Source organism: Oncorhynchus nerka, linkage group LG9a (genome assembly GCF_034236695.1).
Source record: "Oncorhynchus nerka isolate Pitt River linkage group LG9a, Oner_Uvic_2.0, whole genome shotgun sequence".
NCBI lineage: Eukaryota > Metazoa > Chordata > Actinopteri > Salmoniformes > Salmonidae > Oncorhynchus > Oncorhynchus nerka.
Genome location: NC_088404.1, coordinates 52,774,476 through 52,846,564, shown reverse-complemented (window position 1 = coordinate 52,846,564; position 72,089 = coordinate 52,774,476). Strand labels below are relative to the sequence as shown.

Genomic DNA, 72,089 nt, shown 5'->3' with positions numbered 1-72,089 from the left:
TGTCAGAGGTTCTCTGCGGTAATTATTTCTAGAAGGGGTGAACTGTTAGATGAGGAAACTGACATCAATTTTCTTGGTTTATGTGCTTCATTTGAGGGCAGACGGCTTGAGTGATATGTGTTTACCTTCATTCCATCCATTACCCAAGAGGCTATTTAGCATTGACAGGGCTACTGTGTGCTGGCAAAAGCTCTGTGTTAAGGTTTTCCCGAAAGACAAGAGTTAGCTACCTTTCAACTTGTTCTAAATAGCTGTTCAAAAGCTCCCTCACTCTCCTTCTCTTGCTCTCCACTTCTCACTCTCTCTCTCCCTCTTTCTTTCTCTCTCTCTCCCTCTCCCCCTCTCTCTCTCTCCACCTACCCCAGGCCACAGCCTCAGATCCCCATCAGCAACAGTGCCGGCGGCCTCTACCCGGCTGCCATCGCCATAGCGACAGCCACGCCCTCACCGCACCTGACGTCGGACTGCTCCAGCGCCTCGGCCAGCCCCGAGCCCGCCATCCCAGCCACCCAGAGCACGTTCGGCGTGGTCAAGCCCAAGCCGGTCGCCATGGTGACCGGCGATCACCCGGCCATCGGAGAGGACGAGATAGACATGTATGAAGACTTTGAGGACAAATCGGACTACAGCAGTGGCCATGAGACACGGGAGCCTGTCGGCGCCAACTGAGCATGCTCAGAAGAACCTCAGATTTTTAAAAACTTTTTTTAAAGCGGGACAATATGACAGAGACAGAGTTCTGAGCAGAACAACTTTTCAACAGTACGACGGGAGCTGAGCATGTGCTCGAAGCAGCTCCGTCGGGGATACGATGCACCACAGACTGAGCATGCTCAGATTGACTCTCGACAGGATGTGACATAAACGAAACATGCTCAGATCTCACAGAGCATGTTGCTGAAAAAATACCTTTTTAGACGAGAGTGCTTCTTTTTAGCATGCGCAAACGTCTCGGGAAACGATCCCATACAGAGGGATTGGGCAAAGACAACCTCCAGACAATCTACCAGAAAGACAGTGAACATACTCACACGGCAATTACAATGCAACATGGACAAGAGCAAGTAAGAGTCAGTAAGAGGTCGATGAGAAGAGAATGAGATTAAAGAACAAAGAGAGAGCCTACACATTTCCCGCGTGTGTATTGTTTTTATAGGAGCGTGCATGGATTTGACTAAAACATCAGGAATTGGTCTTCGACAGCGGTCAGTCTTAATTGTTTATTTGAAGTGTGATGACGTTTTTTTGTTGTTGTGTTTTTAAATTTGATTTCCATGGACATGTTCCTTGATAGGTTACTTGCCTGTAAAACCTTGGATTGTCAGGACTTGAAAATGTGAAAGGTCATGTAAAATCCTTAGCTCTTGTAGTTTGACATGATTATTTCTCATGAGTACAGTACCCCTACACCTTTCTCGACAAATGCTTACAATATGTTACATTACTGTTTATGATGGGGTTTTATATCCTTGCTCAGGTATGCTGTGCCAGCTTGTGAATGTGTTTTTGATTTCATATGAGAGAATGATAGGACTTTTCAGACTGACAACGAAACAGGGGAGGGAAAAATCCCTTTTATTATTATTAATATTATTATCATATATTTTTTTTTAATTTTTAGATATTGTACAGTTTTTCTTGAAATGTGCCAAACCTACATTCACATCCCTCTAAAATATTCTAGTCTTAATTTTGATGCTGCAAAATGTCTTATACAATCATTTTTTTTATTTCTGATGTGTCCATATTAGGAAGAATCTCCCTGACCCCCCCCGGACCATGGGTAGGCCCAGCGCTCTAGGACACCTTGTGGTGCGCTACAGGGTCATGTTGATTAGGTACCAAATGAAAGACAACCGACATTTGAAGTGTTTTCCCTTTGCATAACCCAGTAAACAACCCAGTAAACAACCCAGCACTCATCGCCAAACGCAATGCCTCAGGATTCCTCCGGATACTGATATCTGTCATCTCTGGCACCACCTCTGGCAATGACACAGACCAGTAGAGAGATTCATCATAGAGAGTATCAATCTGGGGATGTTTAGCCCCAAGTACCTTCCCCCCTCTCTTTTCTTAGACCACATCTTCTACGGGATGTTAAAGGGGTCGTTCATGATTTTACAACGAAGGTTTGTATTGGCTGTTTATAGAAAACCTTAACCATGATTTACATGTTTACTCTGGCCCATAGACTATATTCAAGGTGAGGAACCATCTAACATCAAGTTGTAAAATCCTGAACGTCCACTTTAATTCACCCATAATGCATAGAGGCCAAAAATGAGTTGTTTTGGTACACTGTTACAGTACATTGACTTTCAGCTTGAGTGGCTTTTTAGGTTGGATTTTTTTTTATCTGGCTCAAGTTTGTGTGTAGAGTTTGTGAGTATAACATGTGTTATACAGACTCAGCAAATGTTGTTAATGACACAGTACATCTTAATAGGCACAATAAGTCTTAAAGTTAGACTCTTAGTTCTATGGTCATTCCGAATGACAGGAAAACACAGAGGAGCGGTCCAGACAGTCATTTCGATAGTAGGGACAGCATATATTTAGGGCTTTAAAATGTACATTTTTTTTACTGCGTTATACCGAGGTACAGAAGATCAGATTTTGTTTCTGTGAATTGATCAGTTTACAATTATGTTGACGTCAGAGGTGGTTTTCAAAATACAGACCAATGTTTTTTTTTGTCAAATTGGTACGTTGTCAAAAAAAACAAAAACGTGGGTCAATATAACCTCGAGCATTTCAAAAGGTACATGTATATTTTGAAACGGATATTTAAAGTCAATTTAAAACGTACCCATAAAAGTCCTATTTTCATAATCCTCCACTTTGCAAATATGTCTACTTTTACAAGCTCTATTTTAGGGTTTGTGTTACTCTGTTTGCTGGTTGATTTGTATGTGATTTGTAACTCTTTATGACCATGTCGAACAACATTTTTGCAGGTAGGTAGAAGAAAAAAATACATTTTTTTTTTTTTTTTTGGACTGAAGTTTGATTGAACTTGCATTACCACAAAAAGGAGAGTTATACCGCTAGCCTCGTGCGTAGACATTGTTCCCAGTGTTCTAAGCATCACACGCACTGGATATTAATGTTCTCTTCTCAGTACTGCCTAATGTGAAGTGTCGTTAAAAAAAAACGACAAAATTCTGACAAACGAAAAAAGTCACCTGTTTTGACTTGAGAGGAAAACCTCACATTTCCAGTTTAGTAGCATTTAAAAAAAAGTATTTATGCAGAAATTGTTTTAACTCCTGTGCTGCCTGGGGTGCTTTTGCCCTTTGACACAAGTCCAAAGGTCACTCAGACCACCGGTCTGTTTCGACCTACAGAAGCAGACGTCATTTAATTTTCTCCTGGTCACACACATTTTGTGTTGAGTATTGTATTTGAAATTAAATTGTGCTTTTTAACATTTCATTGTATTTATTAGCTGGTGTTGGCTCTAAAAGTGTCAGTACGACTTTGTGAGAAAGACAATCAGAGAAAAAAATAAAGACAGATTTCCTTACAAATTCATCATTGACATGTATGAAGTGTTTATCAATGGACAAAAGGCAGCCCTTTTTCGCTGTATGCTACTTATTGTATTTATTTGTTTATTAGTGCTTATAACACTAACAGAGTATCCTCAACAAGAGACTAATACCAAGCTGATAGAAACAAGTAAAGTAAGTAGACACACACAGAGAAGGAAGTTAGTTGCAGCAAGATGCTTTCTATAGTAATACTTGAGGCCAGGCCAAGCGTACGTACGTACAAGCGTACAATGACATTTTGGAGTAATTAACAGGCCATATAAAATATATTTAGCTTTTTTTTTGTTGAGTGAGAAATAAGCGAGCAGAATGTGTACATTTGAGGTTAAGAGAAAATGTTAGACATTTATTGATTTAAAATGTGTTTTCTCAACAATAATATTGAGCTATTATTCCCAATGGTTAAATTGGGATTTCCGTGGAAGAACCGCCTTCAAAACTGGTGGTTTTTCCATAGTGGTCCTGCAGAAATATGTCAAATAAAAAGCTTTTGGTTGCGTACACAGTTTAGCAGATGTTATAGCAGGTGCAGTGAAATGCTTATGTTACTAGCTCCTAACAATGCAGTGAAATGTCTAACAAGAACACAAATAATAATTAGAAGAAGAAACACAACAAGAAATGTTGGGACGAATCCAATTAACAACCCAAATAGCACTGTAACAGTAATCCAAAGGCAATCTATACGTATCTACACCAGATGAATTTATACAAGATATACTAAGAATGATGTATGTGTATAGCCGTAAATATATTAGTCCACTATATACATAAATATGTGCTGTGTGTAAACAGTGTAACTAAAATGCAATGTACAGTAGTAGAAATATTAGAATGAGTTATGTCGAGAATACAGTATTACAGTAAATACACAGTACAAAATACAGTAAAAAAAACACATGGGAAAATGGATAGAATTGCAGGCAATAAGCTTCCCGACCAGAGTCCGGAATATATACTGAACCAAAATATAAACGCAACATGTAAAGTGTTGGTCCCATGCTTCATGAGCTGACATGAAAGATCTCAGAAATTTACCATACGGACAAAAAACATATTTCTCTAAAATGTTGTGCTCAAATTTGTTTACATCCCTGTTGAGTGAGCATTTCTCCTTTGCCAAGATAATCCATCCACCAGACATGTGTGGCATATCAAGAAGCTGATTAAACAGCATGATCAATACACATGTGAACCTTGTGCTGGGGGACAATAAAAGACACTCTAAAATGTGCAGTGTGGTCACACATCTCTAGTCTCAAAGGATTGTGCAATTGGCATGCTGGCTGCAGGAATGTCCACCAGAGCTGTTGCCAGAGAATTGAATGTTCATTTTTCTACCATAAATAGAATTTGTCAGTTTAAAGAGAATTTGTCAGTACGTCCAACTGGCCTCACAACCGCAGACCACGTGTAACCACGCCATCCCAGGACCTCCACATCCCGGATTGATCACCTGCAGGATTGTCTGAGATCAACCACCAGGACAGATAATGAAACTGAGGAGTATATCTGTCTGTAATAAAGCCCTTTTGTGGGGAAAAACTCATTCTGATTGGCTGGGCCTGGCTCCCAAGTGGTTGGGCCTATGTCCTTCCAGGCCCACCCATGGCTGTGCCCCTGCCCAGTCATGTGAAATCCATAGATTAGGGCCTAATGAATTTATTTCAATTGACTGATTATCTTATATGAACTGTAACTCAGTAAAATCGTTGAAATTGTTTCATATTGCGTACATAGTTCAGTATAAATATGTACTGTATGTACACTGAGTGTACAAAATATTAAGAACACCGGCTCTTTCCATGACGTGGACCAGTGGTCACCAACCTTCTCTGAGTCAAGATCAATTTCTGAGTCAGGTCTCACCGCATTAATTCTGCCTCACGCACCAATTCATGTTGTTACTCCAATGACCAGGGAAAGTGAGATATTCCTCGATTTAAAAAAAAAGACACAAGCCTCTAATAATAACAACACAAGCTTGTCGGGAAAACTTTGCTCTACTCATTCATTGCAGCTGGTTGTAGCGTGAGTGGAAGTATGGAGAACACATGTTTCATGGCTTATAAAAGTGTTGAACGGTGTTGAACAGGTCTGAAAAACTACTTAAACATGAACTTACTCATAAAAAACAGCAACTCCTTGCTGTATTCGTTGAGTCTCTCTCTAGTCGTGGTTTTAAAAGTTTTGAAATCTCACAGTGTCAACTTTGCTGTGCGTTTGAGGCTTCTTTTTTATAGCTCGAGGAAACTGTGCTATCTGATTGGCCAGCGGTAGACCTATAGGTGCTGTTGATTTTCTCTCTGGGCCTGCCAGGTAGGCGGAGTTCTACCTTCAGACATATGAAATGGTTAAAAATGTGTACACTTTATCTTCATGGCACTAGGGCTGCTGAATACTGCCAAAATAGGCTTTATCACTGGGTTTTTTACAAAAATGTTTGGTGATCGACTGAATGCCTTGGAGATCGATCAGTCGATCTTCGGTTGGTGACCACTGACATAGAATGACCAGGTGAATCCAGGTGAAAGCTACAATCCCTTATTGATGTCACTTTTTACATTAACTTCAAACAGTGTAAATGAAAGGGAGGAGACAGGTTAAAGAAGGATTTGTAAGCCTTGAGACAGTTGATTGTGTATGTGTGCTATTCAGAGGGTGAGGGCTATCCAAGTGCCTTCGAACAGGGTATAGTAGTAGGTGCCAGGCACACCGGTTTATGTCAAGAACTGCAAGATGGCGAGGTCCTTGATGATCTTCTTGGCCTTCCTGTGACAACGGGTTCTGTAGATGTCCTGGAGGGCAGGCGGTGTGCTCCCGATTACCCTGACAGGATGCTCTCGATGGGGCATCTGTAGTTCAATCGAGTACAGGCTTATCTGAATGACAACAGAGACAAAATAAAATATGTAATTTTATTGAATAGTTTGGGGTAGGCCTCATCTCCGAAGAATGCGCCTCATAGCCAGATGCTGATGATAGGTTGCCCTATGCTGGGGGTTAATGTTATAGACACTACCTTGTAAATACCTGCTGCGCTGATGAGTGAGCTAGGACGCGATGTGAATTCTATGAGTTTACTAGATGAATGAAAAGTGCCAATCCATTCAGACCAGCCTTACTGATTGAACTTTCGTAACTACATAAGTTCGTGACAAATTTCTTCAGCCTCCTGGGGTTCAAGAGGCACTTTTGCACCTTCTTCACCATGCTGTCAGGGTGAAGGGACTATTTCAGGTCCTCAGTGATGTGCAAGGTGAGGAACTTGAAGATTTTGACCCGCTCCACTGCGGCCCTAGTCGATGTGTTATATATAATAAATTCAGATTGTATACCGTCTCCCATCCATGTTGTCCCCATCCAATAATATTGGGCAATACCCCTTTCTATTCGTGTCATTTTGGGAACCGATTTAAATGTGGCCTATTGTTTTTTTCCTTCAACATGAGTTGTCCTTGCGCGCGTGTGTGTATCGGTGTGTGTGTGTGTCGGTGTGTGGGAATGCCACACATTCTCACTACCCTCGCTCGGCTCCGGGCAGCCGAGCGGAAATGGAGGAAAACTCGCCTCCCTGCAGACCTGGCATCCTTTCACTCCCTCCTCTCTACATTTTCCCCCTCTGTCTCTGCTGCTAAAGCCACTTTCTACCACTCTAAATTCCAAGCATCTGCCTCTAACCCTAGGAAGCTCTTTGCCACCTTCTCCTCCCTCTTGAATCCTCCTCCCCCTCCCCCCCCCTCCTCCCTCTCTGCAGATGACTTCGTCAACCATTTTGAAAAGAAGGTCGACGACATCCGATCCTCGTTGCTAAGTCAAACGACACCGCTGGTTCTGCTCACACTGCCCTACCCTGTGCTCTGACCTCTTTCTCCCTCTCTCTCCAGATGACATCTCGCGTCTTGTGACGGCCGGCCGCCCAACAACCTGCCCGCTTGACCCTATCCCCTCCTCTCTTCTCCAGACCATCTCCGGTGACCTTCTCCCTACCTCACCTCGCTCATCAACTCATCCCTGACCGCTGGCTACGTCCCTCCCGTCTTCAAGAGAGCGAGAGTTGCACCCCTTCTGAAAAAACCTACACTCGATCCCTCCGATGTCAACAACTACAGACCAGTATCCCTTCTTTCTTTTCTCTCCAAAACTCTTGAACGTGCCGTCCTTGGCCAGCTCTCCCGCTATCTCTCTCAGAATGACCTTCTTGATCCAAATCAGTCAGGTTTCAAGACTAGTCATTCAACTGAGACTGCTCTTCTCTGTATCACGGAGGCGCTCCGCACTGCTAAAGCTAACTCTCTCTCCTCTGCTCTCATCCTTCTAGACCTATCGGCTGCCTTCGATACTGTGAACCATCAGATCCTCCTCTCCACCCTCTCCGAGTTGGGCATCTCCGGCGCGGCCCACGCTTGGATTGCGTCCTACCTGACAGGTCGCTCCTACCAGGTGGCGTGGCGAGAATCCGTCTCCTCACCACGTGCTCTCACCACTGGTGTCCCCCAGGGCTCTGTTCTAGGCCCTCTCCTATTCTCGCTATACACCAAGTCACTTGGCTCTGTCATAACCTCACATGGTCTCTCCTATCATTGCTATGCAGACGACACACAATTAATCTTCTCCTTTCCCCCTTCTGACGACCAGGTGGCGAATCGCATCTCTGCATGTCTGGCAGACATATCAGTGTGGATGACGGATCATCACCTCAAGCTGAACCTCGGCAAGACGGAGCTGCTCTTCCTCCCGGGAAGGACTGCCCGTTCCATGATCTCGCCATCACGGTTGACAACTCCATTGTGTCCTCGTCCCAGAGCGCTAAGAACCTTGGCGTGATCCTGGACAACACCCTGTCGTTCTCAAATAACATCAAGGCGGTGGCCCGTTCCTGTAGGTTCATGCTCTACAACATCCGCAGAGTACGACCCTGCCTCACACAGGAAGCGGCGCAGGTCCTAATCCAGGCACTTGTCATCTCCCGTCTGGATTACTGCAACTCGCTGTTGGCTGGGCTCCCTGCCTGTGCCATTAAACCCCTACAACTCATCCAGAACGCCGCAGCCCGTCTGGTGTTCAACCTTCCCAAGTTCTCTCACGTCACCCCGCTCCTCCGCTCTCTCCACTGGCTTCCAGTTGAAGCTCGCATCCGCTACAAGACCATGGTGCTTGCCTACGGAGCTGTGAGGGGAACGGCACCTCAGTACCTCCAGGCTCTGATCAGGCCCTACACCCAAACAAGGGCACTGCGTTCATCCACCTCTGGCCTGCTCGCCTCCCTACCACTGAGGAAGTACAGTTCCCGCTCAGCCCAGTCAAAACTGTTCGCTGCTCTGGCCCCCCAATGGTGGAACAAACTCCCTCACGACGCCAGGACAGCGGAGTCAATCACCACCTTCCGGAGACACCTGAAACCCCACCTCTTTAAGGAATACCTAGGATAGGATAAAGTAATCCTTCTCCCCTCCCCCCCTTAAAAGACCTAGATGCACTATTGTAAAGTGGCTGTTCCACTGGATGTCATAAGGTGAAAGCACCAATTTGTAAGTCGCTCTGGATAAGAGCGTCTGCTAAATGACTTAAATGTAAATGTAAATGTGGTGTGTACACAGTCCCAGCCATTCACTCAATAAATCCTATTGTAATTGCTGTAACCTATGAGGGGCGCCGGGAAGTTTGTCACACTGCTCTGTGTGTGTGCATGTGTCTGTGGCTCCCAGGAGATGAGCCTGCTTGAAGTCAGACTTGTGCCATTGCCATCTTAATCTCGTTAAATAAGTCAAAATCATTTATATTTCCCTTCTTTCCCCCCAATGTTTTTATAGGATGTGCAGTTAGTCGTACACCAGATAAATAGAAAGGATCAGTTGTGTGTGTGTGTGTGGGGTTACATGTGTGCGTGTGTGTGTACTGTATGTGTGTATCAGAGGAGGCTGGTTGGAGGAGTTATAAAAGGACAGGATCATTGTAATGGCTGGAATGGAATTAATGGAACAGAGTCAAAGGTGGGTTCCATGTGTTTGATGCGATTGATACCTTAATGTATTGCTCTGCGTCTACAATGGACTCTCCTGTGTTGACTACACAGTTAGGGGAGACTTCTAGAGGAGCTTGCGTTTGACAGAGCTGGGTTGTGTTCATTAGGCACCAAAACGGAAGTAAATGGACTGAAAAGTGGGGACCACCAGGACTCCCAATAAGAAATGCCTATTTGTGTTTTCTGTTGCACATTGTTTTTGAAGTATTTTCCGTTGCTTGCCCTAATGAACGTGACCGAGAGTGACCCCCCCCCCCGTTTGTGCATTTACACTGACACACACACAAACTGATGCTAATTACAAAGCCTTTGATTTGACCTTTATTATTTTATGGTTACAGAGTAACTGTGACATAATCACATGCTCTGCACTTGGGTGATCTTATGAAAGACTCTCCTTAAGATGGACCCTCAAGGCGCAATTTACTTTTTATTTTAAAAAAGATGATTTTTAATGTACATTACAAAATCTTTTTTTTTTCTCCTCTCGCCAATTTTTGCTTCAGACCAAGAGAATTATAAATCATTATTACAAAGGCAGGCTCTTCAAACATCTTGGAGAAGCTCTCTCTTTCCGACGAGGCATCAAAGGGTAGCTTGCGTCTGATGAGGTCATTATAGTAGAAAGGTTTGGTCATGCTAACACGCTCTCGGAGAGGCTCTCTCTTCCCGACGAGGCATCAAAAGGTAGCTTGCGTCTGATGAGGTCATTACAGTAGAAGGTTTGGTCATGCTAACACGCTCTTGGAGAGGCTCTCTCTTCCCGACGAGGCATCAACAGGTAGCTTGCGTCTGATGAGGTCATTACAGTAGAAGGTTTGGTCATGCTAACACGCTCTTGGAGAGGCTCTCTTCCCGACGAGGCATCAACAGGTAGCTTGCGTCTGATGAGGTCATTACAGTAGAAGGTTTGGTCATGCTAACACGCTCTTGGAGAGGCTCTCTCTTCCCGACGAGGCATCAACAGGTAGCTTGCGTCTGATGAGGTCATTACAGTAGAAGGTTTGGTCATGCTAACACGCTCTTGGAGAGGCTCTCTCTTCCCGACGAGGCATCAACAGGTAGCTTGCGTCTGATGAGGTCATTACAGTAGAAGGTTTGGTCATGCTAACACGCTCTTGGAGAGGCTCTCTCTTCCCGACGAGGCATCAACAGGTAGCTTGCGTCTGATGAGGTCATTACAGTAGAAGGTTTGGTCATGCTAACACGCTCTTGGAGAGGCTCTCTCTTCCCGACGAGGCATCAACAGGTAGCTTGCGTCTGATGAGGTCATTACAGTAGAAGGTTTGGTCATGCTAACACGCTCTTGGAGAGGCTCTCTCTTCCCGACGAGGCATCAACAGGTAGCTTGCGTCTGATGAGGTCATTACAGTAGAAGGTTTGGTCTCTCTCCAAGAGCGTTGTCTCATTAGTTGTTTTTGTTACACCTAGACGTGGCGACACAATAAACAACTATCAGTTAATCGATTCAGTCAGGTCCAAGTCCTTTATGTCGTTGTCACACATCACAGCACAGACCAAGATGCCTCACTCGCCTGGGGATAAATATTTAACTTAATTAAATGACAAAAACAAATGCCACAGAAATGAAATGATTTTGTGACTGCCTTTTTACGCACAAATGTTGACCCGGGTGACTGCGTCATGTTTGGCTGTGACGCTTAAAAAAAAAACTGAAACTGTAGGTCTAGTGTCCCCATGACTACGCAGTAGCAATCATCCTCAGCTTTGATAGAATGGCCCACAATAAGCCACTGTAAAAGTTGTTAAGAAAGTTCAGTTCAGGAATACTAGTAATTAAAATACCAAGAGGTCAACCTTGGAGATACTAAAATGCTAAATGCAAATCACAGAAATAAAATAAAATGTTGAAACGTTGCCTTTGTGAGACAGGCTTTAGAATTATGTACTTATACATCAAACCTTTTATTTCAATTAAAAAAAGGAAACATTCAAAGGAAAATGGTCAATGGACAAAAGGGCAATTTTTCCTTTCTTCATTCAAAGTCCTTGGACGCTTTCACATGCTCAGTTCATTAATTAAATATGCTATACTCAATCAATGTTCGTTTGAAAGCTTGTCAGATTGTGTGAATGAAAGGCGTTATTGCAGCCTTGATCAGTGGAATTGTGTGCAGCTGCACTTCTAATGATGTAACAGAATGCATTGCCATATGTCCAAGACTTATGGTACAAAAAATAACAGCCCCTACATCAATAGCCATTTTACAATCACTTTTGTATTCGCATCTCTTTTAATAATGGATAAAGACACGAAACATTTACCAAAGACAAGAGCTGTCAGTGTCTTTTCTTGGTGTGTTTCCCTTACAAAAAATGAATGTGTTGCTGCAAACGTCCCTTAATTAAGGTTGTGGCAAATTTGCTGCAAACTAAATAGTGTGCCAAAAAATGTTGCCAGAGGTTTGCAAATGTTTGCCACTAGTGGTGCATCTGCGGCAACAATCATATGTAGTAGCAGCAAACAGTTTGCCAGAGTTTTTTTCTGGAAAAAAATTCTCTCGAGATTCTTCTATTTCAATCTGTGGCAAACCTGTGGCAACAATATTTATTGCCACTAGTGGCAAACAGTTTACCAGAAGTCATTTCTGTTGAACACAGGAGTTCCAAGACCAGAAAGTCTGTGGAAGAAGAAACATTTGTTGGAAATGGAAACTAAATGACCTACCTAACAAAGTTGTATGATGAGTGTCTAACTTATTCATTCAACTTCCCAATAAACAAATCAATTATGTTAGCTAATTGATGCCTAGTAAGCGATGGAGTTTTATGGGATGGAGAAGCAATACTCCAAGCCACAGCTTCATAGTACTTTTCAAACATAGAGAACTGATACTGTATACTGGTTATTGGAAAGACAGTACTGTGCAATATCGAGGAGCCCTCAACTGCTGCTCGACCTGAATGAGGAGAATAAAAACAATCCAAAATGTATTTTTGAGACTGTCGCAAAGCTAACTGGAAAGCAGTATTCCCCAAGTGAGGATGGTCTTCTTTGAATCTAAAAGTGGCAGTAATAAAGCCTCTCCTCAAAAAGCCAAACCTTGACTCAGAAACTATCGGCCTATATAGAAACTCCCTTTCCTCTCAAAAATGTTAGAAAAAGCTGTTGCGCACCAACTCACTGCCGTCCCGAAGACAAATAATGTATATGAAACGCTCCCGTCTATTTTTAGACCTCCTCATAGCACTGAGACTGCACTTGTGAAGGTAGTAAATTACTTTTCAACGGCATCAGACCGAGGCTCAGCATTTGTCCTCGTGCTCCGAGACGTTAGTGCCGCTTTTGACACCATCGATCCCCACATTCTTTTGGAGAGATTGGAAACCCTAATTGGTCTCCACGGACAAGTTCTTGCCTGGATTAGATCTTATATGTCGGAAAGATATCAGTTTGTCCCTGTGGTGGCTTGTCCTCTGACAAATCAATAGTAAGTTTTGGTGTTTGTCAAGGTTCCATTGAGGACCACTATTGTTTTCACTATATATTCTACCTCTTGGTGATGTCATTCGGAAACACAATGTCAACTTTTACTGCTACAGTATGCGGACTACACACAGCTGTACATTTCGATGAAACATGGTGAAGCCCCAAAATAGCCCTCCATGGAAGGCTGTGTTTCAGACATAAAGGAAGTGGATGGCGGCAAATGTTTGACTTTTAAACTCGGCCCAAACAGAGATGACTTAAATGTAAATGTAAATGTAGATGCTAGTTCTAGGTCCCAAGAAACAAAGAGTTCTGCTGTTTGATCTGACAATTAATCTTGATGGTTGTACAGTCATCTCAAATTAGACTGTGAAGGACCTCAGCGTTACTCTGGACCCTTATCTCTCTTTTGACGAACATATCAAGAATATTTCAAGGGCAGCTTTTATCCATCTTCTTAACATTGCAAAAAAGAGAAACTTCAATGCTTTTGTCACTTCTAGATTAGACTATTAAAATGCTCTATTCTCCGGCTACCCGGATAAAGCACTAAATAAAGTTCAGTCAGTGCTAAATATGGCTGCTAGAATCTTGACTAGAGCCCAAAAATTTGATCATATTGCTCCAGTGCCAGCCTCTCTACTGGCTACCCTTAACTAGCTTCCTGATAAGGCTAGGTCTGATTTCAAGGTTTTACTGCTAACCTACAAAGCGTGACATGGACTTGCTTCTACCTCTCTGATTTGGTCTGCCGTACATACCTACAAGTACACTAAGACGCAGGGCTCCTTATTGTCCCAAGAATTTCTAAGTAGCTGGAGTTTTGGCTTTCTCCTATTGAGCCCAATTTTTATGGAATGGTCTGCCTATCCATGTGAGAGACGCAGACTCAGTCACAACCTTTGTCTTTACTGAAGACTCACCTCTTCAGTAGGTAGGCTTGATTGAGGCTTCAGTAGGCTTGATTGAGTGTAGTCTGGCCCAGGGGTGCGAAGGTGACCGGCAAGGCACTGGAGTGACGAACCACCCTTTCTGTCTCTGCCTGGCCGGCACCCCTCTCTTCACTGGGATTCTCTGCCTCTGACCTATTTTTTTTACCATTATATAACTAGGCAAGTCAGTTAAGAACAAATTCGTATTTACAATGACGGCCTACCGCGGCCAAACCCGTACGACCCTGGGCCAATTGTGTGCCCCCCCTATGGGACTCCCAATCACGGCCTGATGTGATACAGCCTGGAATCGAACCAGGGACTGTAGTTACACCTCTTGCACTGAGATGCAGTGCCTTAGACCACTGCGCCACTCGGAGCCCAATTACGGGGGCTCACTAATACTCTTCCATGCCGTCCCTAGGAGGGATGCGTCACGTCGTGCCAGGGTTTTTCCCGCTATGGTTGACTTGAGTGGGTTGAGCCACTAACTTGATCTTCCTGTCTGGTTTTGCTCCCCCTCGGGCTTGTGCGGTGGAGGAGATCTTCGTGGGCTATACTCAGCCTAAGTTGGTGGTCTGTTGATTTCCCTTTAGTGGTGTTGGGGCTGTGCTTTGGCAAAGTGGGTGGGATTATATCCTAGGTTCCTGCCTTTTCTAGGCAGTTTTCCCTAGCCACTGTGCTTCTACATCTGCAGTGCTTTCTGTTTTGGGTTTTTGGCTAATCTGCTGATGTAAAAAGGGCTTCATAAATAAGTGTGATTGATTGACTGGGGTGGAATTGGCATGGGTGTGGGGGGTGCTCATGTCTTAGTCATTGGTAGGAAGAAGTTTGGTCCAAAGTAGATGCTGAATCCTATAAATAAAATGGCCAATTTGGGTGCGATCCATTACCTTAATTTCTCAGAGATCAAATTATATTTCAACAAAATGTTTCAGGAATGCTAATCGTATCTGTTACAAATTACAGAAACCATTTCAGAGCAATCTGAGATGATGGGTGTCGGAAATCCTTTTTGGGAAGAAGTTGCATCAACACCCTGGAAAGACCTGAAAACCTTTTTTTTTAGTGATAAATGAGTGTATTGTCTTCAGCTTGATAAGGTCAAAGCCAAACCTGCCCATTAAGCCCTTGAGTCGACCTGTAAAGATGCCGAAATAGAAAATGTTTTCAGTAACTGTTTTCAGTATCTTAATGTTGTTTTTGTTTTGTCTTTTCTGATTGCTCCAGTACGTGCATTCAACTTACCTTTCTCCTCCCCCCACCTTGCAGTCTCGCCCTCTTCTGATCCACCTCAGACAAACGTTGAAGTTTGATTTCTTTGACTTCTCCATTCTCTCACTTGTTTGGATCCAAAATACCTGGCTGTTGCCTCGACCAAATTCTGCTCTCGGAATTTGTTCACTGCTAGCTTGAATTTGATGTCGTGTTTTCTTTTTGGTGGCGCCCTGGCTACCAACGATGACGCAATAACAAATAACAATACTTTTATTGCACACGACCGTGGGAATCTCAAAGATGTGTCCATGGTAACCTCGTGAACAATTAAATTACACCTGGCGTTTATTTGAGGCGTTTATTTGCTGAAATGTGTGCTGATGCCCGGCTATTAAAAGGGACAGGCGGCTATTGAAGGCTGTTACATTCCGTCACACTTCCGCTTATCTGGACATGGATTTGAAGGACCTCCTCCAACCCGAAAAAGCAAAGCACTGGAACTTTATGCCTTTTCACTGCAGTCGCTGTACTCATAATATACAGGAGAACTATCACCTTAAGATGAGTATAGCCGAGTTGCAAGCTCGGAACAGCAATTTCAACGATTTTACTGAGTAACAGTTCATATAAGGAAATAAGTCAGTTGAAATCAATTCATTAGGCCCTAATCTATGGATTTCGAATGACTGAGCAGGAGCGCCGCCATGGGTGAGCCATGGGATAGGCCCACCCATTGGGGAGCCAGCACCACCCATTGGGTAGCCAGCCGATCAGAATGAGTTTTTCCCCACAAAAGGGCTTGATTATAGACAGAAATACTTCCCTGTTTCATCAGCTGTGAATGGCTGGTCTCAGACGATCCCACAGGTGAAGAAGTCAGATGTGGAGGTCCTGGGCTGGTGTGGTTACACGTTTTCTGCGGTTGTGAGGCTGGTTGGACATACTGCCAAATTCTATAAAACGACGTTGGAGACGGCTATGGTATAGAAATGAACATTCATTTCTTTGGCAACAGCTCTGGTGGACATTCCTGCAGTCAGCATGCCAATTGCACGCTCCCTCAAAACTTTAGACATCTGTGGCATTGTGTTGTGTGACAAAACTGCACATTTTAGAGTGGCTTTTTATTGTCCCCAGCACAAGGTGCACCTGTGTAATGATCATGCTGTTCAATCAGCTTCTTGATATGCCACACCTGTCAGGTGGATAGATTATCTTGGCAAAGGAGAAATGACCCTTGCTCCCTTCAGTCTGAACGTAGAGTTTGATCTGAAGCCATTCTTGTGATTATTGTGTTTTTGCTATCCATTGTAAATCATGTTTGTAGGCTGACAGTGCGTTACGTTACAGCTTTATTCTAAAATATATATATTTTTTATTATTTCCCTCTCATCAATCTACACACAATACCCCATAATGTTAAAGCAAAAACAGGTTTTTAGACATTTTTGTAAATGTATAACAAATAAAAAAGTATTCAGAGCCTTTACTCAGTACTTTGTTGAAGCACCCTTGGCAACGATTACAGCCTTGAGTCTTCTTGGGTATGATGCTAGTGTAACCGATGTGAAATGGCTAGCTCGTTCGCAAGGTACGCGCTAATGGCGTTTCAATCGGTGATGTCACTCGCTCTGAGATCTTGAAGTAGTTGTTCCCCTTGCAGAGGCTTTTGTGGAGCGATGGGTAACGATGCTTCGAGGGTAACTGTTGTCAACGTGTGCAGAGGGTCCCTGGTTCGAACACCTGTATTTGGGGAGTTTATCCCATTCTTCTCTGCAGATCCTCTCAAGCTCTGTCACGTTGGATGGGGAGCATCGCTGCACAGATATTTTCAGGTCTCTCCAGAGATGTCAAGTCTGGGCTCTGGTTGGGCCACTCGATGACATTCAGAAACTTGTCCCAAAGCCACTCCTGCATTCTCTTGGCTGTGTGCTTAGCATCATTGCCCTGTTGGAAGGTAAACTTTCACCCTAGTTTGAGGTCCTGGGCGCTCTGGAACAGGTTTTCATCAAGGATCTCTCTGTCCTTTGCTCCATTCATCTTTCACTTGAGCCTGACTATTCTCCCAGTCCCTGCAGCTGAAAAACCTCCCCGCAATATGATGCTGCCACCGCCATGCTTCACCGTGGGGATGGTATGGGCCAGGTGATGAGTGGTGCCTGGTTTCCTCCATATGTTGAAGCTTGGCAGTCAGGCCAAATAGTTCAATCTTGGTTTCATCAGACCAGAGAATATTGTTTCTCATGGTCTGAGAGTCCTTTAGGTGCCTTTTGGCAAACTCCAAGCAGGCTGTCATGTGCCTTTTACTGAGGAGTGGCTTCTGTCTGGCCACTCTAACACAAAGGCCTGATTGGTGGAGTGCTGCAGAGATGGTTGTCTTTCTGGAAGGTTCTCCCATCTCCAGAGAGGAACTCTAGAGCTCTGTCAGAGTGACCATCGGGTTCTTGGTCACCTACTTAACTAAGACCCTTCTACCCCGATTTCTCAGTTTGGCTGGTGGCCAGGTCTAGGAAGCATCTTGGTGGTTACAAACTTCTTCCATTTAAGAATGAATAGAGAACACTGTGTTCTTGGGGACCTTCAATACTGCCCAAAAATGTTGGTACCCTTCCCCAGATCTGTTCCTCAACACAATTCTGTCTCGGCACTCTATGGACAATTCCTTCGACCTCGTGGCTTGGTTTTTGCTCTGACATGCACTGTCAACTGTGGGACCTTATGTAGACAGGTGTGTGCCTTTCTAAATCATGTCCAATCAATTGAATTGACCACAGGTGGACTCCAATCAAGTTGTATAAACATTTCAAGGATGATCAATGGAAACAGGATGCACCTGAGCTTAATTTCGAGTCTCATAGCAAAGGGTCTGAATAATTATGTAAATAACATTTATTTAAAAAAATTTTTTTTATTACATTTGTAAAAATGTCTAAAAACTGTTTTTGTTTTGTCATTATGGGGTATTGTGTGTGGGTTGATGAGGAAAAAATTATTGAATCCATTTTAAAATAAGGCTGTAACATAACAAAATGTGGAAAAAGTGAAGGGGTTTGATACTTTCCCGAATGCACTGTATCTAGCCAAATTGGATCTATGATATTATGTTATCCATTCATGCTTTTTTATATGTTCCATTTACATCTCTTAATCAACCAATGAAAAGCCACAGCCAGCCACGATTACAGACACCTGTGTGTGTCCTTTCAAACTATATAAACTAGTGACCCGCAGTGTTTGTTATTATACCCTGATGAAGACAAGCTGTCGAAACGTTGGTTATAAAATTATTGTATTTGAGCTCCTAGAGGGTACAGCTCTCCTTTTTTTGTTCAAGTGTTCTACTCCGCTAGCCAGCACCTCACCTAAACATGTGTGCGTTTATTTCACCTCCAGTAGTGTTTATCCCCCTGCACAGTCCCCGCAGCCGGACCATTTTCTGACGGCTGTGGAGCATTCTCAACCGGTGTTGCTCATTTAGCCGATATACATTTCCAACCGTTTTTCCCCGCTAAGCAAGAGTCAGAGCCCGAGCTTTCCCACGTCTTTCCTCCACCTGTTACATGGTCTGAGTCGCCGAAGCCTCCCGCCACTAGCTCTGACAAATTGAAATAGCCTAGTCATTGGTGACTCCATTATTCGCAATATTAAGACATACACATAATCATCCAGCGATCATGCATTGGTTACCAGGGAGCAGGGCTACTGACTTAAAAGGCTCATCTGAAGACGGTGCTGGCTGAGGCTAAAATTGGCGAGTGTAGATGGCATAGGGATATTGTTATCCATGTTGGCACCAACAAATTATATTAATCACATGCGCCGAATACAACAGGTACCATGAAATGCTTACTTTACAAGCCCTTAACCAACAATGCTGCTTTAAGAAAATAATAGTTTAAAAAAATATTTAGTAAAGAAACTATATACAGGGGGTACCGGTACCACACTGAGTCAATGTGCGGGGGTACAGGTTAGTTGAGCTAATTGAGGTAATATGTACATGTAGGTAGGTAGGGGTAGGTAGGGGTAAAGTACAAAGATAATAAACAGTGAGTAGCAGCAGTGTAAAAGAAAGTGGGTTAATGCAAATAGTCTGGGTGGCCATTTGATTAATTGTTCAGCAGTCTTATGGCTTGGGGTAGAAGCTGTTAAGGAGTCTTTTGGACCTAGACATGCCACTCTGGTACCACTTGCCATGCAGTAACAGAGAGAACAGTCTTGAGTGGCTGGAGTCTTTTACAATTTTTAGGGCCTTCCTCTGACACCACCTGGTATAGAGGTTCTGGATGACAGGACGCTTGGCCCCACTGATATACTGGGCCGTACGCACTAGCCTCTGTAGTACCTTATGGTCAGATGCCGAGCAGGCACCATTCCTGGTGACCAGGATGCTCTCGATGGTGCAGCTGTATAACATTTTGAGCATCTGGAAACCATTGCCAAATCTTTTCAGTTTTCTGAGGGGGAATAGGCATTGTCGTACCCTCTTTCACAACTGTCTTGGTGTGTTTGGACCATGATAGTTTCTTGGTGATGTGGACACCAAGGAACTTGAAGCTCTTGACCCGCTCCACTACAGCCCCATCGATGTGAATGGGGGCATGCTCAGGCATTATTTTCCTCAACTCCACAATCAGCTCCTTTGTGTTGCTCACATTAAAGGATAGGTTGTTGTACTGGCACCACACTGCCTGGTCTTTGACCGCCTCGCTATAGGCTGTCTCATTGTTGTTGGTGATTATGCCTACCACCGTTGTTTCTTCGGAACACTTAATGATAGTGTTGAAGTCGTGCTTGAAGTCGAGATTGAATGATCCTTGAAGTCGAGGATCAGCATGGCAGATGTGTTGTTGCTTATCCTTACCACCTGAGGGCATCCCGTCAGGAAGTCCAGGATCCAGTTGCAGATGGTGTTTAGTCCCAGGGTCTGTAGCTTAGTGATGAGCTTTGGGGGCACTATGGTGTTGAATGCTGAGCTGTAGTGAATGAACAGCATTCTCACATAGGTGTTTGTTTCTTCCAGGTGGTTACAGACGTGAGTGCTACGGGGCGATAGTCATTTAGCCAGGCTACCTTGGTGTTCTTGGGCACAGGGACTATGGTGGATTACTTGAAACATGTTGGTATTACAGCCTCGGTCAGGGAAAGGTTGAAAATGTCAGGGAAGACACTTGCCAGTTGTTCCGCGCATGCTCTGAGTACAGGTCCTGGTAATCTGTCTGGCCCCGCGGCCTTGTGAATGTTGGCCTGTTTAAAGGTCTTACTCATATCGGCTATGGAGAGCGTGATCACACAGTTGCCTTGAACAGCTAGTGCTATCAGGCATGCTTCTGTGTTGCTTGCCTTGAAGAGAGCATAGAAGGTATTTAGCTCATCTGGTAGACTCGCGTCACTGGGCAACTCGCGGCTAGATTTCCCTTTGTAATCTGTAATAGTTTGCGAGCCCTGCCATATCCGACGAGCGTCAGAACCGGTGTAGTAGGATTCAATCTTAGTCCCGTATTGACACTTTGCCTGTTTGATTATTCGTTTGCGGGCATAGCAGGATTTCTTATTAGCTCAGTACGGATGTTGCCTGTAATCCATGGCTTCTGGTTGGGATATGTACGTACGGTCACTGTGGGGATGACATCCTTGATGAACTTGCCGATGAAGCCGGTGACTGATGTGGTATATTTTGACGCCTTCACTATTATTCGACAGTGTAGAAAATAGTAAAAAATAAACAATCTAAGGTAACCCCATGTAATTTAGTCTCCTCAACTTCTTCAACAGCCACACCATTCATTACCAGATTCAGCTGAGGTCTAGAACATGACATGGATTGTGTATTTGTGTCATTCAGACGGTGAATGGGCAAGACAAAAGCTTTAAGTACCTTTGAACGGGGTATGGTAGCAGGTGTCAGGTGCACCGGTTGGTGTCAACAAGTGCAATGGTGCTGGGTTTTTTCACGCTCAATCATTTCCAGTGTACATCAAGAAGGGTCCACCACCCAAAGGACATCCAACCAACTTGACATAACTGTTGGAAGCATTGGGTGTCAACATGGGCCAGCATCTCTGTGTGAAAGCTTTTGACACCTTGTAGAGTCCATGTCCCGACGAATTGAGGCTGTTCTGAGGGTAAAAAGGGGTGCAACTCAATATTAGGAAGGTGTTCCTAATGTTTGCTATTGTCACACCCTGATCTCTTTCACCTGCCTTGTGCTTGTCTCCACCCCCCACTAGGGGTCTCCTGTTTTTCCCCATTATCCCCTGTGTATTTATACCTGCATTTTCTGTTTGTCTGTTGCCAGTTCATCTTGTCATGTCAGGTCTTACCAGCGTTTTTCTCCTGTTCTCAAGTTTTGTTTTCTAGTCCTTCCCCGGTTTTGACCTTTCTGTCTGTCCTGACCCTGAGCCTGCCTGCCGTTCTATCCCTGATTGACTCTGCCTTGGAATACGAACCTCTGCCTGCCCTGACCCTGAGCCTGCCTGCCGTTCTGTCCCTGATTGACTCTGCCTTGGAATACGACCCTCTGCCTGCCCTGACCCTGAGCCTGCCTGCCGTTCTGTCCCTGATTGACTCTGCCTTGGAATACGACCCTCTGCCTGCCCTGACCCTGAGCCTGCCTGCCGTTCTGTCCCTGATTGACTCTGCCTTGGAATACGACCCTCTGCCTGTCCTGACCCTGAGCCTGCCTGCCGTTCTGTCCCTAATTGACTCTGCCTTGGAATACGACCCTCTGCCTGCCCTGACCCTGCCTGCCGTTCTGTCCCTGATTGACTCTGCCTTGGAATACGACCCTCTGCCTGTCCTGACCCTGAGCCTGCCTGCCGTTCTGTCCCTGATTGACTCTGCCTTGGAATACGACCCTCTGCCTGCCCTGACCCTGAGCCTGCCTGCCGTTCTGTCCCTGATTGACTCTGCCTTGGAATACGACCCTCTGCCTGTCCTGACCCTGAGCCTGCCTGCCGTTCTGTCCCTGATTGACTCTGCCTTGGAATACGACCCTCTGCCTGTCCTGACCCTGAGCCTGCCTGCCGTTCTGTCCCTGATTGACTCTGCCTTGGAATACGACCCTCTGCCTGCCCTGACCCTGAGCCTGCCTGCCGTTCTGTCCCTGATTGACTCTGCCTTGGAATACGACCCTCTGCCTGCCCTGACCCTGAGCCTGCCTGCCGTTCTGTCCCTGATTGACTCTGCCTTGGAATACCTGCTTAAATGTAAATGTAAATGAATACGACCCTCTGCCTGCCCTGACCCTGAGCCTGCCTGCCGTTCTGTCCCTAATTGACTCTGCCTTGGAATACGAACCCCGACCTGCCCTTTGCTTGCCCCTTTGTTATAATAAATATTCTGAGAATCAAACTATCCGCCTCCTGTGTCTGCATCTGGGTCATATCCTGAGTCTTGATAGGTATATTCTGTGTATATGGAAGTAGTTTAGTGGCCCAAAAAAAATGGTTAAATATGTTTTTTCTTATTCCTCCCAGTTTAGGACAGACACTTCAACAAACTTCCTGTTGATATATATATTTTTTAAAATATTTTTTTAAATATCTGTTTTGCTATTCAATGTTTTGTTATTCAATGCGTTTCTATGGGCTCATAGCAGTCAGACCAAAATCAATGTATAATCCATTTTTATTTTTATACCTACAGGATCCTACATCTCAAAATCAAATAGCAAAATTATCCAAATTATCCATTGTATGACCATCTTAAAACAATTCCATATGTTAGCTTAGTAGACCGCACGCACGCACGCACGCACGCACGCACGCACGCACGCACGCACGCACGCACGCACGCACGCACGCACGCACACACACACACACACAAACCTTCATATCATGACCACTAACCTCTAAACACAGCCCACATCAATGTCACGTCATAATCAACATAGCTATTAGAACTAACGTGTTAGTAAACCTGCTACAATCCTGCAGTGCAGTGTACAGTCAGCAGCAAGCAGTTACACCAAAGGCTTACCTTGACTTGGAAGAGTTCCAGTGTTGGATAGCCATAGTCAGCTAGCTAACATAACATCCCTCTCTTTGAGCTGGGTGTTTGAGTAGGCTAAACTAGCTAACTGTATTCAACGCTAGCTAAGTAAGTGAAAGTGAAAGTCAAGAATATAGCTAGCTCTCTCTCTCTTGCTTCTCCTTAATTTTGGAAGAAATTAATTTGTTCAAAACTGTTGAAGTATTGTCTTTCTCTCTCTTTGAGTCAACTACTAACCACATGTTATGCACTGCAGTGCTAGCTAAATGTAGCTTATGCTTTCAGTACTAGATTCAATCTCTGATCCTTTGATTTGGTGGATAACATGTCAGTTCATGCTGCAAGAGCTCTGATAGGTTGGAGGACGTCCTCCGGAAGTTGTCATAATTACTGTGTAAGTCTATGGAAGGGGTAAGAACCACAAGCCTCCTAGATTTTCAATTGAAATCAATGTACCCAGAGGAGGTGGAAACCTAGCTGTCCTCCTGCTACGCCATGGTGCTACCCTACAGAGGGCTGTTGAGACTACCGTAGACCTTCATTGCAAAACAATGTGTTTTAATCAATTATTTGGTGACGTGAATATATTTAGAATAGTTTTATCTAAAAAGGAAAGATGTTTCACTTTTTATTTTTATGAAATTCACTGAAGAGGATGGTACTCCCCTTCCTCCTCTGAGGAGCCTCCACTGCACTGCACTAAACAGTTAAGTGTTTTTTCCAAGGCCTCCCCTTCCAGTATAAGCGCTTGGTCCTACCATGTCTTGAAGGGGACGAGATGGCCTGGTTTGAATTAGACAACTGTTCTGTTGAGGTGATCGTCAGCGCTGCGGTTACCTCTTGATTTCGTTAAACAGCCCTTAGCACGCCTCACATTAGCATTGTCCGACTTGGAGAATGGGATCATCAGTTAAAGAGGCCTTTCTCGGTCCAAAACGATTTGGCTCAGTGCCCCTCTTGTTGTTTTTTTGTTGTAAGACATCCCACTTCTTTTTGGGATCTCTTGGCTTCAATCTGATGTTTAGGTATAGGGCTCTGGGGGTAGGATGTACTGTAGTAGCACATTGCTGACTACAGTTAGTAAATTTGTGTGTTTCATTTGATATTGTTATTTTAAGTTGATTAAGACACCTTCTAATTTACAGCAACAGAGAAGAAATTCACTTTTCTGTCACACGACTCTTAAACTTTAAAAAAATAAAAAAAACATTTGCCTCTGGCGGTGCTCTTGAGGCCAAAGGGGTCCTCCAAATGGACAGAGATATTGCCCCGAAATTACCTCTCCACACCCATGAGCAAAAGCATAAATGTTTTTGCCCATATTGCATATAATAAGCATATATGGCTGTGTTTACACAGGCAGCCAAATTCAGATACTTTTTTCACTCATTGTCCTTCTGAACAAATCACATCAGATTTCTTTTCAGAGCTGATCTGACTGGTCAAAAGACCAATTAGTGAGAACGCAGCCATGGTAGCCAAAATGTGATGTACTCCGTTAGCAACTAGATGTCCATAGTAGATCTTTAACAGAGATGAATCCATAGATGACACTTCCTCCAGCTATCAAGAGGGATAGATAAATGGACAGGCAACACTTTATTTCTAAAATGCTTTTTATGCAATTGTTATGATTTGTACTGAAGTGGAGTTCAGCAAAAACACTTGCCTATGCATGCTGCAGTATATACTGTACAATGTACTGTTCGATGTACATTGTATGAACAATTTATTTATCTAATATTCATCTTTTGGGCAACAGAAGAGAGCAGTCTTATAACAGAACAATTGAAACAGAGCATGATGGTAATACCATCTTGAAATAATACAACACTGAAAATCCATGCCAGGGGACATTTAAAAAAAATCTCAACTGAGCTTAATGTTGAATGAGCCTGGAAATAACCCTCATGATTTTAGTATTAGTTCTTGTTGCTTTGAGTAACTTGGCTAAATGTAAATGAACATCTTTCTGGCCTGGAAGCCATGTCAATTTGCCAAATGAGGTTATCTCCAACCTCCAAATATTTGGAGAATCAGTTGAAATTACACCATTCTTTTTTAGGAAACTGTAACAATCAAGTGTACATTTTCTGGAAACACACATGGTTATATTGCCCGCATTCGTTTGCAACCTTTCAGCATTATGTGTCGATAAAAATACTCTCTTAAATTCAAATAAAGATGCAGCAGACCTGAACTGTTTAAACTTCTTCGGGCTCGGTTCTCTAACTGAGAGTCAATCCAAAGTATTCTTCCTTCTTCTCAAAGTAGTAGTCGAATCGGGTTATAGCGTACCTGCAGATAGAGGATAAGAGATGAACGAACATGAGGTGTTCCCTGCGTACGATAATAAGGCTGGGATTCAATCCGAGGTGCATTTATAGCGCATCGCACGAGACAGCCGTCAATTCGCTGCTTAAAGGCATTTCACGGATATCTTAATCACGGTAAGTGCATGTCGGCTCGTGTGAAATGACCGTAAAACGTATGTTGTAGTGCTCTGCGTTATAAAGCACCTTGGATTAAATCCTGGCTTTAAATCGAACTCCCGTCATGAACACACCTGCATGAACACAGGTGGAAACACTTTGGCGGAAAAACACATTTCTTTGTTTACCGTCAACAGTTTAACATAGTGAAGTACAGTTAAATAATCGTATAATTTATACGCCGTAAAACACAAAGAAATGAAACATCTGGTGTTTATTCAAAGAAAATGTTTTCACCTGCTCTGCTAATTAATATTTAAATCATGGATTCACATGCTAATGGGTAAAAAGATGATAAATACAATAATTTAAAAAAAAAGTGTTGCATTGCTCTGCGAACTACAGTATATCCATTCTGTCAAACACATTTGGAACTGTATAGGAGATGATTCGGGATCAGTCCCAGTCTTGTTTGGCTGGCCCGGATTGCCTTTTCAGCGCCTTTCTACACTCGTGAACTGTGCTTCAGACTCCAGCGTAGAGACTTATTCATCAACACAAATGTGGTGTGTTGCCATAATGCTTTGCTTTCAGGGGAGGAAAAAACATGATTCATTTGATAACCGTTATCACAGTCCTTTCAGTGACGCCAGATTAAAGTGGCTTGTTTCAGTCATGGAAAGGAAGCAATTCAGTGAAAGCACTTTAAATCTTCCTCATTCTACGCTGCCTTTCCTTTCGAGGGGGGGGGGGGTGGGGGTGGGGGGTTACATGAGAGAGCGCTTAATTGATTTTGACAAATGACAATGATGAAATAAAAATAACATGTTTACAAAGATTGGGATTTATACCAAATGTCATCCTACATTTCATATCCTGTAGATAAGCTGATGATAATGGGACTTGACAATCAAATAATCAAACAATACTGATTAGGAAAACTAAGGTTTTCTAATCAATATATTACACATTTTCTTTATTTCAAGGGCAATTTCTCCCTCTTACTTTGGACAAACTGTTTTACCATTTTTTTCTTCCCGAAAATGTATTTTTTTTCCAAAAAACTGCCTTAATTTTGCTGAACCCCAGGAAAAGTTGCTGCTGCCTTGGCAGTAGCTAATGGGGATTCATAATAAATACAATAGCATGTTGTATCTTCACAGAAGTTGTCCCAAAATGGCATTGCTTTGTGTACTTGCCTTTCATGACATTAAGTTTGTTTTGACTTTCAACATCTGAACAAAGTACAGTTTCTTTTAAAGCCTAGACATGTTTCAAAAGTTTACCAAGAGTAAAGTGGTTTGGTGTTTGTTTGAACCGTGTTGTTCAACCCAATCTAATGTCTGTGTGTGTGCTCTTGCCGCTGGCTATTGTGCTCGCCTTTGAAGCAGAGTGAAGTCTCAAAAGAAGGGAAAATGGAGACATAAAGGACTTTATCGTTAAATCCTCAATGCCTAATCAGTGCACAGTGTGAACGTTACTGGACAGCGTCTTACCTCAGTGATGAGAAGACTCCTTTAGACACAAACAACAGTTGTGTTACATGAATCTCTGTTCCAGTTCTGCCACTTTACCCCCTTGGCATTGTATACGTTTTGATGTTGTTTTGTTGAATTTGTTTGTATGAATCTTTCACTCTGTTAAAATGGTTCGTTTGGGCCTGAAATTGGCAACGACATAATGGAAAGGATGGTAAATTGTTCCCATACTGTTCGACACGTGACCTCATTGACCACATGAAGCGCAGTAAAGAAAACCTACATTTAACTTCTCCAACAGAATTAAATGAAAATGAAAGTAGAAAAAAAATAACCCATGTCATTTTACAATAAAATCTCAAATAAAAACATTTTCCTATTTACTATTTAGAAAAGAGGGGCAAATTCACACACTGAAAAGCAGGTAAACCATTCCACAATGTGCTTTTGTGCAGGTCCCCATTTTCTTCACTCAAACCATTCCAAACAGTGGGCCTCTTTACTCATTTCCTCATAATAATGTCTTCGTCAAATTGGCTTTGGAAGCATGGAATAACCACTGCCTTGCCAATACATCCACAAACTCAACCGCTGCCTAGCAGATACAAGTGAAACAAAAAATAAATAAAGTCAATATCAACGGTAGAGTGGGAGGCAGGGAGGGTGGAGATCATGCATTCCCATTGCGTCTCCCTAATATCGCACATGTGGCTTTGGTTAAGTGTGAGGCCTAGCAGTTGCCTGTCACTCGTTGAGTAGTCAGCAGAGACTCGTCTCAGAGGGATAACGCAACAAGTAAATGGGCATAGAGAGAAACACCCCAACAAATCTCCATCGTGAGGACCCTCCTTCTCCAAATCTAGGACTTAGGCTCCCTTTTGGAGTCTCTAGAGGGGGACTTTAACCCCTTAAGTGACTGGTGCAAACTCACTGTTGTGTTCCACCTTGTTATGGTTAACCTTGGATTTTGGATATAGGGATGTAATCTGACTCTTGCGACGCACATTGGGGCAACTTGTGCCTGGAGCTTAGTGGGGCCAGACAGGCTAACAGCCACATATGGCCGAACCAGGGGTGAGAGACAGACAGGGAGGACCAATGAGGCTGGAACAATACTGGCTCTGTTCCATCTGCTCCTGCTGGATCGCATTTCCTCCAAAGTTCCGATATAAAGTGGCGGGGCCCCTGTCACTGATCCACAGAGCCGACAGCGAAGCCACACATAGGGGTGGGTGCCGTGTGTCAATAGTGATTAGCGTCAGCACAGTGGCGACTGCTGCTTCTGTGGGGTACAATGGGGCATTGGAGGAGAGGAATATTTTCTGCTCAGAGGACTATGCTGTTTATAATACATTTTTGTCCCCCTGAAAATACAGATATTTGTTACTGGGGCTAATGTGTTACCAGGTGATTCAATTAAAGTTAATGCGTTATTTTTCTTATTTCTCATAACGGTTGTGTGAGTGTTGGGCGGCAGGAATCTGAAGAGGGGAACGGCTATTCATAGTAAAGCTATGTAAACCCTTGTAGATTTGACTTTGTATCAGCATTTAGAAGCAATACACTGGGGAAAGACATCAGTTCAACATCTAGTTTGGATTTACATTTGGTTGAGTTGTCAAATAATGTGAAACGTGAAATCAACAAAATAATTCACCATGTCATTGGATTTAGGTAAAAAGTTGAGTGAAAAAAAAACTGAAATGCCCTTATGCTGATGACTTTTTACAAATCCAATCAGTTTTCCACATTGATTCGATGTTGTCATATACATTTGGGGGGGGGTTGAAATGATGTGGAAACAATGTTGATTCAACCAGTTTTGCCCAATGGGAAAATTGGTCACATTCAAGACTCTAGAGATACAGGTCACTCACCTTTCAAAGTCAAAATCAATTGAGGAATATCTGGCCTGCAGGATTGCCCAGAGACCCCATAAAAAGTTGGAGGCCTGCGAATAGATGGAGAAAAACAGAGGGATAAGGAGAAAGCGAGGGAAAGCAAAAGTTAGGATACAGGTTGCCTACTTGATCAGGCCAGGGTTGCACTTGACCTCGTCTTCTGTATAAATCTAACGCTTTACCTGGTGACTGACATAAAACAAATGTTGTATTACTATTGAATAGATTTCAGAGTCTTGTCCGTCTTAAAGTTCTGACATTGAAGTACCCACTGAGTGGTCATATCGAGACATTGTAGCCTGCTGTTGAATCTGAAGTGCTTTTGACGCCAGAAAACAAAAACAACAAAATATCCTCTCTGGTTATTGTCCTGTCCTGTATGTCCCCAGCGGCCTTTGTTGAACATTGTTGTGGTTTTGAGGATGTGCCTCTTATGGTGAAAGATTGTGTGCCCACCAGACAGAAATGTAATGAGCTTTCTTATGCCGCGTCCCGGGCGAATCATGATGGCAGGACAGAAACAGATGTCATTGTTTTCGATGAGACATCGACGACAAATGCTGCAACGGCCGCGACAGAAAATACTGCTGGACGGAATTTGAGGCAAGAGCTGAAATAGAGGCCCGGACTCTAACTTGCAAGAGGTGTATTGTTTTGGGATGTTATTTAGGAAACGTTTTCATGACAGGATTTTGTATACCCATAAACCACATGTGAATTGTGGTTTTGCTTTCTCTGTGTTTTGCTTCTGAAAAATATGAGGAAAAGTCTATAGGTTCCCACGCCTCCATACATTTCTGTTGTCATCCACCCTTATTGTAATTCTCTATGGTGGGACCACTAATCATTTCCTAACGAGTTCCAGGCAGACCTCTGTGCTGTGGCCGAATGATATAATCACATTTTTATTTGATAATCAAATAAAGGGTGGAATGAAATACTGGAGCAGTATGTGGTTTCCCCTCTCGTTTTTTTCTCCTGCCACATGTTCATATGTAACGTCTCTCCTCGGCTCTAGATGGAGATTGAGTGCAGTTTTTTTTTTGTGGCTATGATTAATAACATTAAGATGCCATTAGCCTAACTCTAAGCAGAGATGGCCAATGACAGGGAGCCATTCAGAAAAGCCCAGAGACAAAGCATGCTACTAATACGAAATAGAGGAGCCATCACAGAGTCACAATCTTTGGCCCTTCGGTACCTGGGAAGGGGTTCCCTGATGGGGACAAAGAAGATTCAGATCAACTTTATTATGCCACCAGGGGGGGATTCATTTCGTCATGTGCTTAAAAAGACGGTACATAAAACATGAAAACATAGAAATTACACAATGGAATCCATTCAAAGTGCTATAGCTACACATTGAAAGTGCAATATGCTGTATACTCAATTATACAGGCTGTTGGGGAAAAAAGAGTCCCCATATCTATCTGTTTTGATTTTCTTTTGAAAAAGTATCTTTCCCCTTGTCCGGCTGCTGCTGTGACTGGGTTTTGAGTAAAGGGAATGAGTTCTGTCCTGTGAAATACTTTCAAGTTTTAGGAGAATGACGTTTGTGTACAGGTTGGTGGCAGATTCTTGATCTATACCAATTATCCTTTCCACCGTCTTGATCAAGCTTGCCTTGGTTTCCAAGCATGCATATATGACCAAAAGACTGCACATTCTGCAGGACAGATTTATAGAACACTTTTTAGATATGGCAGTTGATATTAAAATTGTTCAGTTTGCGTTAAAAAAAAGACATTCTCTTTTGCAATTTCTTTATGTGCCTTGGCTCGCTCTGTCTGGGCTTAAGATGGGGAAAGGAGCAGTAGAGAAGCTCCCATCCCAAGAACATTGGCGGACCAGCACTCCTTAGTGATGCCACAGAGACGATTTGTCTATTAAAGGGCTTTAGGAAATATCAAAACATACCCCGGCAGTTCAGGGGGCATCAATATCAGTTCTTTCTCTTTTTGTGATTGATGGAGGGCAATTCCACAGAAATGGATAACGGTAACAAACCATACAACTCTTTGCACAGGGACTACTTTGAGCAATTTCCATCGAAAAATTCACAAAAACACAATTACTGGAAGAACTGTGCAGATGCAAAATTTGGTAAGAGAATCGCGGTAAAAATCTTCCTCCGTTTTTTTATGCGACCACATTTTCCAAAATCTCTATCAAATATAGTGTTCCGAATTAAGATTCAAAGACGTCTGCAGAAAGAATTGTTTGTCAGCTATGACATGTCACCTTGAGTTTAAAAAAATCCCTTTTGGTTATTGAACTACAATAATTGTAGTGGATTTGCACCCGGTAAAATATTTACGGTAACGGAATTACATAATGTGTCCCTGATCTGTACTATACAAAAATGCATAATCGTGGATATATACAGTTGAAGTCAGAAGTTTAAATACACCTTAGTCAAATACATTTAAACAAAGTTTTTCACAATTCCTGACATTTAATCAGAGTAAAAATTCCCTGTTTTAGGTCAGTTAGGATCACCACTTTATTTTAAGATTGTGAAATGTCTAATAATACTAGAGAAATATTTATTTCAGCTTTTCTTTCTTTCATCACATTCCCAGTTGGTCAGAAGTTTACATACACTCAATTAGTATTTGGTAGTATTGCTTTTAAATGGTTTAAATTGGGTCAAACGTTTCAGGTAGCCTTCCACAAGCTTCCCACAATAAGTTGGGTGAATTTTGGCCCATTCCACCTGACAGAGCTGGTGTAACTGAGTCAGGTTTGTAGGCCTCCTTGCTCGCACACGCTTTTTCAGTTCTGCGCACACATTTTGGATAGGATTGAGGTCAGGGCTTTGTGATGGCCACTCCAATACCTTGACTTTGTTGTCCTTAAGCAGTTTTGCAACAACTTTGGAAGTATCCTTGGGGTCATTGTCCATTTGGAAGACCCATTTGCTACCAAGCTTTAACTCCCTGACTGATGTCTTGAGATGTTGCTTCAATATAGCCACATAATTTCCCTGCCTCATGATGCCATCTATTTTGTGAAGTGCACCAGTCCCTCCTACAGCAAAGCACCCCCACAACATAATGCTGCAACCCCCGTGCTTCGAGGTTGGGGTGCTGTTCTTTGGCTTGCAAGCATCCCCCTTTTTCCTCCAAACATAACGATGGCCATTATGGCCAAACAGTTCTATTTTTGTTTCCTCAGACCAGAGGACATTTCTCCAAAAAGTACGATCTTTGTCCCCATGTCCGGTTGGAAACCGTAGTCTGTCTTTTTTATGGTGGTTTTGGAGCAGTGGCTTCTTCCTTGCTGAGCGGCCTTTCAAGTTATGTTGATATAGTACTCGTTTTACTGTGGATATACAGTGAGGGAAAAAAGTATTTGATCCCCTGCTGATTTTGTATGTTTGCCCACTGACAAAGAAATTATCAGTCTATAATTTTAATGGTAGGTTTTTTGAACAGTGTTGAGACAGAATAACAACAACAAAATCCAGAAAAACGCATGTCAAAAATGTTATAAATTGATTTTCTGGAATTTTCCAAGCTGTTTAAAGGCACAGTTAACATAGTGTATGTAAACTTCTGACCCACTGGAATTGTGATACAGTGAATTATAAGTGAAATAATCTATCTGTAAACAATTGTTGGAAAAATTACTTGTGTCATGCACAAAGTAAATGTCCTAACCGACTTGCCAAAACTATAGTTTGTTAACAAGAAATTTGTGGAGTGGTTGAAAAACAAGTTTTAATGACTCCAACCTAAGTGTATGTAAACTTCCGACTTCAACTGTATGTCATTCTCTTCATGGTGATGTATCCTGAATAGGCACACAAATGTAGAAATATGCAATATCATAATTTGCATATTTGGGTATTATTACATTTGGTTGGTTTGTAGCGGACTAAATCTGAACCAATCATAGACGTCTATGTTTCATAAGTTTGTACATCACAGTACAGCACAGTAGGGTAAAGTAGATTACAGTACAGCAGAGTAGAGTATAGTTCAGTAAAGTATAGTTCAGTACTGTACAAAACAGTTCATTAAACTGTACTATAATCTAGTGTGCTCTACTGTACTGTACTGAACTCTACATGTATTTACTGTACTGTACTCTATTGAAACTGTGCTGTCCAAACTTGTGAAACATAAACATCAATGATTGGTTCAGATTTGGTCCGGTCACCAATCATTGACGTCTATGTTTGGGCCAAGTCAAGGCCGGTCCGGATGATAAATCAAAGTCTGTGGTTTCTGACTACACATGTACTATGATTTCCCATTTCCCAATTTGGTAACAGAATTAAGAGATTTAATCACTTATTAATTCATAAACAAAAATTGATATCAGTAAAAACACCACAACTAATTGGTAGGTCTACTTCTACATTCCTCTGGGCACCAACTGGTTGAATAGAAGTCTTTTCAATGTAATTTGTCAACGTATTGTGCTGCGGAATCTATGTGGAAAATACATTGAATTTGAAAAAACGTTAACGGTTGTTTTGAGGGTGGAGTTTCAACCACAGGATTATGTCATCATTGTAACCCATTTTCAACATAGACAAACCTTATATAAAATATGTTTAATTTGTACCTTTGAAACAACATCAGATCTTCAACGTTATATGCACCTTCTACTGGATAGTTGATCTACCTACAGCTATTAATTTGGTCCCCCATCCAGGGTTTTAACCAAGCCCAGTGCTGCTTAGCTTTGATATTTGCCACTGACTAGTACCAATACACTATCGTGAGAATGATTGCATGATCCCTTAATAACTAAATATATTACAATCTCTCCCTCAAAGTCAGCAAAGCAGAGAAGCTGATCGTGGACTACATGAAACGAAGCGGCGAGCACGCCCGCATCCACATCAATGTGGCTGTAGTTGAGCGGGTTGAGAGCTTCAAGTTCCTCGGTTTCCACATCACTAAGCAATTAACATGGTCCACACACACCCACACAGTTGTGAAGAGGGCACGACAGCGCCTCATCCCCCTCAGGAGGCTGAAAAGATTTGGCATGGGCCCTCAGATCCTCAAAAAGTTCTACAGTTGCACAATTGAATGCATCTTGACTGGCTTGGTATAACAACTGCAAGGCATCCGACCGCAAATGTGCTAGAGAGGGTGGTGAGTACGGCCCAGTACATCACTGCCATCCAGGACTTCTATACCAGGCTGTGTCAGAGGAAGACTCCAGCCACCCAAGCCGTAGACTGTTCTCTCTGCTACTGCCCGGCAAGGGGTACCAGTGCACCAAGTCTGGAACCAACAGTACCCTGAACAGCTTCTACACCCAAGCCATAACTGCTGAACAAGACTGCTAAATAGCTAATCAAACGGCTACCTGGACTACCTGCATTGACTCTTCTTTGCACTAACTCTCTCGCACTGACTCTCTGGCACACACTGGACTCACTACCCACACACTCACACATACTTACACTGACACCCGAACACACACACTCACACACACTACCTACGGGCCACACACATATAAAGCTATGATCCCTTATTGATGTCACTTGTTAAATCCACTACAATCGGTGTAGATGAAGGGAAGGAGACAGGTTAAAAAATGATTTTTAAGCCTTGAGACAATTGAGAGGGATTGTGTATGGTTTTTCACGCTCAAAACTTTCCTTTGTGTATCAAGAATGGTCTACTACCCAAAAGGACATCCAGCCAACTTGACACAACTGTTGGAAGCATTGGAGTCAACATGGGCCAGCATCCCTGTGGAACGCTTTCGACACCTTGTAGAGTCCATGTCCCGACGAATTGAGGCTGTTCTGAGGTGCAAAAAGGGGTGCAACTCAATATTAGGAGGACTTTCAGTGTAGGCCTAGAATGTCAAGCTTTGGTTGAGTTCAAATGTAATCTTCAAGTTAATCATTAATATGTTGGACTCACGGCTACATCTCAAACAAAAATACAAGTTAAAGAATGGGACTAAATCAAATCAAACTTCATTTAAAGTGCATTTAAAGTTTGATTAGATTTTGTCCTATTGTACTGTACAGTACAATCCAATACATCAATATATCAATTATGAATTTGTCAAACTGGATATTGAATAGTGTTTTCGGTTGTTAACTCAACCAAATATTAACATTTGAAGGAGATATCTTCCGCTTGGATAGTTCCATCTTTGCCACTAACTTAGTCTGGCTTTAATTCCAGTTTGTCTACAAGTGAATCATTTATATGTTCTTAAATTAAAGAATAGGGCAAAATCATGACTCGATCATGACTTGATTTAGCCCTATTCTTTAACTTTCATTCTTGGTTGAGATGGAGACGTGAATCCAACATATCAATTATTAATTTGTAGACAAAACTAAGCCAGACTAAGTCAGTGGCACAAATGTTGATATTTGGTTGCGTTGACAACCAAACACAGTTCAATATCACTTTTGCAATACAGTAAAGAGCCTACCCAGCAAACTGGGAACATTCTCAGAATATTAGCTAAGATTCCCATTAAGTTCTAGGGTTTTAACTAACATTAGGATGATAGAATCCCCCCAAAATTTAAAGAATGATTATGATTTAAAAAAAAGGTTTCATGTTTTAAATTAAATGTCCTTCGAATGTTCTCCTAACATTCAGTAAAATGTTGTGCACAAACATCCATAACAACCACTACAGAACATCCCCCAAAAGTTGTCATTAGGTTTCTAGGTAATACTGAAAAACATTCCTTTGATATTACAAGAATGTTGACTGTACAGCCTTTCTGAGTTCTTTAAAGGTTCCCAGAACATTTAATTAGGTTGTGGGAACAATGTGGAATCATTACAAGACATAGGTTACCAAAACACAAAATATTTTTTTATTTGTTTAACACTTTTTTGGTTACCTCATGATTCCATAAATGTTATTTCATAGTTTTGATGTCTCCACTATTATTCTACAATGTAGAAAATGGTACAAATAAAGAAAAACCCTTGAATGAGTAGGCGTGTCCAAACTTTTGACTGGTACCTTATATATGTTTCATGATTAACTACTCATGGTGTGATGTGGTAACGTACAGGAACTCAAGTTATTTTGTTCTCCCGATCTGGAATATCTCACCATCAACCATATTTCCTCCCGAGATCATTTTCTTTGGTCATTGTCAAGGCCGTGTATACCCCCTCCCCAAAGGGGGTATACACCGCAACAGCAAGGAAGTACACTGGACTTTGTACAAACCGGAAACTGCATATCCTGAGGCCGCATTTATTGTAGATGGGGACTTTAATAAAGGAAATCTGAGGAAAATGCTACCAAAGTTCTATCAACTAATCTCTTGTTCTACTCGCTCATCGAGCACTCTTGACCATTGCTACTCCCCCTTCCGGAATGGCTACAAGGTCCTCCCCTGCTCACCTTTCAGGAAATCAGATCACGCCTCCATTCTGCTGCTCCCCTCTTATAGGCAGAAACTTAACCAGGAAGTACCCGTCGTAAGGACTTTTCAACGTTGGTTCGACCAATCAGAATCTATGCTTCACGTTTGTTTTGATCACGCGTACTGGGAAATGTTCCGGGTTGCCTCTGAGAATAGTATTGACGTATACACTGACTCGGTGACTGAGTTCATCAAGAAGTGCCTAGAGGATGTTGTTCGCACTGTGACGATTAGAAGTTATCCTCCCCAAAAAAACGTGGATAGATGGCTCGGCAAATCTAAAGGTGCGAACCGCCGCATTTAACCATGGCAAGGTGAATGGGAACATGTACTGGTACAAACAGATTAGCTATGCCATATGTAAGGCAATCAGAGGCAAAACGAGTGGAGTTGCAATTCAACGGCTCAGACAAAAGACACCTTACCTGACACCCTAGATCCACTACAGTTTGCATACATCCCCAACAATCACCATCGCACTGCGCACTGCCCTTTTCCATCTAGACAAGAGGAATACCTATGTAAGAATGCTGTTCATCGACTACAGCTCTGCCTTCAACAACATAGCGCCCTCCAAGCTCACTAAGCTTGGGGCCCTGGGTCTGAACCACACCCTGTGCAACTAGATCCTGGACTTCCTGACGGGCCGACCTTAGGTGGTGAAGTTAGGCACCAACACCTCTGCCACACTGATCCTCAACACAGGGGCCCCACTGGGGTGCGTGCTCAGCCCCCTCCTGTACTCCCTGTTCACCCATGACCAGGTCGCCTCCACAAGGGGATAAAAGTGGGCTTACACCCTCAGTTGAAACTTGTGCCCCCTTAGTTTTAGTTTCATGTCCCTATATAAATAGCAAAAGTGTTTAAATGATTGAGTGAAAATCTGTATCTCCGCTGCACTGTGTCAGCACAATGGATAGAGTGTGCCGCGGTGTTTGTAGGGGGGCTATGGAAAGCTACTGGGGTGGTTAGGTATGACTCCTTTGGGTTTCCATAAAAAAACAGGGAAAAACATTACTCATCTGTGGTAGGCTAAGTGAATAACGTGATTCACCTGTAATATTTGATTTAGATTTATAAGGGCAGGGTACGTTTACTGTTGAAGCTGCTTAACTCAACTCTACCTCATGCCCCACCACTACAGCGTTTAGTTAGATTCTTAGCTAGATGTAAGAAAGCGTTAGGGTTACTAGCCTTAGCCTATTTAGCTAGTTCAAGCCAACTAATCTATCAGAAATTGGCTTCACCAAAGTACCTAAACAAAGCCAAAAGTAGGAGAGCAGTGTTGGAAAAATTACCCAATTGTCATACATTACTAATAATATAGATACCTTAATAGAAAGTTACTCAAGTAAAAGTAAAAGTCACCTAGTAAAATACTACTTGAGTAAAAGTCTAAAAGTGTTTGGTTCTAAACCTAAGTATCAAAAGTACATGTAATTGCTAAAATACACTTAAGTATCAAAAGTAAAAGTATTCTTTTAAGCAAAGCAGATGGCACCATTTACCAAAGATCAGATCAGAGCCAGAATGGATGACCATGTGTTGTCTTGATAAGCGCTTGAATTTGTCCATTTTCCTGTCCTGCTAAGCATTCAAAATGTAACTTTTGGGTGTCAGGTAAAATGTATGGAGTAAAAAGTATTTTCTTTCGAAATGGAGTGAAGTAAAAGTAGACAAAAATATAAATAGTAAAGTACAGATATCCCCAAAAACTACATAAGTAGTACTTAAAGTATTTTTACTTAAGAACTTTACATCACTGAAGGAGAGCGATGAGCGGCATCAAACCACAGAGGCTGCTGCCAAAACCTGCAGCAATGATTTTGCCGAGCTCCAGCTAGGTCCCAGTGCAGAGCCAACCCACCAAATCAAAAGCGCCGCCAATAATGGCTCCACAGCCCCCTCCGCCTCCGACTGTTCCTGACAATCTTGGACCAGAGGAGGCAGCCCAGGTTAGCCTAGAATCCTACCCTAGCCGCAGGTTTTCTGTCCAAAAATTGTAATTTAATAGCAACTGGTTCATAGGAAGAGTGGCTGAAATACTTGGTTACTGCAGAATTCAATAGAATTCCAATGCAAGAACCCAAATGGCATATCTAGGTATAGCTACAGTTGAAGTCGGAAGTTTACATACACTTAGGTTGGAGTCAATAAAACTCAGTTTTTCAAACACTCCACATATTTCTTGTTAACAAACTATAGTTTTGGCAAGTCGGTTAGGACATCTACTTTGTGCATGACACAAGTAATTTTTCCAACAATTGTTTACAGATAGATTATTTCACTTATAATTCACTGTATCACAATTCCAGTGGGTCAGAAGTTTAAATAGCTTGGAAAATTCCAGAAAATTATGTAATGGCTTTAGAAGCTGCGGATAGACTAATTGACATCATGTGAGTCAATTGGAGGTGTATCTGTGAATGTATTTCAAAGCCTACCTTTAAACTCAGTGCCTCTTTGCTTGACATCATGGTAAAATCAAAAGAAATCAGCCAAGACTTCAGAAAAATAATTGTAGACCTCCACAAGTCTGGTTCATCCTTGGGAGCAATTTCCAAATGCACCACGTTCATCTGTACAAACAATAGTACGCAAGTAAAAACATCATTGGACCATGCAGCCGTCATACCGCTCAGGAAGGAGACAAATTCTGTCTCCTAGAGATGAACGTACTTGGGTGCGAAAAGTGCAAATCAATCCCAGAACATCAGCAAAGGACCTTGTGAAGATGCTGGAGGAAACAGGTACAAAAGTATCTATATGCACAGTAAAACGAGTCCTATATCGACATAACTTGAAAGGCTGCTCAGCAAGGCAGAAGCCACTGCTCCAAAACCGCCATAAAAAAGACAGACTACAGTTTGCAACTGCACATGGGGACAAAGATCGTACTTTTTGGAGAAATGTCCTCTGGTCTGATGAAACAAAAATAGAACTGTTTGGCCATAATGACCATCGTTATGTTTTGGGGAAAAAGGGGGAGGCTTGCAACCCGAAGAACACCATCCCAACCTTGAAGCACAGGGGTGGCAGCATCATGTTGTGGGGGTGCTTTGCTGCAGGAGGGACTGGTGCACTTCACAAAATAGATGGCATCATGAGGGAGGAAAATTATGTGGATATATTGTAGCAGCATCTCAAGACATCAGTCAGGAAGATAAAGCTTGGTCTTAAATGGGTCTTCCAAATGGCCAATGACCCCAAGCATACTTCCAAAGTTGTGTCAAGATGGCTTAAGGACAACAATGTCAAGGTATTGGAGTGGCCATCACAAAGCCCTCATATTCCAACGTGTTGCTGCATGGTTTCCCATGTTTGAAGTGGACTTATATGCCTATTTGTTTGACGAGCCAGTAGTGCACGGCTGCATCTCACTTTAGTAGTGGTCATTTGGATCTCCATTCGCCTTTTGTTGACTGTTTGTTGACTGTTAATGGAACTAGCCTAAATATTGATTGTGTCAAGCCTTTATCAATCTGATATTTTGTTTTACTAGGCCTACTTGGTACCGCTGTTCTGTTCGGTTCACATTCATTCGATCGCATTCGCAGTTGTGTCGTTATTCTAAGCCAGTGGTTCCCGAACTTATTCCCACATTTATGTTTTGGGGGGAGACTCAGTCAGGCTTACAACTTACTCTTGAAAGTTGTAATAATAGAATGCACTAGCAGAATCCTCTTGTCATGTCAGTTATTTCATACCTTAGAGTAAGGTTTCCAAAAATCGGTCCTAGGGCCCCACCGGGTGCACGTTTTGGTTTTACTCTGGCACTACACAGCTGATTAAAATAACCAACTAATCATCAAGCTTTGATTAGTTGAATCAATCAATGTGCAGTGCTAGGGTGACACGGATCCCTCCGGAACTGTGTCATTACCCACACCTGGTCACCATTCCCACTGATTGTAATTGTATAAGTGTGCCCTTTGGTTCAGCATTGGGCTGTCGATTATTGTTCCAATGTCTGTTGTGCCTGTGACTACCTGTGCCTTGTTTTGACTCTCGTGGTGCTTGTATTGCGCAGATGATTACGGGTCTCGTCCCATGTGGTATTATTGTGCACTTGTGTACTTATTTGAGGTAGTCCTTGCTCTTTTGTTTGGGTTTCGTCCCCGTGCCTTTACATGGCACGCTGTAATTTGGGTAAATAAAATCCACTATTACGCATTCCTGCGCCTGTCTCCTGATCCCTTTATACCAACTTGACATAGGGCAAAATCCCAAATGTGAATTTGGGGGGGGCCCCAGGATGGAGTTAGGGAAACCTTGCCTTGAAGAGCTATTTTGAAATGTCAGCTAATGGTTTTTAGCGCATAGATTTTGTTGTAACATTTGAGTCACTCAAATATCACATGAATGCACTTTAGACATGGAAAAATGTATAGAATTGCTTGAAAAATTGCTTGAAAACTGCAAAATTGTCTCTGTACCTCATGACAAAATGTGTAGAATTGCAGGAAATAAGCTTTAAAACCTGTGAAAAGTTCTCTCTGCCAACAAGAGGGTTGTGAACAATATGTGTGATGAACAGTGCTTGTGCCCATAGAAATAGACATGGCTGGGGGGGGGCTAATAACTAGGCTACTACTTTCAGCATATAGTTTGCATTATTTTGGTAAGACAGCTGTGTGTACGGCTGTATTCACACAGCCTATCTATCCTGTAGCCTATATTCATTACCAAAACGGCCTTGCTTTCCATCTACAGCACCCGGTGTCACAGGAAGGCCAAGAAGATTATCAAGGAACTCTGTTCACTCCGCTACCATCTATAAGGTGGAGACAGTACAGGTGCATCAAAGCTGGGACTGAGAGACTAAAAAATAGGCCATCAGACTGTTAAATAGTCACCACAAGCCAACATCCGCCCAGTACCTTGCCCTGAACCTTAATCACTGGTACTAGCCGGCTATCACCTGGTTCTCTACCCTGCACGTTAGAGACTGCCCTATGTATTTATGTACTGTATTCACCTGTATGTACTGTATTCTAGTCAAGGCGCATCCTATATAACTACTGCTGTACACACCTCTTCTGCGACATCCCTTGGTGGCGTAGAGGGTTAATGATCTGACTTCAGAGCTGAAGACTGCAGGTTCAATTCCATATTCTTTTATCCATGTTTATAAAAAATATTTGTTAAAAAAGGGAAATTGTGTAAAAATATCTGTTTAACTTTTTTCCTTCTTTTTTTTTTTAAACACACCCAATATAATTCCTACGTTGAGGTTCTTGATATGGTCCCTTCTATCTTATTTCCCATAAGAAAAGTGATCCTAAATCAGCACTCATAGTCTTGGATACCTTGTAAATAAGGGCCAAGAAGTATGCAGCATTTAAAGAGGATAGGTGAAATGATGGGGAATAACCCAGTTACCAGTACTTGGGTTAAAAGACTAAAAAGGAAGCATGGAATTCCCGATTGACCATACCGCCATGGCTGTTTACTGCCTCACTGGTGGCGCAGAGGATAGAAGACCTGTCTTAGAAACCAAACATTTGAGTTTCAAACCCCACATGTGCAGATGGTCAACATTACAGTACTCAGTATTAAAAATATTGTTCCGTCCAAGATGAAATGCTGTTCAATGTTCTATGAATGAAATTAAGATATATCAAATGCACATTTCCATTAAATTAAAGACAAACAATGGGTATGGATTCCAATCTGCTTTAAGGAGCTACAAATTTGCATGCTGAGAATTTAAGTAACCCTCTAAATGTTCTTGGAGGACCTCCAAGACTATGTATATTGCATGAACATCAATGGAATATTATGTTTAACCTAAGGAAAATATGCTATGAACATCATAAAATCATACAGTGCATTCAGAAAGTTTTCATACCCTTTGACTTTTTTCCAAATGTTGTTACGTTACGGCCTTATTCTAAAATTAATAAAATAAAATAAAAATCATGCATCCTATTTCCATTGATCATCCTTGACATGTTTCTCCAACTTGATTGGAGTCCTCCTGTGGTAAATTCAATTGATTGGTCATGATTTGGAAAGGCACACACCTGTCTAAATAAGGTTACACAGTTGACAGCGCATGTCAGAACAAAAACCAAGCCATGAGGTCGAAGGAATTGTCTGTAGAGCTCCGAGATAGGATTGTATCGAGGCACAGTATCTGGGGAAGGGTACCAAAACATTTCTGTGGCATTGAAGGTTCCCAAGAACACAGTGGGTAAATGTAAAAAGTTTGGAACCACTGAGACTCTTCCTAGAGCTGGCCGCCTGGCCAAACTGACCAATCGGGGGAGAAGGGCAGTTCTTGGTCAGGGATATGACCAAGAACCCAGTGGTTACTCTGACAGAGCTCCAGAGTTCCTCTGTGGGGATGGGAACCTTCCAGAAGAACAACCATCTCTGCAGCACTCCATCAATCAGGCCTTTATTGTGGCCAGACAGAAGCCACTTTTTCAGTTAAAGGCACTTGACCGCCCACTTGGAGTTTGCTAAAAGACACCTCAAGGACTCTGACTATGGGAAACAAGATTCACTGGTCTGATGAAACCAAGATTGAACTCTTTGGCCTGACTGCCAAGCGTCACGTCTGGAGGAAACCTGGCACTATCCCTACGGTGAAGCATGGTGGCAGCAGCATCATGCTGTGGGGATGTTTTTCAACGACAGGAACTGGAGACGAGTCAGGATTGAGGGAAAGATGAACGGAGCCAAGTACAGAGAGATCCTTAATGAAAACCTGCTCCAGAGCGCCCAGGACCTCAGACTGGGGAGAAGGTTCACCTTCCAACAGGACAACAACCCTGAGCACACAGCCAAGACAATACAGGAGTTGCTTTGGTGCAAGTCTCTGAATGTCCTTGAGTGGCCCAGCCAGAGGCTAGACTTGAACCCATTCAAACATCTCTGGAGAGACCTGAAAATAGCTGTGTAGCGAAGCTCCCCATCCAACCTGACAGAGCTTGATAGGATCTGCAGAGAAGAATGGGATAAACTCTCCAAATGCAAATGTGCTAAGCTTGTCGCATCATACCCTTGAAGACTCAAGGCTTTAATCGTTGCCAAAGGTGCTTCATCAAAGTACTGCGTAAAGGGTCTGAATACTTGTGTAAATGTTATATTTAAGTTTTTTAATTTTAATAAATGTGCATTCGTTTCTTAACACCTGTTTTTGCTTTGTCATTATGGATTATTGTGTGTAGATTGATGAGGGGAAAAAAACAATTTAATCCATTACATAGTAAGGCTGTAACATAACAAAATTTGGAAAAAGTCAAGGGGTCTGAATACTTTCCGAGTGCATTGTACTTATTTGGAAATTGTGGAACAATATTCTGTGCAACCTATGTGAATATCACAAAAATATTATTGCAACATTCTAGACAATTTCCATAACTTAATTAAATGTTCTGGGAACCTTGTACCAGGTGTTCCGTCAACATTCTTACAACATTATAGGAATGTCTTCTTGGAAGAAATGTGTTATGGGAATGTTCTTGTAACATCAGTTGAGCGTTTTCTGCACCCTGAAATAAACATTTTAGAATCATCCGCACAACTGGACAGTTTTTGTGTTTTGGGCAAATACATTTTGTGATGTCCCTCCATTATGGCTGATTTTTAAGATGGAAAACGGTTGAAAAAATGTATCTATGCCTTCATTTTCCAAAAATATAAACTCTTTATTTGACACCCAATTTGATATGCTCCCATTTCCTTTACATGGAAATGCCATGGACAAAATAAGCTTCCTTTCAGTGGACCTGTAGGGTTTCCGATTAACTGGCATTGCACTCTAAAAACACTGGCAAACTACAAACAGCCTGTCAAATAACATTTACATTTTACATTTAAGTCATTTAGCAGACGCTCTTATCCAGAGCGACTTACAAATTGGTGCGTTCACCTTAAGACATCCAGTGGAACAGCCACTTTACAATAGTGCATCTAAATCTTTTAAGGGGGGGGGGGGGGTGAGAAGGATTACTTTATCCTATCCTAGGTATTCCTGAAAGAGGTGGGGTTTCAGGTGTCTCCGGAAGGTGGTGATTGACTCCGCTGTCCTGGCGTCGTGAGGGAGTTTGTTCCACCATTGGGGGGCCAGAGCAGCGAACAGTTTTGACTGGGCTGCGCGGGAACTGTACTTCCTCAGTGGTAGGGAGGCGAGCAGGCCAGAGGTGGATGAACGCAGTGCCCTTGTTTGGGTGTAGGGCCTGATCAGAGCCTGGAGGTGCTGAGGTGCCGTTCCCCTCACAGCTCCGTAGGCAAGCACCATGGTCTTGTAGCGGATGCGAGCTTCAACTGGAAGCCAAATAACTAAAGACCTTAGTATAGGAGGGATATTGGGATTTTTCTAGTCATATCTCGAAATCAGATTTAAAAGGTCCAATTTTTGGTCTCAAAATCAAAAAAATTCTGGGGAACAATTAAGTACCTTACTGTTGTTTAAAATCAAAATGGTACAAAAACGAATTGCTTCTTAGCAAAGAGCAATATCTCAAGCAAAAATGTTTTTCGGACTATCTGGGTGTGGTCTGAAAGAGGCGTCTAATTGGATGAGTCTAAAGGGAGGGATATGTAACCTGAAAACTAGCTGAAAACAGACAGGTTTGAAACTGTCTATGTTATTGGTATTATTAACTTATAACGCCTGGTGATGTTGTCAGGAATGCCAAAACTCAATCCCACCACAACAGGCTGAAATAACAGGCGGCCTTTTCAAACAGTTCTTAAACTATAAGGTTATTATCATAACTTTCAAAATGTCACAGTATTATTCCAACCTCATAGTGTGGAAATATATATCAACTCCCTAAAAGAAAATCACGTTTTTGACTGCACTAGGCCTTTAAATGAAAACCAGCTACGCCAAACGTTTTTTCTCGTGATTGTTTTGATCAACAAGCATAACCACCATCTCCACGCCAGACTTGTAAATGACTTGGACTGGAAACTTGACACAGCCATTTGTTGTCAGTGAGTGAGTGACTTCTCCCACTTCATCAATCCAGAGTTCTTGGTTTGTCACAGAAATCTGATTTCAATCAACAAGATGTTATCGCTGCTCTTATTCATTTCCAGGCCATCATTTTTTCTTCCTCCCTCCACGTTTAGAGGAAAAGAAAATGCCTTCTCATCATTTCTGGGCTATTTTGAGAGACATCGAAACTACCCCAAAGATTACCAAGACAATCTTGCATATTGTGTCGAGTTATGAAAGCAGCATTAGTCTAGTCCAGCTCCACTCGAGCCTCCAACGACTGGAAATTGTGGTTGTAAAAAAAAAAAAACATCTCGGCTGCTGTCTGTCATTTTGTTTCTTGCAGTGGTTTCAAATCAACTCCGATAGAGTCTGTCAAAGCGCACAGAGCGGTAGGACGATCATACTTTGGTTTTTGGGAATCTGGACCCGTAAACGGACATAGTTGGATGTTAGTTTGAATTTTGAACTATAGTGAAATTCAGGCTCCCGTGCACAAACTACTACTTGTCTCTGCATCAACAAATACTCATTAAATGGATGTCAGCCAATGAACACAAAAAAATATATATGCGAGTTAGAAAGTAGATATCAATGCCGGATAATGGGTGCTGTGCCTTTGACTCTCACCAGTGAGAACTTGCAGACTTGAACGTAGAGCTTCTGAACCTCTAGTTCTGTAACTGTGGCCTCCAGCCCCACACTGTGCTTGTAGCTCTCAAGGTAAGCAGTCAACCAGTCCCTCTGCAGTTCAGGTCTGGGATACAGGCTGTAGTCAGTGTCACTCGTACCTTGGGGGATGGATCAAACACACAGATTAATGAGAACTTGTCAAACCATAGGGTTTGATTACACAGCCTTAAAGGGACATTTTACTCATAAATGTAACTTGTCAGTTTATCTTTTCTATACATTTGGGGTGGAGGCATATACTGTAGATGGACAGGGGTTGTATCTTGACATTAGACTTAGAGATCTGAAAAAATACTTCTTTAGAGGTCTGAAAACAAACTTTGAAAGTGTAATGTCCATTTAATGAGCTTGGTTAGTACAAGTTCAATGTTGAAGGCAAAATTAAATATTGAAATACATTTAAATAAAAACATTTCAAGTTCTCTCTGATTCCCCGTCTGTGAGAGAAAGCCTAGCGACAAACAACAATAGCCACTACACCTGTCAAAAAGTTTACTTACATATGTGATTTTGCAGTTTACACTATACCGCTCTCAGCTAAGGCTTCAAATAGAATCAGCTAACGTTAGCTAGCTAGTTAAGAAGTCCTTTAGCAAGCGCTTTAGACCAATGCCTGAGACTGATGGGGCTAACTTGTTGGCTAGCGAGATTAAATAGTCTACTGAGGCCTTCTAGCTAGCTATCTAACATTACATTTTTGTACTGGCTATATTTGTTGGGTTTGTTTAGTTTTGCATAGTGACATTGCTAATCTACTTTTGGCATTAAACTATGCAGTTAACCCGGTCCAGGTAATGAAAATAAGTCTCAAGTTCCTCCGAGATACACAGAAATAAAACAACCAGTCACGGATCAGGGGCCACTCCATATGAATTATAAACTGAAGTAACGTACCTGCAAACTCATTGAAATGGTTGCCTATGTCGAAGGCCTGGTAGTTAAAATCAGCATACTCATAGTCAATGAATCTCACCATGCCTAAAGGAGGAGATTAATGTAGGGTTAATGCAGCTTATTACGATGACACACATGCACATTAGTAAACTGTTCTTTGGCACTTCAGTAATAGACGTATTTGAATCCAGATCTGGGTTTCAAATACTTGTAAAAAAAAATCCATTCAAATACCTTACCTGGGCCTGTTGGCGCTTGCCCCCTCTTTAAGGAATACCTAGGATAGGATAAAGTAATCCCTCTCACCCCCCTTAAAAGATTTAGATGCACTACTGTTCCACTGGATGTCATAAGGTGAATGCACCAATTTGTAAGTCGCTCTGGATAAGAGCGTCTGCTAAATGACTTAAATGTAAATGTAAAGTCCCAAAACGGTCAACTCCACCCACCAGGCAGACTTCAAGTATTGGAAACCCAAGTCTGTACTCTATTCATGTTGCTATAATTGATACTGTGCTTCTGAAAGCTTCAACAAATAGTCATTTTGGGGGGTGCTTATATTTGTCGTGTTACACACTTGTACACGTGTTCATCATTCCAAGTTTGTAATGGTTAATGTGCTTCTTGCAAATCCAAACTCCCCCTGAGACACCCGGATGGAGTGGGGTCATGGCCAGGGTCACCATTGTCCAGCGCCCCTGGAGCAATTGGGTTTATTAAGTGCCTTGCTCAAGGGCATAGTGGCAGTTTCTTCAACTTGTCGGCTGTGAGATTTGAACCACCAACCTTTTGAGCCTAACCTCAAGGCTACCTGCCGCACCTTTAGTCAACACCCAAAAGTCAATGCTAAATTTCCTCAATTAGATACAATGAAATTATTAGATTATGTTCCAGTATCATAGGCTTTTAGTTTGTGTTTTACTGTTGCAACTACAAAGTCCCTGACAAGATTCAGAGAAACATGAATCATAATCGTGTGCCTTACATGCATCATAACAATGCCGCAAGAAAAATGAAAAGAGGATTAAGGGAATAGGGTATAGGTTTCGTATGCATAGCAACATAAAGGAAAGCTGTGGGATAGATCAAGACCGTTTTGTGAACCACATTTGGTCAAAGTTTTAAAGTGGAACATGTCCTACAATCAGACCACTTTATGGAAATAAGTGAAATCGAAGGGACATCAGAGTTATTGAGTCTAAAATATGGCAATCTTGTATTCTTACCGACACTGATGGTCTATTGCACCAGATTGGCAGAACAAATGCTATACCTATAATCAGTTGAATTCTAATGAATCCAGTTATACTTCACGCCGCGTTGCTTTTTTAACTACTGTACAAAATGAACTCGCTTGGATCGCTTTCAATGTCAGTGTTGCAATTTCAATTCCAGGCACTAAAACACATCATACACCCTCACCCACCCTCTTTGTTGTCGTAGATTATATTTTTAGTCAGGAGGTCGTTGTGACACAGCACGGTTGGCGAGCCGATCTGAGAGAGGTGTCTTTTCAGCGTCTCCATTTCATCTGACAGGGTTTCGATGCTAGGGATCTCTTGCAGCAGCTTGGAACTATGTGGGCAAAAAAATCAATACAAATAACAGTTACTCATTGCAGGCACTGAAAGTATCATCACATTCAAATGTATTTCATGCTATTGCACATGCTGTTTTAACACAGATGAAGGAAGGTATAATGTATATTATAATGTACTAAAGATTCATGTGCTGTAGCCTTTCTTGTCACCGGCTATTTTAATTCTGCGTCATTAAGACACGTGATGCCAAACTTCCAGCACATCTCCTTCGCCATTAGGGGCGATAACGTCCTAAAACAGTGTTACTCTACCCACAAGCAAGCATACAAGGCCCTCCTCCCTCATCTGCCATTCGGCAAATCAGATCATGAATCGGTATTCCTGCCTTCCTGTTTACAAGCAGAAGCTCAAACAGGAAGTACCTGTGACTCACCCCGTTGAGAAATATAATCAAAATCAGAGATTATGCTACAGGACTGCTTTGCTAGCGCCAACTGGAATATGTTCCGAGACTCCGCCGATAACATTGACGAGCTAACCTCCTCCGTCACTGGCTTCATAAGGAAATGCATCGGCGACGTTGTCCACAGAGTGAAGGTTCGCTGCTTCGGAGCCAGACAATATTCCTGGGCGCATTCTCAGAGCATGTGCTGATCAGCTGGACTGAACTTCTCCATCTGCAATTGGATCCTGACGGCCCAACTGCCACGCTGCCCCTCAACACATGGGCCCCACTGGGGTGTGTGCTTAGTCCCCTCCTGTACTCCCTGTTCACCCACGACTGTGTGGCCACGTACGACTCCAACACCATCATCAAGTTTGCTGACGGACACAACGGTGGCAGGCCTGATCACCGACAATGATTAGACAGCCTACAGGGAGGAGGTCAGTGACCTGGCAGTGTGGTGGTGGGACAACAAACTCTCCCTCAACATCAGTGAAACCAAGGAGCTGATTATGGACTACAGGAAACAGGGGTTGAGCATACCCCCCATCCACATCGATGGGGCTGCAATGGAGGGGAGCTTCAAGTTCCTCTGTGTCCAAATCACTAAGGACTTAAAATGGTCTACTCACACAAGTCGAGAGGTTGAAAAGGTTTGTCATGGGCCCTCAAATCCTCAAAAAGATATACAGCTGCAGCACTGAGAGCATTTTGATTGGCTGCATCACTGCTTGTTATGGCAGCAGCACCGCCCTCGATCGCATGGTGCTACAGATGGTGGTGCGGACATCACTGGGGCCGATCTCCCTACCACTTCTATATCAGGTGGTGTGAATGGAAGGCCCGGAAAATCGTTTAAAGATTCCAGCCACCCAAGCCATTAGACTATTCTCTCTGCTTCCGCAGAGCAAGCGGTACCTGTGCATCAAGTCTGACGCCAGCATGCTCCCGAACAGCTTCTATTCCCAAGCCATAATTCTGCTGAATACTGTAGCTGACATAATGGCTACATGGACTATCTGAGTTGACCCTTACACTGTATTACATTTTTTGCACTGTCTCTATGCACACTCACGGAACTCTACACACTCACGCACACTGACACTCCAACACACACATAACATGCACACACATTAATGCAGACTACACACCCGCATACACACACACACACACACAAATCATAATTTATGCTGCTGCCACTCTGTTTATCATGTATCTGGTTGCCTAGTCACCCTACCCCTATACATATCTACCTCTACCACTCCAGCATTCCAGCACATTGTTAATATGGTACTGGAACTGACGCTGTATATAGCTTCTTACTTTCTTGTGTTATTCTTGTTGTTTTTGTTCTACCTTCTGTTATTTTTAGTGCTACGTTGATATTGAATACTGCATTGTTGGGTTTGGCGCGCAAGACATTTCACTGTACTTGTTCGTGTGACATTAAAACGTCAATCTTGAAACAGTGAACAGTATATAGTACACGTGCAGGGCTCAGTGCCTTCAAGAGACTTGACCACTGACTGAATACAGACATTTTAAAAGAAAAATATTCTATATTAGACTTATTTCCACGTTTCAAGTTGTCGAGTCACATCAAGTCCATGTCGGCCATTAATCTATCAGTAGATACAGAGACAAATAAAGTCCATTACTTCCTGTGGCTGCAAAGACTTGAAGGAAGACTAGAAGAGGAAAATGTCTGGCCCGGTCTTTTATTCTACCTGGGGGAGAATGACTTAATGCAGTAGTTCGCCAACCTGTAGATGCATTCTCCAGGCCTGCATGCGTTTACATCGAAACAAGTTGTTTATGACACTAGACAGCACAACATATCATCCGGAGAGGTCACAATGTTTTGTTTTTCCTTCTTGGGAAAGCTCTATCAATCAACAAAGGTCTTATTTTCACGGACGCCACTCGAAAATGCACCTGGGAAACGCTGCGTAAGCGTTGTGGCGTTCAAAAGATTTTTTTTGGTGTGTCTCTTTTCAATCGCCAAAGGGAAAAAAAATCCAAGAAAGTCATTTAAACACTGTTATACCTATTTATGCAAAGGGACAAACAGTTGTGGTGTTATTATACACAGTTGTCGACATAATTTAGTGGGGTCTGTTAGGAACGTACAATTAAAGCAGAGACGTAGGCCGTTGTTTACAGCCACGACAGAGCTCTTTTCCCCTCCTACAGACCCTGCACTATTTTCTCAGACCCACAATCACTCATTTGGATGGAAGAATATCTTGTTGAGCTCCGTTGAATCATTTTTCATTGTAGTTGCGAATGGACACTTTGCTCATCACTCATAAAGGCTTTGGGCCCTATTCAGTCAAAATTGTTATCTGTATTTCTGGGATATAGCCTACACTGTAACACTGTTTTGTTCTTACAACATGTGTTCGTGCAATTTTAGAATAACCCAGTTTTTTCTTCGTTTTTTACTTTCCCAGAAACTCTTAAAAATAGCCTAGTACAGGGGGTGGGAGGTAGCCTATTGGTTAGAGCGTTGGGCCAGTAACTGAAAGGTTGCTTGATCAAATCCCTGAGCTGACAAGGTAAAAATCTGTCATTCTGCTCCTGAACAAGGCAGTTAACCCACTCCCTGGTAGGCTGTCATAATAAATAAGAATTTGTTCTTAACTGACTTGCCTAGTTAAATAAAACAGTATGATATTAGTATTTCATTCATATATTAGCTCTTGATAGGCAATTTATTTGTATATCAATATTCATTCAAATATGTCCTATTAAATGTGGTTCGCAAATTCCATATCTCTTTCAAAACGCAAACTCATTTTTTATTCTGTTTGCAGAATAACAGTACAGAAGAAAACAAATGTTTGTTGAAAGGCAGAATCCATGGTAAAAAAGAAAACTGGATTAATTCCAATCAATTATTCTATCTCGAAAATGAATTCAAACAACAAAAACAAGCTCCCAAACATTTTACATCGCTACACCACTCTGCTATCTTGAACTCCCCCCCCCCCCTCTTCTCTTGCCCAACTCCTCTGCCTTTCAGATGCAGGCGGTCGTGAAGTATGCTGCTAGTCTCCCGGCTCCCACTCCTCTAATTTCTTTCAGTGAAGTTTCTAGAGAGCTAGCTACAGTAATTAGAGGAATTTCCTCTTCTGGCGGCTCGTTATCAATGCGCCTTATTTACAGCTGATTACCAGCTCCAGTGGAGCAGCAGTGATTATGGCAGTATTGTGTGGTTTGTGTTGAGTGTTAAATGGAAGAATTAGCAGGAGGGCTTTGAGCAGAGCAGGAGGCTGCTCTCTACGGCTTCGCCACTCTCCTCGGGAACTGTAGTGCAGCTGTATCTCTCCTTTCCTCTCCTCTCATGTTCTCTCTCTGTCCTGCTCCGTCCTGTTCTCCCCCCGCTCCTCAACACCACAGATGTATCTCCTCTCCTGTTCTCTCCTCTCCTTCCTCTCCTCTGCCTCCCACCCCAGCGGGTGACTGTCTGACACTGACTGAGGGGGCTCTTCTGCAGGTGCAGCCTCTTCCTGCTCCCCGTCTACCTCCGTTTCCTCGGAAGACACTCTTTCACAAACACTTTTACATTCCCCAAGTACAAAAGTCTCTCTGATGCTTTTGTGTGTTGTCCGGTTCTCAACCTCTCCCTCTGTGGCTCCTTTTAAATCACACACAAAACCACGTTACAAACAAACATTCAAAGCAATAATTTGAAATGTATATTTTATGGACGATTGACTTGTAAGAGCCAATAGATTGAGAGATGTGAAAAATATAAACTAATTTGTTCGGCACAGAAATCACCCATATTTGATTATGTCATGCACTATGTATACAAAAGCATGTGGACCACCCATTCAAATGAGTGGATTCAGCTCAGTGACTTTCCACGTGGCACTGAGTAGCCCCTGCTAGAGCAGCCCCAGTAAGTGCTGTTGCTGTGAAGTGAAAATGTCTATAGTAGCAATAACGGCTCAGCCTCAAAGTAATAGGCCCCACAACTTCACAGAACGGGACTGCAGAGTGCTGAAGCTCGTAGTGTGTCAAAATGGCCGACCCTCGGTTGGAACACTCACTACCGAGTTACAAACTGCTTCTGGTAGCAATGTCAGCAAAATAATTGTTTGTCGGAAACTTAATGAAATGGTTTTCCCTGGCTGAACAGCCTAACATCACCATGCGCAATGCCAAGCGTTGGCTGGAGTGGTGTAAAGCTCGCATTGGACTCTGGAGCAGTGGAAACATGCTCTCCTGAATGATGAATCACATTTCACCATCTGGCAGTCCGATGGACAAATCTGGGTTTGGCGGATGCGTAGTGCCAACTGTAAAGTTTGGTGGAGGAGGAATAATGGTCTCGGGCTGTTTTTCATGGTTTGGGCTAGGCTCCTTAGTTCCAGTGAAGGGAAATCTTAATGATGACGATTCTGTACTTCCTACTTTGTGGAAACAGTTTGGGGAAAGCCATTTCCTGTTTCATTATGACAAAGCGAGGTCAATACAGAAATAGTTTGTTGAGATCGGTGTGGAAGAACTTGACTAGCCTGCACAGAGCCCTGACCTCTACCCCATCCAACACCTTTGAAATTAATTGTAACTCCAACTTCGAGCCAGGCCTAATCGGCCAACATCCGTGCCCAACCTCACTATTGCTCTTGTGGCTGAATGGTAGCAAGTCCCCGCAGCAATGTTCCAACATCTAATGGAAAGCCTTCTGAGAAGAGTAGAGGCTGTTATAGCAGCAAAGGGGGGACAAACTCCATATTAATGCCCATGACTTTGAGATGTTCGACGAGCGGGTGTCCACATACTTTTGGTCATGTAGTGAATAAACGTACATTTAAATATTGATCTAGACATCCAAACAGTGGAGGCTGCTGAGGGGAGGGCGGCTCATTATAATACCTGAAACGGTGTAAATGGATTGGCATCAGACACATGGAAACCGTGTGTCTGATGTATTTGATACCATTCCACCTCTACATTTCCACGAGCCCGTTCTCCCCAATTAAGGTGCCACCAACCTCCTGTGCATCCAAATGTCTGGAGACGATGTTCAACCTTTTAGAGGAGCCTTTCTGCCTTTCTATTTGCTCTTTTTTTGTCCTATGAATTTCATTTAGAGACTTAACTGTGGGTCGGCTGATCCAGGTTTAAAAATGTATCACAATATAGCTCCATCTATTGGACGTCCGAATGCGGTGCAACTGTGGTTAAAGCGGGTGTACGCTCTGCAAAATGAATAACGCCCTTCCTGTAATGAAATTGCCTACAGGTTAGCAATTGCCCATACATACTTGGGTTTAACATCATATTGGTTACTTCTAAGATTCTTGAAAATTGTTTGCTTATACGCCCATTATCATATTGCAAATACCACGACCTGTCTCATGCCACATCATGTATACGTCTAAGGAAAAGCGTGAGCTGGCGCACTCCCAGAGAAATGATTTCGAGTAGAGGTGTTGACTAACGGCGAGTAAACTGTAAGCTATCAAAAATAAATAGAGAGTCGCACGCTATATATAAACTTCCTGTCATTTCTTTGGGTAAACCACCGACGTTTCGGCATCGCTGTGCGGTCCTCAGAGGAACGTTGTGAATGCTTGAGCCAGGTTAAGTTCGACAAACAGTGCAACTAGTGCAACCAATGACAATATTGAGGGGGTGTGTCATAGTTACTAGGTTGATGAGAATGAATTGAGTGAAACCGTTACAAGACAATAGTTTACAGCATGTTGAACATATTAGGCTATCGTTATCATGTGGCAACATAATTAGATATTGTACATCATATTAGCATCAACATACATTATTGTTGAATTTGATTTCATATATATTTATTTGCTTCCATTACATTTCATTTTTGTTACATGTCATCTTTTGGTTCAACCATAATGCATAATAAGCACGCTGATAGGCTGTAGAAAGAATGTATTCATTTATAAGAAGGGGAAATGTTCATAAGAAGGGCTTGAGATCAACGTCAATACCACTAGGGGTCAGTGTTTTTAGACAGGATATCCTGTAGGCCTCCCTGTGTAGTAGTAGGGTCTCGATGTTACCTCCTCTCCTAGGTAGAGTAACAAATCAAATCAAATAGTATTAGTCACATGCACCGAATACAACAGGTGTAGACCTTACAGTGAAATGCTTACTTACAAGCCCCTAACCAACAATGCAGTTGAATTTTTTTAAATAAGAAATAAAAGTAACAAATAGTTAAAGAGCAGCAGTAAAATAACAATAGAGAGACTATATACAGGGGGGACCGATACAGAGTCAATGTTGAGGCTATACACAGGGGGGACCGATACAGAGTCAATGTGGAGACTATATACAGGGGGGACCGATACAGAGTCAATGTGGAGGCTATATACAGGGGGGACCGATACAGAGTCAATGTGGAGACTATATACAGGGGGGACCGATACAGAGTCAATGTGGAGGCTATATACAGGGGGGACCGATACAGAGTCAATGTGGAGACTATATACAGGGGGGACCGATACAGAGTCAATGTGCGGGGGCACCGGTAGGTCGAGGTAATTGAGGTAATATGTACATGTAGGTAGAGTTATTAAAGTGACTATGATTAGATGATAACAGAGAGTAGCAGCGGTGTAAAAGAGGGGGGGGGGGGGGGGCAATGCAGGTAGTCTGGGTAGCCATTGCTCAATACCTGTGTATTTGAGGGAGGAGATAGAATGGTTAGCTCCAAAATGTCTCCCTTTGCCTTGCATGAGATGATACCCCGAGCAGAGATTTTTTGACCTGTATGTGGGCGTCTGAAGAAGGATGTTTATGTGGTGCTATTGCACTGGGTGCATGAGCAACATTCGTAGTTCCCACTTGGAATGGGTGTCAGGAGTGTCAGAGTGGACTCAGGGGGCAGGTCAGATCTCACTAAGCTATCCCCAATACTGTGGCCATGCTTGTAGACCACCAGTATGACACGCCTCCTCACTATTGTCATTGGTGGCACTAATTGCACTGTTTGTCTACATAACCTGGCTCAAGCATTCGCGACGTTCCCCTGAGGAAGGCACAGTGATGCCAAAACGTTGGTGGTTTAACCGATAAATTACTGTAAGTTTATATCAAGCGTGTGCGACTCTCTTTATTTAAAATAGAACTTATATGGGATGCTACATATCCCACATCCCATATAAGTTAGTTGTTAGTTGTCTGTGTCTTGTCGTAACAATGTTAAAAAGACTACTAGAGACACGCTGACTACATCTCATATGTATGCAGAAAGCTGCTTCTATCTTATCATAGGGATCCCAATCTCCCCATCGTACTTCTATGTTAAATGGATGACCCACTCCACAGCTAATTGCCTTTCCCTCTCCCCCCCAAAACACAAAAAACCCCAGAAAGAACATACTTGACTAGTGTGGTGATATTCTTTCAATCTGAAAAACTAAAGCAGACCCAGTACTTTGGGACTCGAGTTTGACTCGAGTTTGCATGGACTTCCGACCCCTCTTAGCTAACGTAAACAACGCAGCACATTTGACTGATAAGGTAGAGAGCGTTTCAAGGAAACCGAGCCAATGTCTGCTTTTATTTGTAGTGTCTGGAAGTTCCATCTCACTTTTCACCCTGTGACCCTGGCTAAGATAGCACAATGGTATTACCACAGTCGCTACTCCCCCACCTCCTCAATTGACCAATCACTTCTTCTCATCTTGGTGTCCCCACATAGCAAGAGAGAGTGAAATAATGCTGCGTTCATAACAAAGAAGGAAGCTAGTAATTTTCACTTGTCTTAAAGCTACAGTATGTAACTTTTTGGGCAACCCTAGCAAATTCACCTAAGAATATGAGTAATAGATCTTTCATTGAAAGCAAGTCCAAGAAGCGGTAGATCTGTTCTATGTATGCTATTTCTATGCGTCCCTTTCTGTAGTTTTGTTTTTGAGTCTTTTACTTTGGTTGTACAACAGCTGAAATATAAATATTTTTGGTTATGGAAAATATGTTTCACACCGGTTTAGACGGTACAATGATTCTCTACACAATGACTGCTTGTTTTGTCATACAAACTGAAATTAGGCGAACTATTCGAATTTTAGCAACCAGGATATGGCTGAGCGATTTCTGCATAGTGCTTAAAATACGAGTTGAATGCATTCACATGCTTTGAACAAATTGAGAAACACAAATTGGCTGATGGCAAACAAGCTGTGTCAACCCTAATCTAAAAGTACACATTAAGCTCACAAACAAATGATAGTGTTTAAAAACCATATTAATAGATTGCTTTTTATAAATAGTGTTTTGTTGTTGCATTTAACTGCCGTAAATGCTGTTATCGAGGTATTTCCATAATATGTGATGTCAAGAGTTCAGAATGTAGGATAAATCGGAGCTCAGGTATGATAGACTTATTTACCAATTGTAATTACCAGTTGGAGGGACATTCAACAGGATTTTTCCCAGCTGTATGTGGTAAATACCACCTTCCCACTTGGTTATGAAAGCAGCATAATAGCAACAGTAACGACTGGCTAAATGAGTTAGACTGCACCATCAATACAACTCATAAAGGAGGAGGAAAGTGAACGACTATTACAAATCTTTGGTTTACAAAAAACATTTAACAAACAATAAAATGTCTAAGTTTCTAAGTAGATAGGGTTGTGTTAACTCACCTATGTGGTGCTGTTGTGTTGCTCAGAGCATTATGGACAAGTTTGAGAAACTGGGCCATCTTCTTCCACAGAATATTCTCCACAGGGTTGTCCGATTCAAGCTTGATCGAGTGGATTTTTCCCATTTCTGTCGCAATCAATCTACAGAAGGGGGGAAAAAAACTATAATTGTATAACATAACTACAAATGAGACTGAGCCAAGATATTGCACACAAAAAAAACCTGACTTGACTTCTTGACCCGTTTCACTTGGCTTGGACCCAGTCAGCCCTCCGCCCACAATTAAGAAGGTAAGAGACCTTATTCAAACATCTCTGTGAGGTACTGTCCGTTTTCCAGCCGAGTCTTAATGGTGAAAGATCTCGTCCTCCTCATCCACAACATTTTGGGGTTCAATTTGGCAGAACTATTTTCCTGTAATGATTAATCTGGCCGGTGAACAGTAGGATTTAACTAAATTGATCCAGAGTTGACCTACAATTTTTATTTTATTTATTTCACCTTTATTTAAGCAGGTAGGCAAGTTCTCATTTACAATTGCGACCTGGCCAAGATAAAGCAAAACAGTTCGACACATACAACGACACAGAGTTACACATGGAGTAAAACAAACATACAGTCAATAATACAGTATAAACAAGTCTATATACGATGTGAGCAAATGAGGTGAGATAAGGGAGGTAAAGGCAAAAAAAGGCCATGGTGGCAAAGTAAATACAATATAGCAAGTAAAACACTGGAATGGTAGATTTGCAGTGGAAGAATATGCAAAGTAGAAATAAAAATAATGGGGTGCAAAGGAGAAAAATAAATAAATAAATAAATAAAATTCAGTAGGGAAAGAGGTAGTTGTTTGGGCTAAATTATAGGTGGGCTATGTACAGGTGCAGTATTCTGTGAGCTGCTCTGACAGTTGGTGCTTAAAGCTAGTGAGGGAGATAAGTGTTTCCAGTTTCAGACATTTTTGTAGTTCGTTCCAGTCATTGGCAGCAGAGAAATGGAAGGAGAGGCGGCCAAAGAAATAATTGGTTTTGGGGGTGACCACAGAGATATACCTACTGGAGCGCGTGCTACAGGTGGGTGATGCTATGGTGACCAGCGAGCTGAGATAAGGGGGGACTTTACCTAGCAGGGTCTTGTAGATGACATGGAGCCAGTGGGTTTGGCGACGAGTATGAAGCGAGGGCCAGCCAACGAGAGCGTTAAGGTCGCAATGGTGGGTAGTATATGGGGCTTTGGTGACAAAACGGATTGCACTGTGATAGACTGCATCCAATTTGTTGAGTAGGGTATTGGAGGCTATTTTGTAAATGACATCGCCGAAGTCGAGGATTGGTAGGATGGTCAGTTTTACAAGGGTATGTTTGGCAGCATGAGTGAAGGATGCTTTGTTGCGAAATAGGAAGCCAATTCTAGATTTAACTTTGGATTGGAGATGTTTGATGTGGGTCTGGAAGGGGAGTTTACAGTCTAACCAGACACCTAGGTATTTGTAGTTGTCCACGTATTCTAAGTCAATCACGTGTAGAACCTAAGGAATCTAAAATTGATCAATGGGAGTAAAACCTAAGTAAGCTGGTTTAGAGAACCTAAGGAAACTGGTTCAGGGGATCAAAGTAAATGTATCCAGGGAGTAAATCTAAGGAAACTGATTAGGTTAAATTAAATAATAGGCATAACATATATAATTAAATACAAGCACAATATACAGTATATAACTGATTTGCACACATGAGAGGTAGTGAATTGAAGAGTGAGCATATTTAATGAGGTTGGTAAAAGTAAGTCAGAAGGTTGAAGGTCATAGACAGAATTTTGACTGTAATTGTTTGGTTGGTATTAGTACAGTTTTGAGTCCAACAAACATACTCTTTACTCTGGTATCCACTGAGAAATCATTATCCAGACCCAAATCTAAATCAGCGCCCCAAACTCACACTCTCTCACTTACATAAAGTAAAAAACAAACAAACACAGCCAGCCAGCAGGTGCTACTGTAAAGAAAACCCTCTAAGAATCGGTTTTGTTCTCTGATAGCTCAGCGACCCCATCCTCTCCTCTGATACTCCTAAAAAACAGAGTACTGCCATGACCCACCCACCAGACACATGGATGGATAACCCTCTCATTCCTCCATTCCCATGCTCCACTTTTATGATTCACTTTCAGATCCAATGTGAGACCCACTGGATTGACACTGCTACTGCACCCTATGAAAATGACACGTTCCTACGTCATACTTCCAGGTTCATGTACCATAATCTCTTGACTAGACTTCAAGATGATATATAATCAAATTCACAGAAAACAAAGTCATTTCAGATGTGTATATAAAACTATATTCGAATTTGTGTATTGATTAAATCCCACCTGATGCTTTTTATCAAGATATTTGACGCTCAAGACATAAGACACTTCGCTGAGAGTTAGAACATTTGCATTGGAACTACAGTGCCTTCAGAAACTAGTCGTACCCCTTGACTTATTCTCAAGTTTGTTGTGTTACAGCCTGAATTCCAAATTAATTAAATATTTGTTTTTCTCACCCATATACACACACAACACCCCACAATGATAAAGTGTTTTTAGAAATGTTTGCTTATTATTGAAAATGAAATATTCCATTTACATACACTGGACAAAAATATAAGCGCAACATGCAACCATTTCTAAGATTTGACTGATTAACTGTTACAGTCCATATAAGGTAATTAGTCAATTGAAATACATTCATTAAGCCCTAAACTTTGGATTTCACGTAACTGGGAATACAGATATGCATCTGTTGGTCACAGATACTGTACCTAAAAGGGTAGCGGCGTGGATCAGAAAACCTGTCAGTATCTGCTGTAGTGTGCAGCACGACACATTTCCTTCGCATAGAGTTGATCAGGCTGTTGATCGAGGCCTGTGAATTGTTGTCCCACTCCTCTTTAATGCGAAGTTGCTGGATATTGGCGATAACTGGAACACGCTGTCATACACATCGATTCAGAGCAACTCAAGGAAACTGGCTGACATGTCAATGGGTGACATGTCTGGTGAGTACACAGGCCATGGAAGAACTGGGACGTTTTCAGCTTCCGGCAATTGTGTACAGATCATTATCATGCGGAAACATGAGGTCATGGTGGTGGATGAATGGCACGACAGTGAACCTCAGGATCTCATCATGGTATCTCTGTGCATTTAAAATGCAATTGTGTTCATTGTGTTACATCTGCTCCTGCCATGCCCTCTACTGCTCATCCTGTGTTTCTTTGACCTGCCGCCACTCCCCCAGTGCTCTCTCTCCCTCTCCCTCTCTCTGTGTGTGTGATTGTGTGGGCGGAGACAGGTGTGCTGGAGTCAGAGCAGATCCCCACCAGCTGCAACCTGTTTCATAATCAAGACCTCCACAAATACTCAGTTCTTCCACCTCCACACTGCCAGATCGTAATCTCTGCTCAGTCAATCTACGTTTCTAGCCGTTTGTTACTATTTAGAGCCTGTTATCCTGTTGTGCCTGTTTTCCTTGTCTGACACGGTTTTCCTCTCCGCTACAGTTCTGGCCCCCCTGACTCTGGTCCCTGTCTCCGGTCCCACTTCTCCTCATCCTGCTACTCTGCCCTGGATTCCCCACTCTACTGCTCCCTTGGATTCCCCTCTGGACCTGCTTACCCTGTCCCAACACCTCTCGCTCCAGCCTCAGTCTCCGCACCTGGTTTCCTGCAACCCGTCCGAGCTTCCCCTGGCCTGCACTCCATCTTCCCCCGTGTTCCAATAAATAGCTTGGTTACTTCCTCCCAGTTGTAATGGGGTGCGTAACTGGTGGCAGTGAAGTCAGATGCAGGAGAGCAGAACTAGGTAATAGCTGGAGCAGTTTAATTTCAAAACCAACGGAATAAAGAATAAACCAATGGGTACAAAACCCAACGCGCACCAGTAAACACAAGCGCACAAGCAAGTGCACAAGTGCACAAGCACTTACAATAAACAATTCCACACAAAGACATGGGGGGAACAGAGGTTTAAATACACAACACCAGTCGTCCACCGCAGGAGCCTCGGTCTGACTCTGATACCAAGGAGACAGAACCGGCTGATACCCCAGTACGCACTGGAAGGGGGAGAGGTTAGTGGAGGAGTGGCGGAGCGAGTTCTGGGCCATCTCTGTCCAGGGCACAAATGCCGCCCACTCCCCCGGCCGGTCCTGGCAATAAGACCTCAGAAACCTACCCACATCCTGGTTAACTCTCTCCAAAGGCTAAGGCTGATCGAGGCCCTCCAGACCCTCGAAGTGAACTGGGGACCCCGATCAGACTCTATATCCTCAGGCACCCCGTAGTGCCGGAAGACGTGCGTAAACAAGGCCTCCACAATCTGTAGGGCTGTAGGGAGACCGGGCAGAGGAAGGAGATGGCAGGACTTAGAGAAACGATCCACAACAACCAGGATCGTGGTGTTTCCCTGGGATGGGGGAGATCGGTCAGGAAATCGATCGACAGTTGCGAACATGGCCGTTGTGGAACGGGTAAGGGGTGTAGCTTACCTCTGGGCAGGTGTCTAGGAGCCTTACACTGAGCGCACACATTCTTGGCCAAAGTGGGCCACCAGTACTTCCCACTCAGACAGCGCACCGTCCGACCGATGCCTGGATGACCAGAGGAAGGTGACCCAATAGATCAACAGATCACGGACAGCAGACGGAACGTACAGATGCCTAGCGGGACACTGACGGGGAGCACGCTCTGCATGTAACGCCTGCTCAATGTCCGCGTCCAGCCCCCATACTACCAGTGCCACCAGGCAGGAGGCCGGGAGTATGGGGGTGGGATCCATGGGTCGCTCCTCTGTGTCATACAGCCGGTGTGTCTGCCTTCACATTCTGGGAACCTGGTCTGTAAGAAAGTGAGAAAACAAATGGAAAATGGAAAATGGATCGACAATGGCTAGAAGACCGGCGATGCCGACCACTGCCCGAACAAGGAGAGGAACCGACTTTGGTGGAAGTTGTGACACCAGTCTCCTCGTCTGAGTCTGCTCTTGGGTTTCCCTGTTCCACTCCTTGTAAACACATTGTCCGTAGCTTTTTGCTGCCCATACCATAATCCCACCGCCACCATGGGACACTCAGTTCACAACGTTGACATCAGCAAACCACTCGCCCACATGACGCCATACATGTGGTTGTGAAGAGGTCACAACAACGCCTATTCCCCCTCAGGAGACTGAAAATATTTGGCATGGGTCCTCAGATCCTCAAAGTTCTACAGCTCCACCATCGCGAGCATCCTGACTGGTTACATCACCGCCTGGTAAGGCAACTACTCGGCTTCTGACCACAAGGCACTACAGAGGGTAGTGCGTACAACCAAGTACATCACTGGGGCCAAGCTTCCTGCCATCCAGGACCTTTATACCAGGCGGTGTCAGAGGAAGGCCCTAAAAATTGCCAAAGACTCCAGCCACCATAGTCATAGACTATTCTCTCTGCTACCGCACGGAAATGGTACTGGAGTGCAAATCTATGTCCAAAACAGCTTCTACCCCGAAGCTATAAGACTTCTGAACAGCTAATCAAATGGCTACCCGGACTATTTGCTGCTGCTACTCTCTGTTTATTATCTATGCATAGTCACTTTACCTCTACCTACATGTACTTATTACCTCGACTAGCCTGTGCTTTAATTATTTGTTATTTTTCTATTTTCTTCTTTTATTATTATTTATGTATTTTTTTTGTAAATACTTTCCTAACACTTATTTTTCTTAATTGACTGCATTGTTGGTTTAGGGCTTCTAATGAAGCATTTCACTGTAAGGTCTACACCTATTCGGCACATGACAAATATAATTTGACTTGATGAGGCTGGTTGGACGTACTGCCAAATTAAAATGACGCTGTAGAAAAACATGACATTCTCTGGCAACAGATCTGGACATTCCTGCAGTCACCATGCCAATTACACGCTCCCTCAGAACTTGAGACATCTGTGGCATTATGTTGTATGACAAATTGCACATTTTAGTGTGGCTTTTTATTGTTCCCAGTACAAGGTGCATCTGTGTAATGATCATGCTGTTTAATCTGCTTCTTGATATGCCAGGTGTCAGGTGGATGGATTATCTTGGCAAAGGAGAAATGCTCACTAACAGGGATGTAAACACATTTGTGTACAACGTTTTTGAGAAATAGGCTTTTTGTGCGTATGGAACATTTCTGGGATCTTTTATTTCAGCTCATAAAACATGGCATGGGTCCTCAAAGTTCTATAGCTGCACCATCAAGAGCATCACCGCCTGCTATGGTAACTGACCAACACTTTACATGTTGTGTTTATATTTTTCTTAAGTACATGTATTCACACCCCTGAGCCAATACATGTTCGAATCACCTTTGTCAGTGATTACAGCTGTCACAGTCTTTCTGGGTAAGTCTCTTTGAACACCTGGATTGTACAAAAGCTCTGTCAAATAGGTTGTTGATCATTGCTAGAGTACCATTTTAAAGTATTGCCATAGATTTTCAAGCAGATTTAAGTCAAAACTGTAACTCGGCCACTCAGGAACATTCGTTGTCTTCTTAGTAAGCAAGTCCTGTGTAGACTTGTGTTTTAGCTTATTGTCCTGCTGAAAGGTGAATTCATCTCCCAATGCCTGATGGAAAGCAGACTGAACCCTGAATCCTATAGGATTTTGCCTGTGGTTAGCTGGATTCCATTTATTTGAATGATTTTATTATATATATATATATATATGTATTTAACCCCCCTGTTCTCCCCAATTTCGTGATTTCCAATTGCGCTCTCATCGCTGCAACTCCCCAACGGGCTTGGGAATGCGTTCCCCAAACATGACCCACCAAACCCTGCTTCTTACTTAACCCTGAAGCCAGTTGCACCAATGTGTTAGAGGAAACACCGTTCAACTGACGACCGAAGTCATCCTGCAGGCGCCTGGCCCACCACAAGGAGTCACTAGAGCGCAATGAGCCAAGTGAAGCCCCCCCCCCAGCCAAACCCTCCACTAACCCGGACGACGCTGGACCATTTGTGCGCCACCCTACGGGACTCCCAGTCACGGCCGGTTGTGACACAGCCTGGGAACGAACCCAGGTCTGTAGTGACGCCTTAATTACTGCAATGCAGTGCCTTAGACCGCTGCACCACGCGGGAGGCCCATTCTGTTAATTCTTTATCCTGAAAAACTACCCAGTCCTTAACGATTACAAGCATATCCATAACATGATGCAGCCCCCACTATGCATGAAAATAATGGAGAGTGGTACTCAGTGATGTGTTGTATTGGATTTTTTTTTAAACTTTGTATTAAGGAGAAAGAGTTAATTGCTTTGACACATTTCTTTGCAGTATTACTTTAGTGACTTGTTGGAAACAGGATGCATGATTTGGAATATGTGTATTCTGTAAAAGCTTCCTTCTTTTCAATCTGTCAATTATGTTAATATTGTGGAGGAACTACAATGTTGTTGATCTAGCCTCAGTTCTCTCCTATCACAGCCATTAAACTCTGTAATTGTTTGAAAGTCACCATAGGCGTCATGATGAAATCCTTGAGGATTTAACAAAAAAATTGTGTTCTTCAAATCTGTACTGTAAATGTATGTGTGAGACATTTAGAACTTTTCACAGATACCTATAGATGGCAGGCTGTGTGAGCAGTGTGTCGTCCAACACGGTCCCCCTCACAAACTCGTAGCAGATGCCGTTCCGGAAGCTGCAGTAGATCTGCGGGCCGCAGTTGTGAGTGTGGAGTATCTGGAACATCTCCACCTCTCTCTCCCGGTCCACATAGAGCTCTGTCATCCTCCCGTACACACGCACCAGCACGGCCCCTGACTCTTGGAGCGAGCCCACGAAGCAGCCCATCAGCTGGTTGGTGATGCCCTCTGTGAACACCTGAACACAACACAACAATATCAGGATAGTGTCGATAGCGGTAACAATCTTTTCCATTTTTGACCCCTTTTTCTCCCCAATTGGTAGTTCCAGTCTTGTTCCATCGCTGCAACTCCCTTACGGACTCGAGAGAGGCGAAGGTTGAGAGCAGTGCCACAGGAGTCGCTAATGCGCGATGGGACAAGAACATCTCTACCGGCCAAACCCTCCCCGAACCCGGATGACGCTGGGCCAATTGTGCACCGCAGCCGGCCCCGGTCGACGCTCCGGGCTGCGGCAGAGCCTGGAATTGGCCCCGGGCTGTGATAGAGCCTGGACTCGAATCAGGATCTCTAGTGGAACCTTTAGACCCCTGCGCCACTCGGGAGGCCCAGTAACGATCTTGATTCTCATCCTCATATTTACCCTCTCGTGAGCTGTAAGTTCTCTGCTCTGAGGTTTCACAAACAGCGCAAGCTCAGCTGCGATGTCACAGCCCACCCATGTGTATACCTGTTTTCTAGGGCTGGGAATTTCCAGGGACCTCACGATATTATATAAGATGCCGAAACGTATTGTGATTTTCACGATTATGTATGTATTGCAATTTGATACTGTGATTATACTACGATTCGATGTTCCAAACATATTGCTCACCATATATGTCTGATGCAGAGGGACAAGAGAGAGCCATGAGAAAACAAGTTTTGATCAGTCATGGAAATAAAACTGCTGAAAGCAAATTATCTCCCTTTTAAAAAGAAGATGGAGAACAAGCTATGAAGAAAAAATACTGGAGTTTTGGTGCAGGTACAGTCAACTAATCCCAAACAATATTATTGCGAGATTGTCGAAACGATACAATTTATTGTAAACAATTATATCCCAATATGTAACTGTATCGATTTGTTTGAGTGTCTCCTCCGGTTTTAAATCAGATTATATCACTTTTACTGTTAAGTTTGTTTAATGGAGTAGACCAAGGCACAGCGTAAGATGAATACATACATTTTAATGAAGACAAAGAACACTTAACAAACTATACAAAACAACCAAACAAGAAGGTATATAATACTAGTACAGACACAGGCAACTAGACAGACAATAACCCACGAATTACCCAAAGAATATGGCTGCCTAAATATGGTTCCCAATCAGAGACAACGATAAACAGCTGCATCTGATTGAGAACCAATCTAAGCAACCATAGACATACAAAACACCTAGATAGTAAACAACCCCATAAACATACAAAACCCCTAGACAGTACAAAAACACATATCTCACCCTTGTCACACCCTGACCTAACCAAAATAATAAAGAAAACAAAAAATACTAAGGTCAGGGCGTGACATTCAATGATGTTTTGTATGCTTAGGGTGAAAGGCCTGTGGACTCATAATCTCTGTTCCTCAACAGTCCAAAAATGTCAAAAAATATTAATGAGGAAAGAGGAGAAAAGCACACAAAAAGATCAGAATAAATCCAAACAAAGGTCCAAACTGCATGTAACTACCCATCCCGGATCCGGGAGAATTGTCATCAACTGACACTAAGTAGCATAACGCAACGGACAAAAATCTTACTAGAAAATATTCATATTCATGAAATCACAAGTGAAATATATTCAAACACAGCTTAGCCTTTTGTTAATCACCCTGTCATCTCAGATTTTGAACATATGCTTTACAGCCAAAGCAAGACAAGCATTTGTGTAAGTTTATCGATAGCCTAGCATAGCATTATGCCTAGCTAGCAGCAGGCAATCTGGTCACGAAAATCAGAAAAGCAATCAAATTAAATCATTTACCTTTGATGAGCTTCGGATGTTTTCACTCACGAGACTTCCAGTTAGATAGCAAATGTTCATTTTTTCCAGAAAAATTATTTTTGTAGCCAAAAATAGCTCCGTTAGTTCTTCACGTTTGGCTGAGAAAACGACCAGAAATTGCGATCACGACAATGCTCCATAATATCGACAGAAACATGGCAAATGTTGTTTATAATCAATCCCCAAGGTGTTTTTCAAATATCTATTTGATAATATATCAACCGGGACAGAGCTTTTTTCATGTAGACCGGGTGGAAAAATGGCTACCTCGGTCTTTTGGGCGAGAAATACACAAAGAGCCATCAGGTGGACAATGACGCAATGTTGTCGTTCAGGCTCATTTTTCAAAATAAAAGCCTGAAACTATGTCTTGTGATACTAGACACATTAAGAACATTAAGAAAAAGGAATCCCGTTGATATCCCATTCACTGCTCAATAGGGAAGCATAGGAAGGGACCCTTATTTAGAAACCGCAGCGTTCCTGATTGGATTTTTCTCATTCTTTTGCCTGCAATATCAGTTCTGTTATAATAACAGACCATATCTTTACAGTTTTGGAAACTTTTGAGTGTTTTCTATCCTAAGCTGTCAATTATATGCATATTCTATTTTCTGGTCCAGAAAAATAGCCCGTTTACGTTGGGAACGTTATTTTTCCAAAAATAAAAAAAATGACACCTAGATTCAACAGGTTATTAAAAATGGAAAGAAGTAGAGGTTTGCAGTGCTGTGGATTGTTCCATGAGGGCAAATACTCTTCCGTAACAAACTAAAACATTAAATATAACACATGTGTCCTAACATCAAGTCATAAGTTCCTGTTTAAAGTTATCGCATAACACTTAAATTGGGCCAGCATTCATACTGTCTTTAAAGTTATGATATTTTGACAGGTCACAATAGTTTATGACCTCCAACTTTACACTACAATAAGAATAACAATGTTATGATGATTGAGCCCATGATTAACCAAAGAGAGACAATCCCATCTCTTATTCAAAGCAGGTGGAGACTCGTCCAGGGAGTGAGAGGGGTATGGTCCTACTCATTAAAGGGATGGTTCACTAAAATTCCATACCATTACCGTCAAGAATGTGTTCTTAACTGCCTTGCCTTGTAAAACAAAGGTAAATAAAAATAAAATAAATACAAATTACCTGTAGAGAGTGGCCAGATAAACAAAACCATAGCATTGACTGCTGTCTTACATTGTCCATAGACTGCTTACAGGGTAAGGAAACTAATATGTCATTTTGTAATTTGAGTGAAATATCCCTTTATTTTGAGGAACTATTCAAATGAAACATTAAAACATCCTGCTTGTAAGCATTTACAGTCACTCCAGTGTATTATGTAACCGAGTGGGACAATTTCAAGGACAAATCCTACAGGCCACTTTCATTACTGAGCACCGACTGGAAAATGTTCAGTGTTTATGATGTGGTCATGGTAAGCAATATCAGACCCTCCACATGCACATCAATGCACGTTTGTTTCCATTCACTGCCTGCTCAGCGTTCTCTCACTCCCACCGTCCTCCAAGGGCTCCTCCAACCCCGAAGGGACTGCATCTAACTCAATGTTTCATCGAGAGTGGCAGAGAACAAACATGGTCACCTTGACATTTGATGAAGTATTCATAGTGCTGGATTGAGATCCATTTGAACAAACATGCCACAGCTAACACAAGATAGGCTATTGTAATAAAATGCGACAGGCTTTTGTCATCAAACCGGGGTGGTATGTGGGACAAAGAGAGCAAACCCGTAACCTATTCTTGAACATGAAGGACCATGCATTTACAAATTGTTTGTGTGGACATGTATTCTAGCGAGAATCTGCCTTTTGTTGGATAGCAATCGCAAATGTTGTCGCAAAGAGGTATGAGAACCAGTAAATGAATTGGATGAATTGGAGTGCTGTAAGAATTCTTCCATCTTTGCCACGGAAAAAGTCGTTTAAGTCTAGGTGGTCCCTCCCGGTTTCAGGATGTTTTATTCGGTTTCATGTCTAATGAAAACAACCCAGTCAGTGAAACTACATGTCTTGGTCTAAGCTCGGCGGAGGATCACTTCTCTATCCAACTGACTGAAAAGTCTCTCTCCCTAATTTATTCTGACTCATATCTATTCAACTTGGCCTCTGAATTATGTTGAACCATGTCTGTCTAGGAGTTGAGATTGACAGAGCAAAGAAATTTGAGCCAGACAGAAAAGGTTCAATTCAACCCAGAGAGTTTGAGAGGCTATGCTACCAACTTTTTGAGAATTTCTCAGAGATGTCTATATATCCACTTCTCTCGTTTCTGAACAGCTTCGTCTTTATGAACCAAGAGTTTATATTTTTGATTTCATATTTTTTGCTCAGAGTCCTCACCAACCGAGACACAATAGTGATTGAGAGGGCTTGAGGGGGAAATCTGGGGGTTATAGCGTTCATCTCTCTGTGTGCTTAAACTAGACCTGTTCTAGATTGAGAGGTCAGTCCCGCTCCACTGTGACCCTGACAAATATAGATCCTATTTCTCTGGGAGATTGCCCCACTGTTTGCACACACGAATGGAGACCTTAAGAGAAGCTATGTTAGCTGAGGACAGACGTTCTACGTGATTCCTATTGTTTTCTATGACCTTATTGCTGAGGTTGTTACCTCTGAGTGGTCTGTTTGAAGGTTGAGGGTAATGTTTTTTCATTGAAACATGTTCAAGGTCTGATGCGCACGAGAACAAAACTAGGGGTTAATACTACTCACTTCTCAGAATACTAATTCTTCTCGCTTACATCCCAATGGGCAAAACTGGTTGAAATGACAGCATTACAACATCATTTCAACCAGTTTTGCCCATTGGCATACTGATGTGACAATTTGATACCTTCACTTACCTTCATCTTGATGTCCTGTGGCTTCCACTGTGGCCTCAGTCTCCCGAGGAGCTCTAGGACACCGCCGCGAGGCTTCTGCTCATCCACACACACATCCAGGTGCAGGAGCTGACCCCTCGTGCATTTAGAGCCACCATCCATGACCCCCTGAAGCAGGGTTACTACTCAAGATGGGTCAGGGTCTGAAACTTGGTCGGAGGAAGTCAGCCCAAGCTGGTTAAGTCGTTTTTAGACCACGTTGACCGGTAGCCAGACCAAGTTGAGTGGTAGTCCAACCAAGATAGTGTAGTGGAGTAGTATTTAGAACAAGTTGAGCGGTGTTCCGACCAACTAGTAGTAGTAAGTCCCAAGTTGAGTGTCGTTCAACCAAGTGATGTAAAAGTGATATATTCTCAGTCTAACATGCGCTTTTCAGACAGTGTTCAGACACAGCGTTGTCTTGCGGTGGTATGGGCCCAGTCAAACTGTCATTATGTGAGCTAACTTGTCACCTATTTGTCCAGTCGTGTGTCCAGTGACTCAGCACGCAACACCAGCTGGCTTATCAAAGCACATCTCCACGAATCCAGGTTCAGTTAGTTTGTGGGGGTTACACATTAACCATCAAACTCACAGACACTAGTCACAACCAAAGCTAAAACATACTATAGATATGGGCTAAATGTTAACAATTTGTGTGGCCGCCTGTCTAGAACATGTACCTTTGACTGCAGGCGGAAATCACTAATGTGCTGCAGATTGTGTGCGATGGGTGAAGAAGATTTTTGATAGAGTTGGCTGGGGTAATTGCAAAGACGTTTTACCAAGGGAACTGTCTGAGTAAATAAATAAAAACATTTTTTGCTTTGAGGGCACTATGGTGTTGAACGCTGAGCTGTAGTCAATGAATAGCGTTCTCACATAGGTGTTCCTTTTGTCCAGGTGGGAAAGGGCATTGTGGAGTGCAATAGAGATAGCATCATCTGTAGATCTGTTGGGGCAGAATGCAAATTGGAGTGGGTCTAGGGTTTCTGGGATAATGGTGTTGATGTTAGCCAGGACCAGCCTTTCAAAGCACTTCATGGCTACAGTGAGTGCTAAGGGTGCTACGGGTTGGTAATCATTTAGACAGGTTACCTTAGTGTTCTTGGGCACAGGGACTATGGTGGTCTGCTTGAAACATGTTGGTATTAGACTCAGTCAGGGAGAAGTTGAAAATGTCAGTGAAGACACTTGCCAGTTGATCAGCGCATGCTCGGCGTACACATCCTGGTAATCTGTCTGGCCCTGCGGCCTTGTGAATGTTGACCTGTTTAAAGGCTTTACTCACAGAGAGGAGAGCGTGGTCACACAGTCGTCTGGAACAGCTGATGCTCTCATGCACGCTTCAGTGTTGCTGGCCTCGAAGTGAGCATATTAAGTAATTTAGCTCATCTGGTAGGTTCGTGTCACTGGGCAGATAGAGGCTGTGCTTCCCTTTGTAGTCTGTAATAGTTTGCAAGCCCTGCCACAGCCGACGAGCGTCAGAGCTGGTGCGGTACGATTCAATCTTAGTCCTATATTGACGCTTCGCCTGTTTGATGGTTCGTTGGAGTGCATAGCGGGATTTCTTATAAGCTTCCGGGTTAGAGTCCCGCTCCTCTAACCTTTTGCTCAGTAAAGATGTTGGCTGTAATCCATGGCTTCTGGTTGGGGTATGTACGTACAGTCACTGTGGGGACAACATCATCGATGCACTAACTGATGAAGCCAGTGACTGATGTCATCGGAAGAATCCCGGACATATTCCGGTCTGTGCTAGCAAAACAGTCCTGTAGCTTAGCATCTGCGTCATCTGACCAATTCTTTATTGACCGAGTCACTGGTACTTCCTGCTTTAGTTTTTGCTTGTAAGCAGGAATCAGGAGGATAGAATTATGGTCAGATTTGAAAAATGGAGGGCGAGGGAAAGCTTTGTACGCGTCTCTGCGTGTG

At 42.8% G+C, this 72,089-nt stretch overlaps 2 protein-coding genes across 6 annotated transcripts in view; one reads left to right on the top strand and one right to left on the bottom strand.

The window, feature by feature from the left end:
• Window positions 1-3,537, top strand: part of LOC115134510 (transcription factor SOX-6-like) — a 174,054-nt gene extending 170,517 nt beyond the window's left edge. For all 3 annotated transcript variants that reach the window (XM_029668558.2, XM_029668559.2, XM_029668556.2), the window contains one exon: window positions 366-3,537. In XM_029668558.2, coding sequence (XP_029524418.1) covers window positions 366-669 — 304 coding nt within the window. In that variant the 3' untranslated portion in view covers window positions 670-3,537. The remainder of the gene's footprint in view (window positions 1-365) is intronic.
• Window positions 3,538-24,755: 21,218 nt separating this feature from the next.
• On the bottom strand, window positions 24,756-70,685 carry LOC115134509 (ethanolamine kinase 1-like). 3 transcript variants are annotated; one of them, XM_029668553.2, is made up of 8 exons: window positions 70,137-70,683; window positions 65,180-65,442; window positions 57,541-57,702; window positions 48,339-48,487; window positions 46,913-46,996; window positions 45,956-46,116; window positions 28,963-29,036; window positions 24,756-25,473 (listed from the first exon to the last, which is right to left on the bottom strand). In XM_029668553.2, exons 1-8 carry the CDS (start codon window positions 70,275-70,277, stop codon window positions 25,404-25,406), a joined length of 1,104 nt encoding a protein of 367 aa, XP_029524413.1. In that variant the 5' UTR covers window positions 70,278-70,683; the 3' UTR covers window positions 24,756-25,403. The 3 variants fall into 3 exon arrangements, with proteins under 3 accessions (XP_029524413.1, XP_029524414.1, XP_029524415.1); XM_029668554.2 differs by having other exon boundaries at window positions 57,541-57,681; window positions 70,137-70,675; XM_029668555.2 differs by lacking the exon at window positions 57,541-57,702 and having other exon boundaries at window positions 70,137-70,685.
• Window positions 70,686-72,089: the final 1,404 nt, after the last annotated feature.

Bases quoted from the DNA above. Each gene is read 5' to 3' on its own strand.
- LOC115134509 (XM_029668553.2), bottom strand. From the start codon at position 70,277: ATGGATGGTGGCTCTAAATGCACGAGGGGTCAGCTCCTGCACCTGGAT. The intron at 46,997-48,338 runs GTGGGTGAGGGT...CTCCTCCTTTAG, and splicing joins AATCTACGACAACAAAGAGG to GCATGGTGAGATTCATTGAC. The intron at 25,474-28,962 runs GTGAGTGACCTG...CTCTATCTGCAG, and splicing joins ATTGATTTTGACTTTGAAAG to GTACGCTATAACCCGATTCG.